We start from the raw sequence: 72,089 nt of genomic DNA, 5'->3' as shown, positions 1-72,089 counted from the left end.
TTTCTTGTATTTTGAACTATTTCACTTGGTAAGGAACATGGTGTTCGAGAACTTGCTAGTTATTGTGCTATCTGACCCAGTTGAACTTCAAGATTCTTTATAAAGGCAGTGTTGTTTTTATAATTGTTTCTAGTCTCTTCTTGGAATTGTAGACATTGAGCGGTCATATTTTCAATGGCAATATCCCATTTTTCTTTCTTTGGAGCTTGCTGTTGTTGATATTGAGTCTGATATTGATCTTGACCCTGTTGTGGAACATTCCCTCTCTGATCATTCCATGAAAAGTTTGGATGATTTTTCTAACCTGGATTGTAAGTGTTGGAGTAGGGACTATTCTGCTTTAAGAATCGTATCTCTTCAATTTGTTGAGGAGTTACAAAGTAATACACAATGTGGTGAGGTCCATTACAGATTTCACACGTGATGGTCTGAGCAGGTTGAATTTGAGCTACCTATTGAGTACCTATATTCATTGCTTTCAAATTCTTCTCTACTTTAGCAGCGATTGTATCTTCCAAACGGATTTTATTTGCTTCTACTTTCAGGTTAATGACTCATTCAAGTTTTCTTGTATACCTATCATATAATTCCAGATGCTCATTTGCGGTTATCGCTTCAATGATCCTTTTAATATCGGCGGCTGTTGAGAAATTTGTTGAGCCACCGACTGCTGTATCAATTAACTGTTTTGTCTTTATTTTCATCACATTGACAAACATCTGCATTTGTTCAGTCTTATCCATATTATGAGTTGGGCACGCTACCAGGACCCTTTTGAATCTTTTGTAGGTATCTCCGAAAGACTCACCATCTTTCTGTTTGAAGTTCAAGATTTCATACCTTTTTCTCAAAAATACTGATGCGGGAAAATACTCATTTAATAAAGTTGTTTCCATCTCTTCCCATGATGTAATACTGTCAGCTGGAAGAGAGTAGAACCACTCTTCCGCCTCTTAACATAAAGTGAATGGGAACATTCTTAACTACTTTGCTTCATCAGTATGACCATCAATTTTCAAAGTAGTACTCATGGCCAAGAATCTTTGTAGGTGCTTGTTGGCATCTTCATTAACCTTTCTGGTGAAAGATTTTCTCTCAAGTTGATTGATTGTGCTAGGATACAGTTGAAAGTTCGTCACATTCACCGGTTGGTTGACAATGGTCAATCTACCACCCGATACATTTGCCCCTCCATAGTCATCTAGGAGTCTTTCCTGAGGTGGAGGCGGTGTAACTGGAGGAATTTCAGCCATAGTTTCTTTTTCTGAATCTGAGTGATCAGAGGGAACTTCTTCTTTGGAATCCAATCTAGCGTTTCTACGTCTCAAGTGAAGGGTTCTCTCAATTTCTGCGTCAAAAAGAAATTTTGTTGAGGGCTTTCCTCACATACACAGATGAGTGAATGAAAATATATAAATGACAGAAAAATAATTTTATTGCAGAGCAACAAAATTTTAATTGAACTTAAAATTAAACTCTATATTTTGGCAGTCCCCGACAACAGTGCCAAAAACTTGATCGGAAAAATAGCAAGTATACTATTTTGCCTGTTATAGTAATAAAGGGGAAATTCCCCAAATGTAGATTTCAATGACTGCAAGTTAATATTGAGTTCAATTCATCGGTCAATTAAAGAAAAATTATAATTGGAGTTTTTAAATTCAAAATTATAAAAATAAAGGCAAATAAAAATAATAATAAAAATAAGAGTTTGCAAGGTATGAGGAACAATGCCAGGGTAGGTGTATGATTTATCCCTATAACAACTTTGAGTCACTATTGCATCAACAAATATCAACTATCACCAGTTCTCAAGGGTATTTTCTCCCAAGTCCTTGGTGAGAAAATCTTTAATAATTCTACCATAATTTCTATGTCCATAGTCAATTAGGGTGAAGTTAAGCTTTATTATATCAAGAATGCTCTGATTCATACAGGGTATCCCTAGTCCTAGGTGATATCTACTATAGAGTAGTCTAATAAAAACCTTACCAATGGCGGTCCAGCCTAATCGATAACCACACAACAATCTCGATTGGTCCGAAAGAGAAAGCATTAAGCACATCAAAAGATTACCGTAAAAACAATATTATAAATGCAATCGTAAACTCAAAGTCATTACAATTCTAAATTAGGGACACCCCCTAGCATTGAGGAATTTAGCTACTCATATTGTTCAAAACAAATTCAAGATGAAAAAATACACATTACAAGTAATTGGATGACGTGGATCTTCAATCGCTTCCGCTCATGAAAACCTTCCGCTCTCCGAATTCCTTGATCTCTATAATCCTTGCTTGTCTGACAATACCATGTTCGCCTCGTTCCAAGATGATCTTTTCTCTTGTAGAAACTCTCCTAATATAGTGAAAATCCCTTGGAAGAAGGTGGAAATCTCCAAAACGTCCCTGCAGCTCAAGCCTGGTGAAAAAGCCCAAAAATTGGAAAATTAGCGTTTTGGGCTGACACGACCGTGTCAGGCTGACACGGGCGGCCGTGTCAGCTCTCTGCCTTGTTATTTCCTTGTTGACACGCCCCAGGTGACCTGACACGGGCGGCCGTGTCAAGCCACTATTTTAGGCATTTCTTGTACTTTCTTGGCCTTCCTCCTGACACGGCCCATGTCAGGTGACACGGGTGGCCGTGTCAGGCCTCCTGAACTGAGAAATCTTCTTTTTTTGAACGCCAGAACTTTCCACTTTCTTGCATTGAGTCTATTGGATCTTCTCCATGGACCTGGAGGGCATAAACATGACAACCGAAGCGTAAAATCCTAAAACACAAAATAAAACTGACAATTAATAAAATTGCTTAAATAACTTACGGGAATGAAAATTAACTTTAAAGGTACCATAATGCATACACAATGTCAAAATCCTTAGTTTCTTGTCGAATAAGCAACGAAAACATAGTGAAAATGGTGACCGATCATTGTCATTTGCAAATTTCACCATATTCTTCATTGAGGGTTTTATGTTGACAACCCAATCTTTCCGTCCAGACATGTGTGATGAGCATCCTGAGTCCAAGTACATTGGTCCTTGAATCTCTCTTCATCTCTTGTTGTAACCATCAACAACGTCTCGTCTTCTTCATGTTTCGCCAGCTTTGCATAAGTTTCTTGATTCTTCTGCTTTTTTAGACAATCACTAGAATAGTGATCATACCTTTGACAATTGTAACACTAAATGTGACTTTTGTCTGGCTTTTGACCACCGCCCCTTCCTCTACCTGCAACACCACCTCTTTGGTTTCCTTGGTTCCAGGGTTTTCTCTGATTCAACCAGATTCCTTATTGCTGATTTCGACCAGTCGAATTGTTTTAACCTCCCCTGCCTTTGTTGCCATTCCATCTTCCTTTGCCTTTTCTTTCTTTTGCTGATTGAGCCTGCAAAGCCATATCACTATTCGACTTTCCTACATCTCTTTTAGCCATTCTTTGTTCATGAGATTCAAGCATCCCTTGAAGCTCTTCCTTTGTCAATTTTGACAAATCTTTCGACTCTTCTATGACTACTACCACGTGGTCGAACTTTGGAGCCAACGACCTTAAGATCTTTCCAATAACAGATCTTGATGTCAACACTTCTCCATATACCTTGATTTGATTCACCAGTTTCATAACCTTGGTGAAGAAATCAATTATGCTTTCATTGTCTTCCATCTGAAGTAATTCATACGTTCTTTTGTGAGTTTGTAACCTCACCTCTTTCACATTCTTCGCGCCTCCAAACGATTTCTCCAAAATTTCCCATGCTTCTTTTGCTGACTCTGCATCACTAACCTTTTCAAAGATATATGTATCAACATATTGATGGATTATAAAGAGAGCTTTATAATCTTTCTTCTTCAATTCTTTATGTGCAGCCTTTTCTTGATCCGTCGCGGCTTCTGCAAGCGTTGTTACTCATTCCTTCACAAGATCCCAAAGATCTTGATAATAGAACATAACCTTTAACTGCTTGCACCAATTCTCATAATTGTTGTTCTTGAGAATCGGAAGATTTGCTGGAAAATGCCCGTTTGGATGATTCGTTGCCATGGTGATTTTCTTCCCACGAATCGTTTCAACCGGAGCTCTTGATACCAGATGTTGAAAATCCCCCAAAACCTATAGAGAAATTCAATCAATCTTGATGAACAAGATTGTTATCACCCACACAATAACAACGAAAAGAGAAGAACACTGGAGAAAGAAAGTAAAGAACGATGAAGGAGAAGAGTAATAAAATTCTACAGAGTTTCTCTCTGCCTACAAACTATGGAAAACTTGTTATTTACTTTGCAACTGCAAAATACTGTGAATACAATGTTATGAATACTCTATTCACCTCTGTTACAAAAATAAGGGTTACTCCCTTTATTTATAGATTTCGGTTAACTTGGACCTTAAGTCAAAACCCAAAACTATAAAAGCTCAAAATAGCTAACACTACTAAAATAAGCAATAAGTTTAAATCTTGTTGAAGCAACATGCTTCGACACTTCGACACTAATACAACTTAACACACTAGGTGGTTCGACACTTCCTTACTATGTCGAGCAACATGCTTCGACACAAGGAATTACTATTCAACATGTGCATGATTCAAAACACAAACCAAATTGACCCAAATATATGGATTAGTTTGGTTTTTAAAACCACTTTAACAAAACTGGTTTTTTTTTTAAATCGGTTTATGTTTGGATCGGTTTGGTTAATAACCGGTTTGCACTAAAAAAAATAATTTTTGTTTGGATCAATTTTAAAATCAAATTTCCCTCAAATTTAATTTTCATTCCAACAACTTTTTAACTCTATTCAATTCCTTCTGAAATTAATCATTATTCGTTGACGAATAAGAAATGTTAAGAAACCTAAAAAAAAAATTCAATCTGAACAAAATATTACAAAAATATACTACACACAAAAATATAATGAGATATTTGATGCTTCACAAAGTCAGAACCGATCAATCATAGGTTTCTTAAAGCATATATGCTGGAGTGAATAGAAACAACCTTAATGACAAAAGAGTGAAGAAACAACAAAATGATAGTATAAGCTTTTGAAAGATAAACCCTACATTGTATAGACTTTCTTATCAATCTTAGTCACTAATGGATATTTTGTCAAATACACTCCCGCTATCTTAAACTCAAATTCATCCTAAGGATGGTTCGTTTTTATCGTATTCTTAGATAGTTCCATAAATGCTTTCGTTTAGTTATCGTTGTCTTATAAAGGAAAATGAACAAACCTATAAGCACAAGGCCGGAAACGAAATTGTGAAAGATTTCTAGTGTTTTTGTCGGAACAAATTAAAGACAAAAATTAATGCATGTGCTATTTTTACGTTTAACAAATTTTATGGTAGTTTGCCTAAAAAATCCATGGTAGTTTTACGCGTTATAAAGTTGTGCGTTGTTATGTTCAAAATCAAAACCTCACCCAACTCCTGACAGTGACACCTTCAGTTGACGATACTCACTGGAGGCATACAAAATTGACATCCACACTCATTAGTTTTAAATGTGCTAGACAAAGTTCATGTTTGAGTTTGATTTTAATTATTAATTAAATTATAGTGTAATAAATTTTAGAGATTATAGACATATGATCAGAAGGAAAAAGGAGTATTCAAATCTTTGGTGGGTTATCCTTGCACACGAGAAGTGAAATTTTATGTATTCTATAATTTCGGCTTCTAAAAGCTAATTTATGGTCCTCGTAAAGAAAACAAAGGCAATTTATGGAGGTCATTCATGATTGCCGCAAAGTCTCAATCCAACTCATAATAAACAAATAAACGGAATAATTAATTATTCGTTTGTTTCTTTTTTAGTCAAACTATTCATTTGTTTCTACCAAATTACTAAAATATTACTAAAATTACTTTTCGTGTCCATAATAAAAAGTGACACTTTTATATTTCTATAAAAACTGTCTTTGGGCAGTTTTAATTTATGTTAAAACAAAATTTATTTAATTATTTAAATTTTTAATGATTTTTTTGTAACTTATTGTAACTAAATTTATTTTTAAAATTTAATTATAATAAAAGTAAGAACCTAAAAATCAAACCGTAAACATATTGTTTGCGGAATAATAGTGATTAACAATTTGCCTATCTTTTTACTTTCTTTCTTTAAGGCTCCTAAGTGTGTTTTGGAGGATATTATCAAAATTCAAAGGAATTTCTTATGGGGGGATGGTGGTGGAAGTAGAAAAATGTGTTGGGTTAGTTGGGATAAAATTTGTCTGAAAACGGAGGAAGGAGGTTTAGGTGTTAAGCATGTGGAGTGGTTTAATTTGTCGTTGATGAGTAAATGGGATTGGCGTTTTCTTAATGATAAGCATGCGATTTGGTTTAATTTACTTCATTTTAGATATGGTAGTGGATTGCAATCTCTTTGTGATGTGGTGTCAAAGCCGGTTTTGTCTACTTACTCTTTATGGTGGAGAGATGTTCGGTCGGTTTGTGGTACTCCTTTTGGCGGTCAAGATTGGTTTTGTGACTCAATTTCTTGTAAATTGGGAAGAGGCAATTCTTTTCTTGCTTGGAAGCATTGTTGGTTGGGAAATATTTCTCTTAAACTTCTTTTTCCTCGGTTATTTGAGGTTTGTTCTTTTCCTAATGCTCTTGTGTGTAATTGTGGTTTATGGGAGAATGAGGGTTGGCGTTGGAACGTGGGTGTTGATTCTAACTTATTAGTAGGTGAATTATTGGAGGATTGGAAGGAGTTAACAGAGATCTTAAAGGATGTAAAACCGTGTTTGAAGGAGGATGATAAATTAATTTGGTGGAGAGATGTGAAGGGTTTTACGGTTAGGAATGCTTTTAAACGTTTGTACTCATTGAATGCGGTTAATCATATTGGTAGTGAGTTTAGACGTTGTGAATTGCAAAGATTATGGAAAGCTATTATTCCGTGTAAAGTCAAGTTGTTTGGGTGGAGATGGATCTTGGGAGCCTTACCGACGAGAAAAGAACTTTCGCATAGAGGTGTGATTTCAGGTGTGGAGGGTTCTTTTTGTCCCTTATGTGAGTTAGAAGAGGAATCTGTTGGTCACCTTTTTCTTAAGTGTTGCAAAGTTAAAACCATTTGGAAGGATGTGTTCTCATGGTTTGGAGTGGTTTTTGATGATATATTGGAATTATCGGATGTGGGTACTATTGTCACCGGAGAAGATGTGCTGCTTTTTTTGTCTAATTCGTTGGATGGAAAAGTGAAGTCGTCTTTTTTCGCGTTTTTTTGGCCTTTGGTTTGTTGGAGCATTTGGAATGCGAGAAATAATTTGGTTTTTAAACATTCCATTTGGAATGGGGTAGAGATTTTATTGATTATTAAATCTGTAGGGTGGGATTGGATTTCTATTTTGTCTAAAGGGAGTATAGATATTAATAGAGAATTATGGTTTGATAATCCTGCAAGTTTCATTGGATTGTAACTTTTCCCTTTGTATTGGGTTGCACCCCTTGTGCGTTTTAATACAAGTGTTTATCAAAAAAAAATTAATGTTTTAAATATATCTGCAAAAAGAATCTTTAAAACATGTTATATATGAAAAAAGAATTTTTTTAATTTTTAATATTTAATTCTAAATAAAGTATTATTTTATAAAAACATCGATTACCCTAAATTTAAAATTATATAATCCTATCCACATAAAGATGAGATTTTCATATCAAAATTTGATGGATAGGTTAATATTATTATTTTTATATTAAAATTTTGATGATTCAATTGAAGTTATCATTGTCAAGTACATATTCAAATTTAATCGTAGATGTGTATATCCCTAAACTTGAAGCAAGAATATGCATTATGCGAGATAGTGAATCGAATTCTAGTATGGTTGAAGGATAATTTCTTGGTTTGACAATTCGACAGGACATTAGCATGTCGTCGAAGTCTGTTCACATGATGTAGTCAAAATATGCTAGGATTATTAGCATGTCGAATTGAGTCTGTCTGTTATGCCCAATTATTTAAGTTGACTTGTGTAATGAGCTTCTGTGTAAAAGTCAATTAGTTTAGTGTGTTAGTTTTCTTATAAATAGCATACTAGTCTTTATATAACGCAAATCCTAATTAAAGTGATAGGTGTTATTGCTACTCTGTAACACTTGTAATCTTGTTCCCAAGAGAAAGTAAAGAATAATAGTTTATAACCAATTTCATTGTGTTCTTCTTGCTTCCCTCTTTTCTGCCCTTGTCGGTTTCTTGTCAATGAAGGAACCAATTATACTTTGTTATTTCGGCATCGTTTTTCACGATAAATTGGTGCGGCGATCGTGGAGAAGATGTCGTCAATAAAGTATGAGATTTGAAATTTCACCGGAGTGAACAATTTCGATCTGTGGCGCATGAAGACGAAAGCCCTACTGTTTCGATAGGGTTGTTTAGAAGCATTTAAGGGAGTCAAAACCATGGACGTTGCGTTAACGGACAAAGAAAAATGATTATAGTAGAGAAAATCTGCAACGCCATCTTATGGAGCCTTGACGATAAGGTTCTTCGACAGGTTTCTAAGAAGACGATGTCGTCGGGGTTATGGTGAAACTCGAAAGTTTGTACATGACCAAATCGTTGGTGAATCGCATCTACCTAAAGCAAGCTCTGTATTCATTCAAGATGAGTGAAAACAAAATTCTGGCTGAACAGTTGGATATGTTCGATAAGCTGATTCTTCATCTTGAAAATATCGATGTCAAGATCGAGGATGAAGATCAAGTACTGTTGTTGTTGTGTGTTATGCCCAAATCACATGCTCACTTCAAAGAAACTTTCTTGTATGGAAGAGAGTCTCTGACCTTTAAAGAAGTTCAATCAACATTGTATTATAAGGATTTGAACGAACGAAAGGAGCACAATCCATCTTCGATTGATGAATGCATGTCGGTTAAGGCGAAATTCACAAAGAGAGATGGCAAGTTCGACAAGAAGAAGGGTAAAAGTCAGCAGAAGTCTTATAGTGGTGATGCATTTGGTATTCAATGTTATCATTGTAAGAAGGAGGGTCATACAAGAAAAGTGTTCCCTGAACGCTTGAAAGATCATGGAGATAAGGGTAATGGCAACGCATACATTGTTCAAGATGATTTTGAATCATCTGATATTCTTGTGGTTTCAAGTGGCGACTCAAGTAAAGAGTGGATTATGGATTCAAGTTGCACTTTGCACATGACTCCAAACAAAGACTTGTTCGAGGAACTATGTGATCAAAATGGTGGATCTGTATTGCATGGAAACAATAAAGCTTGTAAGATTGCAGGTGTTGGATATGTGAGATTCAAGCTCTATGATGAGTCAATAAGGTTGTTGAATGAAGTCGGGTATGTACCTGATTTGAAGAGAAATTTGATTTCTCTTGGTGAACTCGACAAGAAAATATACATTTTCCAAGGAGAGAAAATTATTCTAAAAGTCATGAAGGGGTCTAAGGAAGTCTTAAGAGGCGTGAAGAAACAAGGCTTGTATACCCTTAAGGCTGAAGTTGTCAGTGGCTCTGCAGATGTTGCATCCACAAAACCTTTGTCGAAGACAGAAATTTGGCACATGATATTGGACCATGTCAGTGAAAGGGGTCTGGTCAAATTGGGAAAACAAAATCTACTTGATGGAGACAAATTCAAAAACCTGAAGTTTTGTGAACCTTATGTACTTGGAAAATATTTCAGAGTGAGGTTCAATAAAGGCAAACAAAGAACACTTGGATCCCTTGAATATATCCATGTTGATCTCTAGAAACCTGCAAGGTGCCCATCATATTCAGGAGTAAGGTATTTTTTATCCATAGTTGATGATTATTCTAGAAAGTTGTGGGTATTCATCCAAAAGACTAATGATGAAACTTTTGAGAACTTCAAAAGTTGGAAGACTCTGGTCAAAAATTAGACGGGCAGAAAGGTCAACAGGTTAAGAACCGAAAATGGCCTTGAATTTTGCAATGAGGTGTTCGATAGTTTTTGTGCAGCCTCTGGTATTACAAGGCACAAAACTACTACAGGTACTCCCCAATAAAATGGTTTGGCTGAAAGGTTTAATCGAACCATTTTGGAAAGAGTTAGATGCATGTTGACTAGTGCTGGGTTAAAGAAGGTGTTCTAGGCAGAGGCTATTTCGGCAACAACATATCTGATAAACAGATGTCCTTCGGTTGTGTTAGATATGAAGACACTTGAAGAAGTTTTATCGAGATATCCACCAGATCTCGACAAACTTATAGTATTTGGTTGCATAGCATATGCTCACATTAGGCAACACAAGGTTGAACCTAGAGTTCTAAGATGCATGTTCATGGAATATCCTGAATGAGTCAAAGCTTATAGGCTATGGTGCCTAGAGCCATGTCACAAGAGGTGTATCACCAGTCGAGATGTAGTTTTGAATGAAGTTTTGATGACTTTCAAGAAAATTGATGACGTTAGTCGAAGTGCATAGATATATGAAGAAAAGCTGGAACAAGAAAAGATTCTTGTTGAGGTGGAGCATGTCGATGTTGAATTGCGTATCCCAAATAAAGTCAAAGAAGAAGCATAAGATGCTGAAGATACTGAGGAAGTTGAGGAAATTGTCGATGACTACCTGTTGGGAAGAGATAGGTCGAGAAGATTCATCAAGACACCTCAAAGACTTGGGTATGTAGATCTCATAACTTATGTCTTAATCTCTTCAAGTGAGGTTCTACATGAAGAACCTAGAGACTATAAGGAAGTTATAGGAGTCGAAATAAGAATGAATGGCTAAAGGCCATGGATGATGAGATGAAGTCTCTTCATGATAACCATACTTGGGAACTAATCAAGAAACTTGTTGGAGTCAGATTAGTTAGTTGTAAGTGGATTTTCAAAGTTAAGGAATGAATCAAATGAGTGACGTCAAAGAGATACAAGGCAAGATTGGTCGCAAGGGGTTTCACTCAGAAAGAAGGTGTCGACTTCAATGATGTGTTCTCTCATGTTGTGAAGCACAGGTCCGTTCGAATGCTACTTGCCATGGTGGCACAATTTGGCCTAGAATTAGAATAAATGGATGTGAAGATTGCTTTCTTATATGGAAATCTAGATGAAACAATTCTAATGAGGTAACCTGAAGGGTATGCAGAAAAGGGAAAGAAAGACTATAGTTTACATTTGTAAATGGTTAAATATGGATTTTTAAATATGAAAAAAATTCAAAATAAAAATAAAAAACTACAAAATCAAATTATAAATTTATTGTTTGCCAGAAAAACCCTTTTATAATTAATGTTTTAAATGTATCTGCAAAAAGAATCACTAAAATATACATGTTGAGGATGAAAAAGATTTAAAGACGAGAAGTTATATTTATTCTAAATAAAATAGTATTTTATAGTAATAACTAAGGTTTATAAAAATATTAGTTACACTAAAGTTAAAATTATATAATCTCATCCACATATTTTTAGATGAGATTTGATATCGAAATTCTATGGATATGTTAATATTCTAGATCTTTAAAATTAAATTTTAGTGATTCAATTGAAATTATTATTTCAATTACATATTTAAATTGGAATATGATCAATAACTATAAAACTACAAAGATTTGTTAGGAAAAAAAAATTACGCACGCCGAAGCATCGATTTTGAGCAAGGGTAAGACGGTCTTTAGTTCAGGACCTCCAAATTAAGAGACCTCATTTTGTTTTAAAATAAAAAAATATATATAGTTAATATTATATTAAATAAATTATAAAATAAAAAATAAATATGAATTTGTCAATGACCCGATAGAAGCAGAACAAATTTCAAACAAACATGATAGTAAAGATAAATTCATCCATTTTTTCTATGTTGCATCCATTTTTTAAAGTTGCTATTGTATTTTTTTATTATTATGATAAACGTTAATGATTTAAACTATTTAAAGATAAATATAAAATATAAAATTTAAATGTAATTGAAGACTTAATATTTTATAATAGTTTTTTTAATTATTGATTCTTTTTATTTTGTAATTGTTAGTTGTTTATTTTTTATTTTTTATTTATAATTTTATTTGTTAATTATTTAATGATTTTTTGGAAACACTAAAATATAAAGACTTAGTTGAGAAATTTGCTTCAAAATAGTATTTTGAGAAATGCTCTTTTTAAGTAATTAGAAAATTTAAGTTGTATAATTTTTTTTTGTTTAAATAATACCTTGATTTTGTTGTTGTTTGATTTGGTTAATATTTAATTGTATTTTTTATATATTATTTTTAATTATTAAAATTATATTTATTTTTAATTTATGCATTTTTAAATTAGACTATGGTTTCAGATTGATTGGGTTGGTCTTGGATAGTGAAACGTGTGATTATGTTTAATTCATTTTAAAAAAATAATTATTATCATCGTTGACGTGTCAGTATCGTATACGATGTTGATGTCGTGTACAATATTGAAGGCGTGCATACCGTTGAAGCTTTGGCTGATTTTTGTAAACATGGGATAAAGTATTTATGTAAATGTATAAAAGATATGTATAAGATTGTTCTTTCTTTGTTAATTTCATCATTTCATACCCATTTTTAGTAATTACTTGCTTTCACACATTTTAAGTCAATGTTATGAATACTTAGTAGTATAATCTAACCACCCTACGTTGTTTTTCAATTTTATTCATGTCTTATAGATTGTGACTAATACATTATATATTTCCTTGATAGTTAGTCATCTATTATGTTTTTCATAGCATTTTGAATGTTTTTAAACTTTATTCGATTGACGTCAGTATTTGATATATCAAGAAATGCTACAAAGTATGATAATTTTCACTTGTGACTAACTATATCAAGGTTGATCCTAATACTATTTTTGTTATTTATTTAGACTTATGAAAATGTTCTCGCAGTATTCAGGTCAGAGGAGGAAGTACTTATACCTAATGTCGACGCTGACGAATACAAGGATTTGACAGAAAAATAAGTGCAGTAAAATCTTTTTATTTGACGAATGCAATAATATTTTTTTAAATTGTATTTTTTTTATTAAGGGTCATTTTTTATTATTTGTCATGGGCCTCTAACAAACCTACAAAAAGGAAGATAAATTGCAATTTTTAAGAGAAAATTGCAAACCCTTCAAACTGAAATTTATGAAATGAAAAATTACAAACCCGTAAAAACTATAAACTCTCTCTCAATTACAATTTTTGAAAGGAAAAATTATAAACCCTCTCTCAATTACAATTTTTGAAAGGAAAAATTATAAACCCTCTTTTTGAACGATAAAATTGTAAACCTTATCTCAATTACAATTTTTTAATGGAAAAATTGTAAATCATCTCTCAACTACAATTTTTGGATGGAAAAATTGCAAGTGATCTTCTCTACACACATAACTATCAAAATCTTCAATATACCCAAAAGAGTATATTTTATTGTTGTGTAGAAAAGTAAAACTAACTATCTTTATTTATATTAATACTCAAATTTTATTCTCTTCTTACTATCCGATGTGAGACTTTGATGAATATACTATTTGACCCAACAAATCTTCATTCATTCAAAGTCTCACATATCTTCACTTTGTCTTCAACTTCATATTCAAAGCGGTCATTATAATTATAATGATTAGCCATATTTATAAAATTATTTCTCTTCAATCTTTTTGTTCTTACTTCCTTGATCAGAATAATGGTTACTCTTCTTTCCTCCATTGATCGGAACCTTAGCTATGATAAATAACAAAAAAAAAATTCTACACCCACAGAAACATACCCACAAAAAAAGCAAAAAATTAAAAACAAAAAACTCACAAAATTTATTATTCAGATTCAAATCTTTATAAAACAAAATTACAAACTCTCAATTTTTAAGGGGAAAATTGCAAACCCTCAAAACTACAATTTTTTAACGGAAAAACTGCAAATCCTCTGTCAATTACAATTTTTTAATGGAAAAATTATAAACCATTTCTCAATTACAATTTTTGAACAGAAAAATTATAAACCCCCCTCAATTATAATTTTTGGACAAAAAAATTGCAAACTCTCTCTCAACTATAATTTTTTGACGGAAAAATTTTAAACCCAATAGAAAACCTTCTCTAAACACAAAACTATCAAAATTCCCAATACACAAAAAAACTACATTTTGTTGTTGTGTCGAAAAATAAAATTAATTATCTCTATTTATATTAATACTCAAATTATATTCTCTTTCTACTACCAATAAGTGAGATGTCGCAGGTTCAAACTCACGTCCATGCATCTAATGTCTCTGCATACTTATCAACTCAGCTATTAACAATTGAAATTGTAGACAAAATAATATTGTAGTAATTAAGTTTTTTAAATGTAAATATTAGTTATTAATTATATGCAAGTATGATATTAATATCTATTTTCTTTCCTAAAGGAGAGGAAAATGATTATATAAGTTGTGATTCGATAGACAAATCTGTTGTAATACCTTATTAACCTACAAATCTGTATGATATACTACTATAAAATAGACATTTCGTCACACTAAACTACAACGGCCTAACTATTAACCGTTGTAATACCTTATTTTTAGACGCGTTTTGTTTATTTATATTTACAAAAATATATTGTACTACGGTCAAACTAATAAACCATGATTATACATTTATGGAGTAATAGGGTTTGAATATTAGCTCCAATAATTTTGTACTTTTTCGTTACAATTAATGTTGTCCTTATAACTATAATATATAAATTAAAATTAAAATACATATCACCACAATTGTTAATGTGAACCGTTGTGAAAGTCTTTACATTTCAACACGGTTTTTGAATACAACCGTGGTGAAATTGTTTATTCATATATAATATAAGCGAGTTAGCTCTCGCTTCTTGAAAATATCATCGTATCTATCATAGCAAAATCCTAGCATACATTTTCTCTCTTCTTCTTCGTCATTAGTTCTCGCTTCATACATAAAGGTATTCTTCTTCTTCCTTGTTCTTTCTTTTTCGTGTATGTTGTTTTTATATTTCACATGATTTTCTTCTTGTTAGAGAGTTTATAGTTTTTTTGTTGTATGTTGTTGTTTTCTTGTTCCGATTTCATATCCTTCTCTCAACATGAATAATGGAAACAACAAACTTATCCACGAGATTCAGGTTACAAAGGAGGTTATGGATATGGTGGAGTTATGGTTTAACAAAGCCAAGTGAATTGGGTCTGTTAGGGATCATATTACTATTGTTGAACCGTCTAATGGAACAAGTTATAAGAAGATCCTTTTCAAGAATCTTAACCCTAAAAATATGAAGAAGGTAAAAATTATTATTAATGACCTAATGAATCTGGATGTAACTGATTCTGAATCATATGAAGACCTTGAGAACTATGAAGACTTCGAGAACTGCACGAGTTCAACTAGGCATCGAAGATTGAAGGCCTTTGTTATGTTTTACATGATTTTTTGTTGGTTGTTGTTGTTTTTTGTTATGTTAATAATGTACTATTGATTATTGTTGTTTGTTATGTTATAATGTTAATTCTAGTTATGTTGTGGTTGTGGTTACAGTTGCTTGTTATGTTACAATGTATTGCTTATTAATGTTATAATGTACTGCTATTTGGGTTAACAATATACTGTTGATTGTTGTTGCTTGTTATATTACAATGTTAGTTCTAGTTTATATTTTCAAAACAGGTTAACATTCTGAGAACTATTTATATTTTGAAATCTGGTTCAAGAGAACTCATACTATGAGTGTGGTTCATAAATGGTTTATTTTTCTATGGAGAAATAATACAAGAAGTATGAAGAAATTTTGGAAGTTTCATCCGCCTTGTACTTTTTTTCATGGCAACACAAAGTAGATCAACTTTAAGTCATTCCACGAATCTTTTCAATAAAAGGTATGTTGTTGTCATTTTATTGATGTGCGTTATTGTTGAGTTTATTATAATGTATGTAGATTTTTTGTTTCACTCACCCTTCATTTAACATACCTTCATTTAAAGTGATTTAGAAAATAATAATTCGAAAATTAAGTTATATTTGAAATGCAACTTATATCAAACATGTTTTTCAAATTGCATTCATCTCGTAATTCATTCATATCGCTCTGTAACATGTAAAACTTGGTTTATTGTCTCAGGTTCTTCAAAACAACGATTCATTCTCTATTAATTTATATTGCAAAATATTAAATTTGTTAAGAAATTGGTCATTTTCATCGCTGTCATCATAATAATTTTCATCATTAATTAAAATAATGATGATGATCTTGAATTAGTCAACATATCGATGCTTTGCAAAATTAAATAGGAATGAACCATTGCTTTGAAGAATTTGGGGCATTGAATCAAATACTACGTGTTAAGAAGCAAGATATGAATTACAATATGAATGCAATTTGAAAACAGTGGTTCGTTTAAGTTGTTTTTCAAGAATAATTTAATTTTTCAAATTATTATCTCCTACATCAATTTTAATGGTTGTATATGTTGAGTGGGGTGTGTGGAAAAATAAGCAATGTACATATTTTATAATAAACTCAGGTACTTTTCACAACGGTTATCTTCTGTAACCGTGGTGAAATGTTAATTATATTACAAATAAATTGTTGTTGCGGCTGGATTTCGAACCCATGACACACACACACACACACACACACACACATATATATATATATATATATATATATATATATATATATATATATATATATATATATATATATATATATATATGTATCAAGTGTGAGTAGTGTGGATAATAGTCCCACATTGGTTGAAAATATGGAGACTTGAGCATTTATAAGTGAGAGAATCCACACACCTATAGCCTTAAGATTTTGGGTGAATATGTGGTGTGTCTTTGGAGAGAGGACTCACACACTCTGCGGGGGGAGAAGTTCCAGAGATTGGTGAGGAAATATTGCAAGTGTTGCTCTACCCACAATGTTCAATGCTCCCTAGTGAAAAAACTCCCCCAACAAATGGTATCATGAGCCTTTGGTTTCAGAAAGGGACCGGGTTACTTGTATCAAAAGTCAATGACGCCATCCCCCAACAAATGGTATCATGAGCCTTTCTTTTCAGAAAGAGACCGGGTTACTTGTATCGAAAGTCAACAGCGCCAGGATGGTGAATAAGAAACGTTCTGTTGAAGAGTGTCAACAGCGCCAATATGGCGAATAAGAAATGTTTCATGCTATACAAGAGTTTGTGGAAGTAAGAAGAGCTTTCACTTGAGGGGGTGCATTATGGACTAACACTTGAGGGTGAATGTTGATAATGTATCAAGTGTGAGTAGTATGGATAATAGTCCCATATTGGTTGAAAATATGGAGACTTAAGTATTTATAAGTGAGAGAACCCACACACCTACCACCTTAAGGTTTTGGGTGAATATGTGGTGTGTCTCTCACAAAGATATTGCTCTAGAAAAGAAGTCTCACAATGTTCAATGCTCCCTAGTAAAAAATTCCCCCAACAGTTTAATCTAACTGTTGTGGTAGGTAGCGCGCTACCTAGCTTATAACCATTGTCACAAGCCCGTTGTGGAAACCACCATACATACAATCACACACTACCTAACAACGGACGTGCAACCGTCATTATATGTGTTTCACAATTGTCATTATATTTGTTTTCCGTAGTAGTGGTAACATCTAAATTCTTTACTCGTCTCAAAACTTTTGGGTTGTCAAACCAATTAATCAAATTCAAAATTGACACAACTATTTTGATGTTGAGAAACTTAATTATATTGATATGAAGGCTTATGTAATGGGCACTAGGATGACACTACTTAGGGTTGTTCATCGTGTTTTTAAATCCAAAATCATATATAAATATTTGAAATGTGATATATATTTCAAGAATGTTAATGACTCATTTGTAATCATCATGGTCAACAATTTAAATAGGGTTAATACTTATTTTTTCCCTATCATATACGCAAAATTTGAAAATTTCTTTTAAAAAATTGTATTCCCTCCATGACTTATAAAAATTCTTTTGTTTTAACCCTCAAACTCAACTACCAATAAAATGAAGTGGCATTGTCATGTTTGTTTGTTTTTTTCAAATGATGTGGATTGTCTAATTGACATTTTTTATTATTCATTTTTTTTAATATTGTGTTGTTTTTTATTTCCTTCTTATTTAATTTTAACCATTAATATTTGAAAATAACAAAAAAATGCACTTACTAGAAATTGAATCCACAACCCTTATTTTATTGTGCAATACATACCCCTTTGAATATTTGAACCAAACACCCTCACGTCCGATCCGATGTGTTCCCCTCTACCACTAGGCCATTGGTGAACTGTTAATAATATTTTTTCACAAAATGAAAATAGCTCAATGTTAAAGGGGTGTGTTTTGCACAACAATAGTTGTGGTTCGAGTCCTTACAAGTGAAAACCACACCATACCATCCAACTTCCTTGGGAGACACACTTTAGAATATTGACTCTGAATACTTATTGATGATCTAACCTCCAAAAATTATACTAACCAACTTCAAATTCACCATGATAGTCATACCACTATAAATCATGAAACTAACATTCATAACAAAACCAACCCTAAAATAAGAAGTTCCTCAAGGGTGAGATATCATCCTTTGTATTTGGAAGAGTATATTTATAATTCGACTTCTATAACAAATTAAGCATCCAAAGATAACCTATATCATATGTCCAATTTGATCTCGCAAAGTAAATTGTCTCATACACTTTCACATCATTATCTGTCTCTAGTGTCTCACAATGAATCTAAAACTTACATTGACGCCTCCAAATATGAATGTTGGAAGCAAGATATGCAACTTGAACTTAGTCTCTTGAGAACGCATGTACATAGAAACATGTGGACTTACCACCTAGTGCCACACCAATTGGTTAGGTGGATTTATAAGATAAAATACTTGACATATGGCTCAAATGAAAGGTTCAAAACTAGACTAGTAGATAAAGGGTATAATTAGATTGAAGGTCTTGATTACTTTGATATCTACTCATCAGTTACCAAGTTCACTATTGTAAGAACTGTTATAGCTTTGTCATCTCAACGATTGACATTTATATATATTGGATGTAAATAATGTCTTCTTACACGGTGAACTCCAAGAAGATGTATATATGATGGTGTCTCCTGATGTTCATATAATCAAACCTAACCAAGTTTGTAAACTTGTTAAATTTCTTTATGGACTTAAACAAACTAGTAGATGATAGCATGAAAGGTTTATCAATTTTCTCACAAAACATCATTACAAACAAGCTAGAGCATATTATTCCTTATTTGTCAAGTCATATTCTTCTTCTTTCACCATTCTACTAGTATATCTGGATAATGTAATACTAGCAAGCAATGATTTGAATGAGTTCAAATCCATCAAAGAAGTTTTGCATAACTGCTTCAAAATAAAGGATTTAAGAAAACTAAAATATTTAATAAGCATTGAGGTAACACACTCAAATGATGGAATTTCTCAATGTCAAATAAAGTATTGTCTTGATCTTCAAAAAGACTCGGGTTTCACAGGATCCAAACCTCTTTCCACTTCTTCTGACCCTACAATCAAATTGCACTGAGATTCCAATGATCATTATCCAGATATATCTGCATATATAAAATTTGTAGGTAGATTACTATATTTGAATGCAACAATTGAGTCAATTCTTATTTGCTCTTCCTACCACTCCCTTCAATGCAACATGCAAAGTCTTTAAATACCTCAAAACTTGTCCAAGCCGAGGCATAATGTTTCCCATAGATTCTACACTCTACAATCCAGTTGAATGGATATTCAAATGCTGACTAGGCAACATGTATTGACACTCGAAGATCCATTTCGCTCCAATGTTTATTTATTGGCAAGTTACTAATATCATAGAGAACTAAGAAGCAATTGGCAATTTCAACGTCCACCATCTGAGGCAAAACATCACAATCTTGCAATAATAACTTGTGAATTGCAGTGGATACTTTATTTCACAAATGATCTTCAAGTTAAGTGCATAAGAACATTTGTTATCTACTATGACAATCATAGTGATTTGCATATTACAATCAATTCAATTTTCCAAGAAAGAATGAAGCACCTCAAAATTAATTGTCACATTGTGAGAGAAAAACAAACCTAAAGAATCATAAAACTTCTTTCTTCCAAGTCCAAGGACCAACTAGCAAAATAATTACTATTTTGGTGTCCTTCCATTCACCTGAGTGTCAATTTAAAACAAAATTGACAAATGATTAATTAAGTTATTTGAAAAAAATTAGTCTATTTCTTTTAATTAATAATTAATTAAGTTAATATGATAACTTTTCGCAACCAATAAAATACTACTCATGCCTAATTTATAAGAAAAAAGGGCATTTTTTTAACGTTTATTATAAATGATAATTAAATATATTTAATTTTTTTAATTTTATGTTAATTTCATATAAAAGAGATAATACAATTATTAATATATTTTTAGTTAAAATTTCAACCATTATCCATTAACAACATTAGATAATTAATATAGGGATAATTTTGAAATAAATAAATTAAATAAATTTAAATTTATTGATGAATTTTTATATTTAAGGTTGAAAAATTGAGAAATTTTTTGTTTATCAAGAAGGCCGGAGCTAGTATAATAAGGAAATATAATAAAAATGAAAGTAACTCATCTGGTAAATAAACGTTTACTAAAGTTCAAGTTATGAAGCTTAAATATTTTGGCAAGACATAAACAAAAATAAACAGCTTTAAAGCAAAGCCTGAACTCGTATTCTGAGGACAGTTATGAATCATACGTATCAGTTGCAACACCGACCAAGAAATGAATAAACAAGATGGATAAATATGATTACAATAAATGGCAGCAATAAATAAACAAACGGAAAGTAGAAGAAAGAATAAGAATGTGTCGAATGTGTCGTGTCATGTGCGAAACAGTGCAACTGAACAACATGCTATGTTATGTAAAATTAACTTCTTTTATTACGGTCAAGTGTTGGTCAATAAGCATGCAAAGATACTGTACATGTCCTTGACCAATGACCAATTCCGCGTTAACCCTTGCCTTTTATTTTCTCTCTCCACCATACATTGCTAAATAAAATTGGGTTTATGATGTTTTGGAGAAATGTTATTTTATTTGTAGAACAATTTCGTTGTTTAAACTTTTTATTAGTTTTTCTTTTCCAAAATAAATTTCTCTTAAAAATTTTCTACTTGAAGCTTTCTTTTTACTTTATTATGTTAACTCATTTAATTTAGATAATATTTGGATCGATAGAATTTAACGGAGCACAATAAACAAGAGATTTAATGATGATCTTTTGATAATATAAAACATTTTTATTGTGTCATCCAATAAGAATATATCTTTTGTCATATTATATAAATATTTTAAATTTTTCAATTTAATTTACCGAGATTCATGATTGTCATTGATTTATAGTGTAATGCATCATCCATTTTCTAATGAAAAATAATAAAATGATATGTATCAGAATTAATTAAAATATAAATATAGTTTTATTATTTGATTATTTAATTAAAAATATCTCAATTTTATTATATTCAATTTTATTCTATCTATTATTTACAAATCCAAATAATATAATCTTATTTATTACTATTCAATTTCATTCCATCACATACCAACCATTCAAATCTATCCAAATCTACGACAAAACTTTTGACTTTATAACATTTTTAAAATTTCAATAAATTTGCCAATTTATTTTGACTTTAAAACCTTTCTAATTTTTTTTATAAATTAACAACAAGTTGACTGCTAATTTTATTTTAAATTCCAATGATTTCTTGAGAGTTACACTCCTATGCAAGTGGCAAATTCGAACTTTTTGTTTGACACTCAAATATTTTCTGAAAGTTTATTACCATATGAACATATTTTTTAATTATTAATTTTAGAATTTGCTTTTCCAATAAACTACAATGGCTTCAAATCTTGTCGAAACTCCCTAAGTAATTAAATTTTTTTTAGTGATAGTTTTACTAATGTGCCTAGTACTTCCTATGTACTGTAATGAAATTTAATTTTAAAATTTTAATTTTTAATTTTATTAAATAATTAATGTATTTAATTAATATACAAATTAGATACTTCAATTATTGAATTGAATAAATTAAAGTAATACAAAGAAAATAAAAAATAACAATAACTGTTTAAAAATTGAATTACAAGCAAAACAACTAACATATATTCCACAAGAAATACAAAGAAAGGAAGAAGAATTATAAAGTGACTATTGATTGTATAATAATATTGCTCTCATATTTTTAGATTAAATATTTAGCAGTATTTTTAGTTTTTCAATATAACTTTTTTATATGTAATGTTTTTTCATTTGTTTAATATTAACATTATGTGTTCGTATGTCGCGTACACAGAAAAAATATAAGTATATTTATTTTTATTTTAATTTCAATAATTTATAAAATAAAGTAAAACAATTAAATGAAATAATTAAAAAAAATGAAATTTAAATAAAAATTAAAATGGATATAATTAGAATATAAATTGACTACAACAAAATTATATTTTACCTTATATGTTATAGATATTTATTTAATATATTAGTATTTAAATTTAATACTTTTATCATTTATAACAATAAATTAATCTATATTTTGACTATAAAATCAATAAAAAGTTACAAAAAAAAAAGTGCTGGTTATGGTAAACTCATCAACCATTTTATTTGTGAGTTTTTATCTTTAGTATTTTATTACTAACAAAGGTTATTAATAAAGTGTCCCGATACATCTAGAATGATTTAAAGATTAAAATTATACGAGTTATAGTTTCGATAAATTATTTAGAAAGTAATATTCAATTTAATTAAATATTAAATTGATTTCCTTTTCAATTTCAATTGAACAAATTTAGTATAACTTATAATATATACTAAAAATAATATTATTAAATAACATTAACTTTTATCATAGTTTTGAAATACATGAATATGTTTAAAAAAGAATAAATTAATAAAAAATATTAAAAATCAACAAATAATAAAACAAAATGCAGTTTTATTATAAGAAAAAAATTGAAATTAATCCAAACAGTTCCCATATAAAATAATTCCAAAAACACTTAATTTTCTTAATTGAGTTATAATTTTAACATAGAATATTTTTTACTATTTTCTTAAATAAAGAAAAAAAGAAAAATGGAAATTGTAGGTGAGGTGAGCATCAATCTGGAAGTAGGGGCACCACCACCTTTGGCTTTAGTGGAGTCACATTTCCACATTACACATTCTTATCGTGCGCACCAGCTCATTGTTTTATGACTTTCTCTGAATTTCTATTTCTCTTTCTATGCGGGAATCGTTAGGGTACACTCTTCTTGGCCCCCTAAAACAACAACGTACCGGGTCCCACATCGCCCTCCCTATTCTCTCTTCATCTATCAAACACAAACACCTTCTTCTCTCTTCATTCTTCCACCGTTCTTTTCGTTAATTTTCCTTTTTATCAATTTTCTCTCTAACTAATACTACTACTAATACAGTTACATCCTTTAATTGAAAAATATTATTATTACAAAAATAAAACTCTAGTATTTTGGAACTTAGTAGTACTAGTATTCTATTCTAGTAGTATTCATTCCTAGCTAGCGGTGTTTATTCTACTTGTTTGCTCCTCAATCTGCTCATTCTTGTTTTTTTTCTTCTTTTTTCCCTTTCACCATTTCTGTTTCTTTCCTCTGTTTTTGAGGTATTGAACTGTTCTTGTGTGGAAGAAAACATCAAATTCTTCTCTTCATCTTGTTGCTGAGAGATTGTTGAGCTTCTCTTGTCTTTCCCCAGATCCAACTCCAGCTTAATTAATCAGGTAATTAAAAAGTGCATATTCTTTTTTTATTATTAATTTATTATTATTATTATTACTTTTCTGTTTTGTTTTTTTTCTTTCTTTATTGATTTTGTTTAATATAGTTTATTGAAGAACTTTCCGGCCTTTCGTTTGTTTCGTTGATTTTATGTTATTACAACATGGTTGACTTTGTCTTATGTGATTAACGTTGTAAAATATGTGATTATTGAACCTTGTTTGTTCTTTTCTTAATCCTCTCATATTTTGAGTACAATTATTTTTTTTGTAGGGCAATGAGTTTGAGAGAAGGTTGTAAATTGTAATCATTAATCTTGAACAGTAGAGGTAGAAGATGGAAAATGTAAGTTTATGGATTCAAAAAGAGGATTTGTGCGGTGGTAGAGATGAGTTATCAGAGGAATTAGATTCTTCAAAATCACGTTTGAGTAAGTTGATTAAAAGGTCAAATTCTCATTCATCAGTATCTGTAAATGCTATTCAATCACAAATTAGTAAAGTTTTCTTCAATGGTTTATTTTTTCGACACGGGAATGGACTTGATAATAGGATTCCAAAGCATATGGTAAGTGTCGACGAGAAATATCTTCGTCGTTGTCTTGAATTGGTACATAACTCTGCATTAAAAGCGGCTCAATGGAACAACATACCGATGAGCTTAAGAGTGGCAAACATCGGGAGTATATCAAAATGTTTAAATTCGGATAAATCCATTCGTGGAAATTTTGTTTTTGATTGTCCTGTTGCGACTGAGATCGGGGGAGTTGTTATGAATACTGATACTGGAGAAGAGTGGGGTTTAGGATCAGTAATGGAGAGCAAGAGTATGATAAATATATTGAATAGTGCTTTGCTTCGGAAATTCGGTGATTCGGAAAGAAATGAGAATTTGAACAGGATGAATTTTTCTGATGCAAAAGGATTGATATGCTACAATTTTATCGACTCTTCTAGCAGTTTAAGCGTCTCTTCATCGTATAACCTTGATAACGAAACAACACCGTTTGCACAAAAGTATGGATCCATTCCTTTTCATAAAAGACTTGCTTCCACTTCTAGCGCAACCTCTACTTGTTCTGATTGGATGTCATCGACTTCTACTTTATCTCAGGGAATGATTCAATGTTCGTGGAAACAAGGGATTCCTCGTTTTATTTTTTCCGCAGATGATCAGAAAGAGGTCTATGTAGCGAATTTGAGGAAGGTAATAGACTCGACCGATCATAAGGCTTTGGACTATGTGTATCAGTTTCACTTAAACAAGGGTGGTCGAAAGGGTCGTGAAATTGCTGACGAGGATTTGCCGCTTGTTGGGAAGATGAATGTATCGACAAGTTTCACTCTTTGTCCGAATAATAATTGTAGAGTAATGGAGACAGAGTTCACGTTATTCCAGAACATTGAAGTTTATGATAACGCGTTCGAGTATTCTCATCCAGTGAAGAACAAGGGGCTAAAGAAAAAGGTGTCAAAAGTTTTCAGAACTAATCCATCATCAAAACACAGAACACTCTCCAAGTTCATCGGATCAGGTGGCGTATCAGAGACTTGTCTGTGGGATCCGTATACTCACGGTGGAATCAATTTATTAGAGACTAATGTTCCTCCAAATTTTGAAATGGCTTCGATTGTTGTAAAAGACCACCTTCCTTGTAATAAACCAATAGGTGGTTGGGGCTTAAAATTTCTCGACAAATCAGGTGCAAATAAAACCGCGTCACCGTCTGAAAGTTGTAGTCAAAATAATGATGACTGCTCATCTAGTATGAGCATTCTGGTTCCAGCAGGCCTTCATGGTGGTCCTAGAACCAGAAATGGCGGCCCGTCTAGTTTGATAGATAGATGGAGATCCGGCGGTCACTGCGACTGCGGTGGTTGGGATGAAGGATGTCCATTGACAGTACTTCAGAAAAAGTCTAGCAAAGTGGAGGTTCTGTCTCACGTAGATACCAAAGGCGAGTGTGTGTCAGTTGATTTAGTTACTCAGGTTTGTTTATATCCAAAATTCTATTACCCTTCTTTCTCTATTACCTTTAAATAATGTTATTAATCTAGTGTTATCCTTGGATGTTGGATCATTAGTTTAAGCCAATGTTATTGCTATATTCTTGACCATACCCTTGTTCCATTTTCAGGGTTCGAACGATATTAGTCCAGCCTTAAGGATGGTAAATGTTCATGACGGTCTGTATTATATTCATTTCCATACACCTCTTTCTGCACTACAGGCTTTCTCCATTTCTGTGGCTATAATTCATATGCAGAGTCCTACTCTTCGGCCAAAAAGTGTGCAGGAACTGTCATAATACAAGTAAAACACAGTTTATTTACAGCCATAATGCTCTTTCTGTATTATAAATACAACTCAGAGAGAAGATTCTGGTTTTTATATGTCATTCAGGTTTTGTTCCTATGTTTCATAGAGGCGGATGTTATCTTATTTAGGAAATCTATAGACAAGATCATGTGACCATCTTTTTCCTCATTCTTTTTAGTTGAAGAGGATAGAATGTACAAGGGTTTACTGGAGATAGTTTGCTAAATTGTAGCGATGAGATTGTGTTTATCATATTTATATTTGTTGGTGAGAAGTGGAATTTATTTAACACCTAATTATTCTATGGTTAGTTGTATGCAGATGATTTTGTATGTACTATATATTCAAACTTAAGTTTTGAACTGGAATGCCGATTCGCGTCGCTTTCATTTTGTTCATTTTAAGACCGACGACTTCATGCACATTTTATCTTTGTTTTACGGCTTTTCTTTTCCAGAAACTTATCTTTTGATAGGATTTATCATGAAGAATTCACTTCAGGCATATCACTATCAGGAAGGTACATGCTTGACATTTTCTACAGAATATGATTAGGTTTAATGTTGTTAATGTTATCTGATTTCTACTTTTTAGCAGGTGGTGACAAAATGTGATATTTATTCTAATCAGCAACAATATCCACACAGGGTATAGCTTTAGAATAAACTATAATACCATATTAGATTTATAAATTTGTTGTTAAAGTGTGTTTACAATCAAGATCACAATTGTTCCATGTTTAAGATTTACAAGGAATGTAATAAAACAGTAGTTAAATACATTAAGTACAATTAATACTAATAGAAGACAACCCAGGTATAGAATTGAAACCAATTCAAGTATTGATATAAACAAAATGATTCAAGACCGATGAGTTGTCACTCTATATAAATCATGAGTAATACACTTCCTCACATCTAATACTGTGTGAATATAAAGATGGTCCGAATTATTTACACGTGGGACTTGGTTTTTCTAATACATCTCTTTGCGTCCAACATTTTTATTTTATTTGGTGTGCATGTATAAATGGTGTTTTTCCAATACACCTCTTTATGCTCAACATAAAATTTGGGTTTTTCTTTAATCCATTATATGAAATCGAAATATATTTTATATAGTAACAAATTTGTCATGTTTAATATTTTTTTGTCTATGTTTGCGACTTTGAAGGAAATAAGAATAGAGAGCTTTGTATTATTATTATTTATTTTAAAATTAATTAATATTGATATAAAATTGTGTGATTAATCAACAACTTTATAATTTTATTAATCAAATTTTTATATTATATTAACCAACTTTAATGACAGCTCAAAATTATTTTGGACAATTGAACGTTTATTAACCAACTTCATAATTTTATTAATCAACTTTTTATTTTTTATTAACCAACTTTGATGTACTAGTAAAATTATTTTTAATATCTGGATGTGTTTTAATCAACTTCATCAGTTTATTAACCAACTTTTTACATTTCATTAATCAATTTTATTTCACTATTTTAAAGGCATTGTTCACAGTTACTGTTCACGCATTGTTCATAATTTTTTTAATTAAAAAAAAACACTGTTCACCGTATAAATACGGTGAGCAGTGTATACGGTGTATGTATTTAGTGTAAAAAGTGGTGTGTGAATAGCATAATTGTATATTTATTGGCCAATACCGCACCAAATTAGACCTCCATCCAATTTTTTTATTAAGATCATTGTAAATAAACTTTTTACAACATAATGTCAAAGACGAATCAACCATTTCTTATGGGGATTTATTAATGTACCATATATGTTTCTTAACCATCATGTTAAAATACATAAATGTCTCAAGATTTCGGAGATGCATCTTCGGGCGCACCAAATTTTAATTAAACGTTAAAATATTTTGGAGATACATCTTGTTGAGAATATATTAAGTGTAAGTAGTGCGGTACAAGAGTTTGTGGAAGTAAGAAGAGTTTCCACTTGAGGGAAAATATTGTGGAGTCACACTTGAGGGAGAGTGTTGAGAATGTAGCAAGTGTGAGTAGTGTGAGTTGTGTGAATATGTGTTGTGTCTCTCAAAAATATGTTGCTCTAAAAAAAGAAGTCCCACAATGTTCAATGCTCCATAGTAAAAGTTTTCTCCAACAAATGGTATCGTGAGCCTTTGGTTCGAGAAAGGACCAACTTACTTGTATCGAAAGTCAACGTCAGTGCGGTGAATAAGAAACGTTCTGTTGAAGAGTGTCAACGACGTCAATGTGGTGAATAAGAAACGTTATATGTGGTACAAGAGTTTGTGAAAGTAAGAAGAGCTTTCACTTGAGGGGGAACATTGTTGACTCACACATAAGGGGGAGTGTTGAGAATGTATCAAGTGTGAGTAGTGTGATTAATAGTCCCACATTGGTTGGAAATATGGAGGCTTTAACATTTATAAGTGAGAGAACCCACCCACCTATCACCTTAAGGTTTTAGGTGAATATGTGGTGTCTCTCTCAAAAAGGTCTTTTACAAATTTATTATACCGGAGATGCATCTCCTATTATTTTACGGAGATGTATCTCTATAACGTATCAGAACTAGGTGGATTTTCTAGAGCAACATGCACCATGTACGAATGTGACACCCTGAAGAACCATTTAATATATCCTTCAACGTAGCTCTAGTCTCTCACGATTATGATATTCCGTGCCTCCTCCGTACCAGATGACTCTTACAATCATCAAACATGTCATTTATTTGTCTAAGTGTCAAAGCAGGAGGAACAAAGACAACATGGTGTCCGGGAATGACTTGAGTGTAGTCAAACTGCCGCATGACGCGCTTAGGCAGATGAGGAGTAGTGAGTCGTGATCCACAGGCCAACCATCTAGAGTATAACACTATCTCGTCAAACGGCCGCGTCTGACGGTGATCAACATAGTTGTTGAAGTGCATGTCCTTGACAAAATCAAGATACACTCTAAAAGGCTCGATCGCCTAGTTCCTTTTAAGCGGGGAAAATAAAAAAACTTGGCCTCCATTATGGTAGATTTCCTGCCATATTAGAAGAATATACCAATGTGAGTTGGATATCAAGTGCCGATTATCATAAATCTGTATTTGGATGGATATTTACACTAGTCGGGGGTGAAATTTCTTGGAAGAGCAGGAAACAAATGTGGATCACTCTCTCAACCATAAAATCAGAGTTTGAGGCTCTTGCTTTCGTTGATGAAGAAGCTGAATGGTTGATGGACCTTCTATTGGAAGTTCCATTGGCTAAAGAAAATGTTTCAAAAGTGTTGATACAATGCGGTAGTCAAGCCATTTTAGCTAGAGCATACAAAAAAATTGTATGACAGAAAATTTAGGCAAGTAGGACCTAGACATTCTTTCGTGAGAAAATTGATTAAGGATGTAATCATTTCATTCACATATATAAGCTCGAGCCGTAATTTGGCTGATCCATTTACTAAGCCATTGACTAGAGACTTAGTAAAGACAAGCTCGAGAGGTATGAGGTTGAAACTCCTTGAATAAGAGTTCTAACATCGGCGAAAAGTCAATCTTACATTAATAGAACATTAACCTCAAGATTCAATGGATAACAACAAGTCGTTGATTTGGATGTTTGTCGGATATTTGATAATAATGTTGACTATTTTAATTGAGGGTTGAGTTTTTCCAAACTCTTAATGATGTTTAATACAGAGAATAAGTATCTCATAAAAAATGATACAAAATGAACCTCACCTATGTGAATTTCGAGATGATGTCATTTCAAAGTGAGAGTTGAAGTTTCTTTCACGGAAAATTCATGAAACAGGAAAGCACATGGCCATAAATAAGTGTTAGGCGAGATATGTATGGGAAGAACCCTTAAAGAATGTGTGTAAGGTAACTCTGGTTTAATCATATGGATTAATGGTTTAAAAGCATTACTACGTAACATTTTGATATACTTTTCGTTGTCCTCACTAAGGTTATGTTTTAAATCGAAGATACATAACTGTATTTACATTCTTTATACCTTATTTTCTAAAATTAGACTTGTCATTATTAGAACAAGTGCGAGATTGTTGGAAATTATGGACAATCAATGCCCATGGGAGTGTTCCAATATGACAAGAAGTTTGCAATTGAGTTAATGATAATAAATGCATTCGAAATATGCAACACTTCATGAAGTGATGCATAATATAACCATAGGTGAACCATGCAAATTTATGCTAAAAAATGTTGTTTCATCAATAATTGCAACCTTATGAAACAACACATGCATGACCTATAAATACATTATTCAGAATTCGAAAATCATAATAAAAAACATACACACTCTTCACTAAAATTCCAGACACTCTTCCCTACATTTGAGTTTTCGTCGATCTTGTGCAAACTCGAATATAAGTTGAATTATCCTGTGTATTCCTGCGTTTTAACTCTAAAATATTTGAGAGTGATTAAAATACTTTAAAAAATGTTTTCGTCCACAATTATAGCATCGATCCATTCAATTTTAAATAAATTTTCTAACATAATAACCTTTAATTTCCTAAGTTGCACTCAGTCTCGAGTATACACATAAATGTATAATAAATGTAAATGATATGTTATGGAAATTTAATATAAAATCACAACGGATGAAAATCGTAGAGTTTAAACAAAACATAATATATTGACAATAAAAACATGAAAATTAACACATAGATAAAAGAAAGCAAGATATAAATATAGACAAAGTTAATAATTTTTCACAAGTAAATATGTTATCTTTGATTGTCTAAGTGTCCCTAATGAAGTCTTTAACTTTTTCAACCTGAAATTTGATAGTTTTTTTTGAAACTAGTGAAACCCTCACCAAAATTTATTAATACTAGATTGAGATCAACATGTTGGTGCGGTTGACAAGTTTTTTAAAACTATAAACTCATACAATAAGTTTGTTATATATGAATTATATTGTAACATATAAAAGTTTATTTAAGAATTTCATATATGTGTATTGTTTATGTTTAACAGATTTTAAGAAAAATATTTTTCAATTTTGTACTTTTCGGTCTCTCTCCCTAAAGCACCTTGTACCTTTGTGTCTCATATTTGACGAATTCTGTACTTTCTGATCTCTATTTAAATCATATCATTCCTTTGGGTCTCATACTAGAGGAACTATGTACTTTCCACTTTCTCTATGGATCGTGTACGAACCGGAACACAAAGTGACCTTAACATAAGTAGGCCAAAGCAAACAGGTTATCCCAAGGAATACACATCCGGTTAATAGATGGTACATTGACATAGTTTTAAGAGCGGTCTAATAGTCATAACTGATCAATCTCAAACAAAGAAACAATGAGTTTGATGTTCATTCAATGTCCTTAGCTAGACAGGGTTACATGTACCATAATGACAAATAAATAGGTCATAAAGGAATAAGAGTCTAGAAAATCTTATATAAATTGGCAATCGCTGCACATATGAGATATATTTTTCATAGCCTCCACCCTCAGATAAATATTGTGACTCTTACTAGCTTAACATCGACAGAGTTATCAATTTAGTGTACTCTACGTGTACATTTGGCACTCACAATGGGGGTATGGAAAAACTATCCTGGACCGCACAAACATACCTAATTATCAGACCCTTATCATCCTACGATGGTGAGGGCGATCTCTATCAGTACCAACAACGACGACTGAGCCACCATAGCGAAAATGCTCCCCACTATGGAAAAACTATATCGCAAAATGGGACATTGCATGATAGTGTGCGTGATCTATAAGAACAAAAAAGAAACTTGCAAAAAATGATCCTTATCATCAGGGCCGACCCAAATAATTCGGAGGCCCTATTCAAATCTTAAAAATAAGGCTTCGAAAAAAGAAAAAAAAATCAAAACGAGAATTATTATTGTAAATAATTTAATTAAAATGCATCGATAGTGTAAAAGAATTTTACACAATCAATTAATCCTAAACGTTGGATGTTCGGAGAAAATTTGACTTTTATTTTAACGATCTATAAGACAATGCAAATGAATGATAGTGATGAATTGAAAGTGTAAATTTTTTTACGCTCATAGTTTATAGTAATTAATCTCTTTATTTAAAAAAAAATATAAATAACATTATAAACTAAAAAAATATATGAATAAACGACTAGAATTTAACATGTATAAATATTATTTTTGTATTTATTTTTTATACGATTTATTTATTTATAAACTTTTTACCACCGGATTAATCATAATGTGTGTTAACTTACATTAATATTTACAATTTTACATATTAAAAATATATTTATAATTTACAATTATAAGATCCGTAAAATTTTAAGACAATATATTAAATATTTGATTGAATTTGTATAAACAGAGTTTTTGATATTCACTCCTGCTAATATGTATTTTAATAACATATTAGTATTTTCATTAGAAAATACTTATAAATTTTATTAAGAGTTAATGTGATAATATGAAAAAAGATAAGTTAATTAGAAATATTATAAAATTTTACAAATAATAAATAATAAGTTAGACAAGATTAAATTAGGTTTTCAAAGAATCATGTAAATCTAATAATAATACTTTTTAAAATAAGTTAGACAAGATTAAGTTATTTATTTAATTATAATGATTTAATTAAAAATAATAATACTTATTTTAAATTTAAAAAATATTGAAAGAAATATATTAGCTGAAAGAAAATTATAATGATTTAATTAATAATAATAATACTTATTTTAAATTTTAAACAATATTGAAAGAAATATATTAGTTTTTGTTAAATAGAACAAAATAAATAGGTGATTTGAGAGATAAGACCCGCATCCTTCATTTGCCAAACTTCTTTACTTTACCGCTAGTTTTAAAGACAACAAAAATTTGAACTAAATTAATATATATAAACACATCCTTTAGTATATATTTGATAAAATTACGAGGCCCTTACATTTTGAGGTCCTGTGTATATATTTAATAAAATTACGAGGCCCCTTACATTTTGAGGCCCTGTGCTGTGGCACTGTTTGCACAGGGCCGAGCCTGCTTATCATCAGAGATTTGGGGCGCATAGGTCCCAGACAATTTCAAATTGCATTCCTTGGTGATGTTCGATGACAAAAATGATTCTCAAGAGTGAATTATCACTATCAAGATGCAAATGTCCATCATTGGAGATATATATTCCCTCAAATGAAAACTAATGGCAGACACGCTGAAAAAAAATCACTCAGGTGATATATGAGTCTTTTGAGATTCTGCATAACCAGCTACCAGGATCTGACAGAGAGGATGATCCACCACTTGTCAGCTATCAAACACAGAAAAGCCTCTGCCACGAGACTTTTCAACATTTTCCAAGGTTATTTTGAGACCTTAAGAGAATATTTAATGCAATTCAACGAAGAAACCACCAAAATCGCCCATCCTACCAAGAGATGTTTGTGAAGGCCTTCCAATAATGGCTTAAATGCGGGACATTTCAACGATTCTTTAGCAAATAAGCCATCATGTTCGATTGAAGAGATCATGGCTATGGCTGAACTCTACATCAAGGAAGAAGAAAGTAGCACCGAAAAATGACCAGGAATGCGAAAGAACAAAGTGGTAAGCCAGAATCACCCATACACAGGAAAAATCCAAATACAAGACCGGTCACTAAAAAAGTTGTTTTCAAGCCGTCCCAAAAACCCCTTGAGTGCTTCACCCTACTTAATACTGAGGGAATGGATCCTACAATATTTTTACCACGCTAAAATTATTCCGGAGCCTCGCGCTCCAAAAGGAGACTCCATGGGAAATTATCAGAGCAAATGGTGTAAGTCCCCATAGAATCCGGGGTCATCACACCGATGACTGTCACCACTTAAAACAAGAAATCCTAAAGTTAATTCAAGGAGGTTTACTACATAGGTATGTGCAAGGAGTTCTGAAAACTTAGAAACGAGGACCTTGTGGTAAAGGGAAACTATACGAAGAACTCCTTAGCCTAGAAGGATCTTGAGTATGGAGGAAGGACACGAGTCCGATCAACCACACCACACCTTGAACATTATTGTCAGGGGTTTCGCAAGAGGGAAACAGTCCAGCTCATCCAGGAAGAAGTTTTCTAGACATGTGATGCACACCACCCCTAGACAGAGCCATTGTGGCACCAGAAATAAATTTCTCCAACAAGGATATTGATCCATGGGAATTAATCTCTAGATTCATGTTTGTAATGACAAAAGAGTTTTGGTGGACCCCGACAGTTCAATTGGCATGCTCTACTAGGAAAGTAGGATGCTTTCGAAGGTTTGAAAATGAACTCCGATCTTTTTCAGCCTTTTAGGGGCTCACTGGTCTGGTTCTCTAAAGAGCTGATATAGGTCTTAGGGTATGTCACCCTTTAGACTACATTCAGACAGGGAGGAAACATGGAGATTGTGAAAGTAATATATACAGTGGTGAAATCTTTATCCCTATATAATATCATCATCGACTGTCCGACTTTCAATGTTTTAGAGGTTGCATTATTATAACTCTATATCTGACCATGAAGTAATCATTAAGCAATGGCCGAGTAGGTGTGGCATAAAGTGATCAGGAGCTGGCGAGAAGATGCCACAAGGATAACATAAAGATGAAGAAAAGGGAAATATATAGCCCGACTGTTCATCCGGCTAACATAATGTCAAATACGTAGATTTGGATTTGTGACTCGATCATACAGAAGATAAGTTAACACCTATAGAGGATTCGAAGACCATTCAGATAGAAATAAAGACCAACAATCTATGCAGGTCAGAACAACATTGTTAGAAGATAAAGAAGCCAAGATTGTGCAACTACTACAAGAAAATGTGGATATGTTTGCATGAACATCAATTGATATTCCTGAAATAAATCCGAATAGGGTATGACATCATTTGTCAATTATGCTCAGGTTTAAACCCATCGCTCAAAGAAAACGCACGACAGTGAGGATAAGAATGCGACTATCTCATAGGAGGTAATTAAGCTGAGGGAGGTCTGGTTCATTCGGGATATTAAATTTCTAAGATGGTTAGCTAAAATTGTTATTGTACAAAAAAATCAAGCAAGTGGCATACCCATGACAAACTGCAACAATTTTTATTACGAAGTCATGCCCTTTGGGTTGAAGAACACAGAGGAGACATACCTGAGATTGATGGACTCTGTCTTTGCCGAGCAGATAGGTAGGAACTTGGAAGTATACATTAAGTACATGGTCTACAAGGCCCTGAAGGGACAACACAAAGAAGACTCGAAGGAGGCTTTAGCATCAGTAAAGAAGTATAACACGCAGTTGAACACAAGCAAGTGCTCGTTTGGAGTGCAAGCCAATAAGTTTTTGGGCTTCATGATGACAAACTGATGAATTGAAGCAAATCTGGATATATCAGGTGATAATAGACACGAGGATCCCGACTTCAGTAAAGGAGATTTAATAGCTGACCGGGAGAATCACAACTCTATCCAGTTTACTATATTGTGTAGGTGACTAATCAATTCATTTCTTTATAACATTAAAGAAATTGGCCAATTTTGAATGGACTGAAGAATGTGGGAGAGCTTTTCAAGAATTGAAAATTTTCTTGATGACTCCGCCAATACTCACACGCCCAGAGAGATGAATACCTTTATTCCTCTACTTATCAGTCATTGTCAACGTTATAAGCTCAGTCTTACTTAGTCTAGGAAGGAGATGAAGGAGAAAGAGTAGCCTACTTTGTCAGCATAGTTTTTAAAGGGTCCGAGTTGCGTTATCAAAAAATAGAACATGTAGCTTTGACATTCGTTGTTACGACAAGAAACCCCTATCACCGTAAGAACAAACTATCCCATCAAACAGGTACTAAAGAAGTTGGACCTAGCTGGAAGAATGGTGGCATGGATGGTTAAACTCTCAGAGTACGATATCTTCTTTGTATCCAGGAGTATCACAAGTCCTAATCTCTAGCAGACTTTTTTGGTCGAGTTTAGCATATCAGTAGAAGCAGAGACCACATATCTCTGGACTTTGTCAATTGATTGGTCCTCGAGTTTAGAAGGAAGTGGCGTTGAGATTGTGATGGAAAGACTCGACGAGGTGTTATTAGAGCAATCCTTATGTTTCGGCTTCAAGGACAGTAACAACCAGATAGAGTATGTTAGCTTTAGAAGTAGGAGCCATCAACCTTAGGACGTGAAATGTCTTTTAGTTAGTCACCATTCAAGTAGGGGGACTACCAGAACAAACAACCTTTATTATTAAAGTACTTGAAGAAATTCCAGGAAATGGTGAAAGATTTCCAATGTTTTGAGATTATTCACGTGGTCTAGGAAGAAAATTTTGGGTTGTTCTGCTATCAATGCTCACAAGTAAGAAGAAACTAGGTCTCAATAAGATTGTGATCCAGGAGACCATTCCTTCGGTGTCAGAACATTAATATATTATATTTTCTTATCTCTGTTGAACTATTTATATTCTCTTTTTGAATGATTCCTGTAACCACACCCTTGTTTTAACTTTTAACTTCATTATTTCGCCATGCTCGTCGAATTTTGTACTTGTATATATCTTTGTTTCAGTGAGTCATGTCATGTTTATTGATAAGGTTGATGTGGGCAAGATTTCTGACTATAAGTGTTATTTAGGATATTAAGATGCCACTTAGAGTGTAATGGTATCCATAGGGAGTTATGATATCCAGGTTCAGAGATACCTCTGAGGATGCAATAATACTCCTAAGGGTGCAATGATACAACTATTCACTGACATATTTTTCCACAAAATAGCTTGATAGGAGTTTCATACTTTATTCTCAGGTCATCTAATGTATTAAATTATCCATTGCTGTCACAAACTTCCTCTTTGTGTCGTAGCTCAAAACTTGTCATACACACTTGATTGGGTGACTTCATCTTGCTCATTCATCCATATTATTAGATTACCACATGAGAACATACAGAACCCCTAGTTTCATCTGCTCATAGTGTGATTGATCTTACATAGTTTGCATTTGAATACATGGATACTTACTGTGGCAGATTTCTACACCCTTTGAATCCTAGTCTTTTTTTAGATGTAGTTTTGAGAGTTAATGTCGTCTCAAGTATAGCAGCAGAGTAATATTTTCTAATTCATGCCAATTCTTCTTTGGCTACCTTTATACTGTGTAATATCTTCATTGATTTGCATATAAGAGCATGCCAATATTGCAAGTTCACAAATCACAATGCATGCTTGTAAGTTAGAAACAATAGATAATTTAAAAGAATCATAACATCAACTCACATGACATAGTTACCAGTTTATGGCATGCTAATGAGGGCTGGAATTTTATGAGATGTGGAAATATACAGACTAGAAAATCAACCTTGGATTGTGAGTGTAAAGTTTTAGTGCAGTAAAACGAACTTCAGCATGACTATTCAACAACTCAAACCAATCATAGAGTCTATAAAAGAAACAAGTTCCACCCACCAAGCAATATTGAAAATATAGATAACGAAATCAGAGCGATGATAAAAAACGGTATGACATTTTAATCATTTTGAACAACTTCCTTCATGAATGACTCAAAAAGACTAAGTAAATGCCCTGCCGATTGCAGAAACCAAAAGCACAACACAATTAAGTTGATTTTAAATTGCAAAAATATCAACGCGTTGAAAGTGTTTTAAATATCAACTTCATAATGGTAAAACATGCATTTAAAAATGAAAATATATTAATCTCCATTTTGCACTAGTGACAGAATATTAAGTTGATTTTGAATAGAAATAATAATTTGAAGAATATTAAGTTGATTTTGGATTGAAAGAATAATTAATTTAAACAAAATTAAGTTGATTTTGAATAGAAAGAATAATTTGATGTGGTTAAAAATACATAGGCGTGAGAAAAGAGCAGTAGTGAGGCGATGCATGCATGATAAGCAGCCCATGGTGATACAAAAATATTTGGGTTAATGATGTTACAGGAATTGAAAGAAAGAAAAAGGTGAGTTAAGGGAACTAACTGTTTGATAATACTTGGGATGTTAATAGCTTCCTGAATGATAATATTAATTGATTGATGCTAATAGGAAGAAGTGAACTACCACAGTAAGAAATTCAAAGGAAATAAAAGAAAGAACATGAGAGTAAGAAATTCAAAGGTGAAGATAATAAGGGAAAGTCGGCTAAGTTTTGTGCAGTGCTGTAAGTCCCACATCAGGGAGCCAAGAACGAAACAGAGGAAATGTGTAATATAAAAAGCAAAGCCAGCAATAGGAAAAAGCATACCTTTCTCGGCCTTTTGGCTAAGATCAAGTGTAGTATCTGTTCTTATCAGTTTAATATCTGATATGTGGGCCAATGGTCCACACGATATTAAATTTATTTCTTGAGGGGGAGAGTCCACCACAGTAGCTTGCTATTGGGTCTCTCGCGTGTCGCTCTTGCGTTGCACTATAGCAATTGCTGGCGCACCCCACCAATTTAGTTATTAATATTTTCTCTCTTTCACCAGCTTGTTCATATCTTTTCATTAATTAACATCAACAAGTTTTCATAAATTCTCACCAAACTCTTAACTAATATCACCTGATGTGGGACTACACTATCCATTTATCCCTTAAACTAATTATTCTTATTAATTATTCACCGACTTTGTTTCTAAATATTCTAATTAAATTAATTATTCACCGAGTTTGTTTCTAAATATCCCAATTAAATAAAACTATTCACCAAACTTGTTTTTTTTTCTTCTCAAAATATAAAAATAATATTTTTCTTTTTTCTTATGAAGATGAATGTCATAAAAACTTTCATTGGAGGTTTATCAACCTCATCAACAAAATATACACCATGGTAAAATATAAATTTGAACACTATATGCATATGTTGATTGCTTAATACTCACACTTTTAATAAAAAAAAGTCTTGCGATACAAGTATATTTGGGGTGGGAGAGTGAGTGCAAAGGAGGTTGTTGATGAGAAGGGTTTAGTTGAAAATACAGCTGAAGTCTGAACAAGGAGGTGCATGCATCTTCATGTGTATCTAGGTGCTAAATAATTTTGGTTCAAAAGTTTGTAAAATAATCTAGTCCTAAGTTCTTATTATGACCTAATACAAGGGCTTTCAAAAAAAAATCTGTCTTTATTCCTTAGTTCTTATAATAATTTTTTTTTCAAATGATCGTGTATCATTCTCATTCCTTAGTTCTTATAATAACCTTTTAAATAATGATGTATCCTTCATACAGAACCAAAAATAATTAGTGATTCGGAGGTTATAATGGGCAACAGTAGATTTGAGCTCTTGATATGGTAGAGAAGATAGTCAATCTTCAAGATAAGCATGCTAACTTTAGTATTAGAAAGAGAGAAGTGAATAAAATTTGAGTTTGATCAAGTCGTTTAGAACGTTTATAGTAGAAATAATATAGCTTTCTACTTTCTTAGGATCACGAGGATTGTCTAAATAACAGACCTCTCGTAATATTTATAGAGGTGATATAAGATACAACCGATGGATTGAAAAGTGAAGATCGATATCCAACACATCAATATTAAACGAATAAATTGACACATGAAAGTAATTTAGATTTATTTAAGAAAGCTCTGTTTTGCAAATTGATTTTTTTTAAAGTGTTTTTTATCGGGATCAACCAATAAAATAGTTTATTCAATAATTAATGACACAATTATTTGTTCTAAGAGGGTAGGACAAAGTTTTATAGGGTTTGTCCTATATAAGGAATTGTAATCTTAAAACTAGTTTTTAATTAAAATTCTAAACATCTAAAATAACTATACCAATCAAAATTAAATTTCTAAGCTAATCAATTAAATATAAAAAAATCACTAATCAAACATAGTCCCATTGGGATAAAGTTTTTTTATCCTTTTAATAAGATTTATTGACATTTAAACATTATTTTTTGATTAAGTAGACTAATGACTTAAGTTCACCTTATTAAAGATTAATAAATGGGACGTCGCGGATTCTAATATGCGTCCTTACACCTGATGTTCCTATACAACTATTCAATATCCCATATTCCTTTAAATATTCTATTTTTATCATTTGAGACCAAATGAATTCTTATAAGCTATATTTCTTTTCAGTTGAAACAAATAGAGTAATTAATGAACTCGAATGAGTTTAGTTCTTACTCAATGAGACTGACATATATTAATTAATTTAAGAAAGAGAATTTTGATAATATTAATAATTGGTCAATTGCTTTAGTAGATAAAATATATATACTCGAAGATATTTTCTTTACTATCTTTTAATAGAAACCACTCATTCTATCCCTCTTTTCTAAGCATTCTTTTCCATCTAAGTGGTACCAACCCCACTTTTCCTTTCCTTTTATCACTAAACCAAGAAAAGAAACATAGAGAAGTGAAGAGAGAAAGAAAAGAGAAGAGAAAGAGAATAAAAGGAGAAAGAAGAGGATAAAGAAGAAGAAAAGCTTGGAAGAAGAAGAGTCATCATCAATACCACCATATCATCTAAATTTCTCGATTATCTCCATCTTCAAAGGTGGGTTCCTAGATAGTTTAGCTTTAGGGGGGATGAAATCCATAAAATTAGGATTTATGGTTTTGGTGATTTCTCTCTTTATTTGTGCGATTGGTATTTGAAATATGATATTGCTATGTCCCATATTGCTGTTGCTAATCATTGATGTTGTGTTGAATTTAGGTTATTGTTGTTCTCACATGATGCTATAGCTTGTTGATGACATTAAGTTATATGGTGTTGATTCTTGTATGGTGGTTGTGTTGTTGTGGTATTGATGACATGCTCATGTTGTGTGTGACTATATGATGAGTTATATATCTTGTTGTTTTTTGATGATTGAGATACGTTGTACATTTGAATTGGTGACCATGATTAGAGATTAATGATGTTAAGAATGATGAAATTTATGGTAAAAAAATGTTTGAGAATATTAGTCTATGATTATGTATGATTTAGAATGCTTAAGGATTGAAGAAGATGAGTTTAGAAGTGTGACTTTTAGAAAAGTTGCATGTGTCAATCGATTGACACCCTGGACCAATCAAATGGTCGCTTCAGTTTTAGTGATATTTTTAGTAAGAATAACTTAGGATATGAAAAATGACTTAGATGGCGATATTTGAACACGAAGTTACTTTGGTGTGTACCGTGGACGAGTAGTCTCAAAGATTGTAGCCTAGTCACTGACTAATGGGCTTTATATGGGACATGTTATGATGATATGCTAAATGGTGGATGTGACCTCTAGTGATTGATGACTACATCACGAGAATATTGAGAACTATTCACAAAATTAGAAATTTTCCCTTGATAATGCACATCCCAATTGAGGTACTTATGAAAAGTAGAATTGGGATGAGGCACAAATGATCCGTGTCTCACAATGGGTTTGATTCCCAATTATGGATTGGATCCATGAAGGAGAGGTGGGAGCCTAAGTGGGTTCGAGTCCCATATGGAGAAATATACTCTAAGTGGGTTTGTGTCCCATACGTGTGATGGTTCTTAAAGTGGGTTTAAACGCCATACTAACACTTTTATCGGGATCAACCAATAAAATAGTTTATTTAAGAAAGTAATTTAGACGCCATACTAACACTTTTAAACGCCATACTAACACTTTTAATATCTGATATGTGAGCCAATGGTCCACACGATATTAAATTTATTTCTTGAGGGGGAGAGTCCACCACAATAGCTTGCTATTGGGTCTCTCGCGTGTCGCTCTTGCGTTGCACTATAGCAATTGCTGGCGCACCCCACCAATTTAGTTATTAATATTTTCTCTCTTTCACCAGCTTGTTCATATCTTTTCATTAATTAACATCAACAAGTCTTCATAAATTCTCACCAAACTCTTAGTAATATCACCTGATGTGGGACTACACTATCCATTTATCCCTTAAACTTAAATTAATTATTCACCGAGTTTGTTCCTAAATATCCCAATTAAATAAACTATTCACCAAACTTGTTTTTTTTTCTTCTCAAAATATAAAAATAATATTTTTCTTTTTTCTTATGAAGATGAATGTCATAAAAACTTTCATTGGAGGTTTATCAACCTCATCAACAAAATATACACCATGGTAAAATATAAATTTGAACACATGCATATGTTGATTGCTTAATACTCACACTTTTAATAAAAAAAAGTCTTGCGATACAAGTATATTTGGGGTGGGAGAGTGAGTGCAAAGGAGGTTGTTGATGAGAAGGGTTTAGTCGAAAATACAGCTGAAGTCTGAACAAGGAGGTGCATGCATGTGCATGTGTATCTAGGTGCTAAATAATTTTTGTAACGTAACTAAGTTAAGGTTCAAAAGTTTGTAAAATAATCTATTCCTTAGTTCTTATTATGACTTAATACAAGGGCTTTCAAAAAAAAATTCTGTCTTTATTCCTTAGTTCTTCTAATAATTTTTTTTTCCAAATGATCGTGTATCATTCTCATTCCTTAGTTCTTATAATAATCTTTTAAATAATGATGTATCCTTCATACAGAATAAAAAATAATTAGTGATTCAGAGGTTATAATGGACATCAGTAGATTTGAGCTCTCGATATGGTAGAGAAGAGAGTCAACCTTCAAGATAAGCATGCTAACTTTAGTATTAGAAAGAGAGAAGTGAATAAAATTTGAGTTTGATCAAATCGTTTAGAATGTTTATAGTAGAAATAATATAGCTTTCTACTTTCTTAGGATCACGAGGATTGTCTAAATAACAGACGTCTCGTAATATTTAGAGGTGATATAAGATACAATCGATGGATTGAAAAGTGAAGATCGATATCCAACACATCAATATTAAACGAATAAATTGACACATGACAATAATTTAGATTTCTTTAAGAAAGCTTTGGTTTGCAAATTGATTTTTTTAAAGTGTTTTTTTATCGGGATCAACCAATAAAATAGTTTATTCAATAATTAATGATACAATTATTTGTTCTAAGAGGGTAGGACAAAGTTTTATAGGGTTTGTCCTATATAAGGAATTGTAATCTTAAAACTAGTTTTTAATTAAAATTCTAAACATCTAAAATAACTATACCAATCAAAATTAAATTTCTAAGCTAATCAATTAAATATAAAAAAATCACTAATCAAACATAGTCCCATTGGGATAAAGTTTTTTTTATCCTTTTAATAAGATTTATTGACATTTAAACATTGTTTATTTTTTGGTTAAGTAGACTAATGACTTAAGTTCACCTTATTAAAGATTAATAAATGGGACGTCGCGGATTCCAATCCGCGTCCTTGCACCTGATGTTCCTATACAACTATTGTAATATCCCATATTTCTTTAAATATTCTATTTTTATCATTTGAGACCAAATGAATTCCTATAAACTCTATTTCTTTTCAGTTGAGACAAATAGAGTAATTAATTAACTCGAATGAGTTCAGTTCTTACTCAATGAGGCTGACATTCATTAATTAATTCAAGAAAGAGCATTTTGATAATTTTAATAATTGGTCAATTGCTTTAATAGATAAAATATTTATACTTGAAGATATTTTCTTTACTATCTTTTGATAGAAACCACTCATTCTATCCCTATTTTCTAACCATTCTTTTCCATCTAAGTGGTACCAACCCCACTTTTCCTTTCCTTTTATCACTAAACCAAGAAAAGAAACATAGAGAAGTGAAGAGAGAAAGAATAAAAGGAGAAAGAAGATGATAAGGAAGAAGAAAAGTTTGGAAGAAGAAGAGTCATCATCAATACCACCATATCATCTAAATTTCTCAATTATCTCCATCTTCAAAGGTGGGTTCCTAGATAGTTTAGCTTTAGGGGGGATGAAATCCCTAAAATTAGGATTTATGGTTTTGGTGATTTCTCTCTTTATTTGTGCGATTGGTATTTGAAATATGATATTGCTATGTCCCATGTTGCTGTTGCTAATCATTGATGTTGTGTTGAATTTAGGTTATTGTTGTTCTCACATGATGCTATAGCTTGTTGATGACATTAAGTTATATGGTGTTGATTCTTGTATGGTGGTTGTGTTGTTGTGGTATTGATGACATGCTCATGTTGTGTGTGACTATATGATGAGTTATATATCTTGTTGTTTTTTTATGATTGAGATTCGTTGTACATTTGAATTGGTGACCATGATTAGAGATTAATGATGTTAAGAATGATGAAATTTATGGTAAAAAATGTTTGAGAATATTAGTCTATGATTATGTATGATTTAGAATGGTTAAGGATTGAAGAAGATGAGTTTAGAAGTGTGACTTTTAGAAAAGTTGCATGTGTCAATCGATTGACACCCTGGACCAATCAAATGGTCGCTTCAGTTTTAGTGATATTTTTAGTAAGAATAACTTAGGATATGAAAAATGACTTAGATGGCGATATTTGAACACGAAGTTACTTTGGTGTGTACCGTGGACGAGTAGTCTCTAAGATTGTAGCCTAGTCACTGACTAATGGGCTTTATATGGGACATGTTATGATGATATGCTAAATGGTGGATGTGACCTCTAGTGATTGATGACTACATCACGAGAATATTGAGAACTATTCACAAAATTAGAAATGTTCCCTTGATAATGCACATCCCAATTGAGGTACTTATGAAAAGTAGAATTGGGATGAGGCACAAATGATTCGTGTCTCACAATGGGTTTGATTCCCAATTATGGATTGGATCCATGAAGGAGAGGTGGGAGCCTAAGTGGGTTCGAGTCCCATATGGAGAAATATACTCTAAGTGGGTTTGTGTCCCATACGTGTGATGGTTCTTAAAGTGAGTTAGAGTCCCATGGAAAGAAAATGTTGTCTGTTGATGTATCGAAGACTTTTCGTGATCTTCCGCATGTGGATTGAGTGCAATTATAGATATTGTACATAGCTCTTAGTTTTTCATTTATCCACAATTGTATAACATGTGCCACAAATGTATTTTTTTGTTTGTACATGTATATATAATGATGTCGTTAGGCACTTGTGTTGTATCAATACCAAATAATACTATGTATAATGTATTTTCTAGATGTATATTATACAGGGTGTTACAATTGGTCTTAGAGCAGGTTAATCCTCGACTTAGCCTTGAAATATCATAAGCAAATATATTCATGCCTCATATGTGTGTTTTGACAACATGATTCTTAATGTCACATTATGTAGTATTGGGTCTGATCAACCTAATTCTATATGTGTGGTAGGTAGGATCATGGTTGAGCGACCACGGGGACTCCGAAGGTTGAGTAGAGTCTGTGCTTCAAGAGTAGGCTCAAGCCAAGAATTTAGAAGTAAGGAGAACCAGTGAGCTCAATTTGAGTTGGGATAAGAGTTGTGGTTCAGGTAATGTGGAAGTGAAGGGTAAGACATAGTTCAAGCAATCATGTAGTGCTAAAGGGAGTCGGAAATTAAGGATTTCTCTTGGATGAATTTGTTGGAGTTTTGAGAAGTGGATGAGCCTTCTAGTAGAACAAGATTGACCCTCCTGTATGGAACACGTATTACGAGAAAATTCCATAATATGAGGGAGAAAGGATGGTTGTGTCGCATGTATGCCACAAGGCTCGAAAGCAAGGTGGTGTACTGGTGTCTCAGCTCGTAAGGTCACTAGTGCATCTTGAGAGAATGAGAGTATGATCGTAATGTTACCTTTCAAATAGTTGAAGGCCCGAGAAGTTTTACAGAGTTTGTCAAAAATAAGGAATTGTAATCCTAATAGTAGTTTTAATTAAAATTCTAAACATCTAAAATAACTATACCAATTAAAATCATTTTTATAGCTAATTAATTAAATATAAAGAATCACTAATCAAAGATAGTACTATTGGAATAAAGTTATATTTTTAATAAGATTTATTAACATTAATTTTTTTTTTTTAGTTAAGTAGTCTAATGACTGAAGTTCACTTTATTAAAGATTAACAAATGAAATGTATTGGATTCAAATACGCGCCACTATACCTATAGAGTTGTTGTCTTTCCCTTATGTCATCAACTTTTAAGGTTAAATTAAGATTAAAACTTGAAATAAAGTTGAAATGATATTTTAACACTATTGACATTACATTGTATGTCACTGTTCATAAATACGATGAATAATGACATACAGAATTTTGACTTTTTGGTCTCTTTCCAAAATAAATTTGGTTAATGATGTGTAAAAACTTGATTAATACAATAAATAGTTTGGTTAATGTGTGTTTTAGCGTTAAAAAATAATTTTGGTTAATTGAGTGTAATAAGTTGGTTAATATAGTTCATAATTTGGTTATTGAGTGTCTGACATAAAAAAAATAAAGTCTTAGTAAATCAACTTTGATTAATGTTATGTATAAGATTGATTAATACAATTTATAACTTGATTAATGAGTTTTCGAAATTAGAAAATATCTTAAGTAGTAAAATAAAGTTGTATAATATAGTGTATAGATTGATTATCATATTTTATAATTTAATGTCAGAATTTGGTTAATATTATGTATTTTATTCGTTAATATAGTATCGAAGTTGGTTAATAAATTATAAGTAAAATAAGTAGTTAATATTGTACATTTTTGTGATTAATACAACAGTGAAGTATGTTAATGACACAACCTTATCTTTATGTTACAAAATTTATTTATTTTTATAAATATTTTTTAAAATAATATATTTTTTGTTTAAAAAAACACGATTCACTGTATAAATACGATAAACAAAGTGTATATGGTGTACGTATTGGTGTCATAAATGTGTGTCAAGATAGCATACCCCATATATTAAACTAGTAAAATACACGTGCAATCACACGAGTTTCGTTTGGATTCGTATTACACGTTGCGATATCTCATTTGTCAGCTTTGAAATATGTATTTCAAATCATAAACATTCACATAATTACAAATATAGACTAATAATATACACCAAACTTTATGCATTGATCCAAGTAGTATTTTCAAAAACAAACGAAGTATGCATTGATCTCATTTATAAAAATATATGTATCAACAATAAACTCTTTTCCGTTTATAAAAATATTTGTATAAATAGTCTTATTCTTATTTTTAAAAATATGCAACAAAACAATACAGTTATTCACGCTTATAAAAATAATTGAATCAATAGTAGACTTTTTTCAGATTATCAAAATATTTGTAACAAAAAATACACTTTTTTTAGTTTTTAAAATAATTGAATCAACGGTAGACTTTTTTTCGTTTATGAAGATAATTGTACAACAATACATTTTTTCCCATTTAAAAAAGTATTTGTATCAACAAAACATTTTTTGTTGTTTATAAAAATATTTGTATAAACAATATACTTTTCCTGTTTATAAAAATATTTATATCATTAGTATATTTTTTCCCATTTATAAATATATTTGTATCAACAATACACTTTTCCCATTTATAAAAATATTTATATCAACAATATATATTTCCCTATTTATAAAAATATTCGCATCAACAATACACTTTTTCCGTTTATAAAAATATTTGTATCAATAACAGACTTTTTTCTGTTTATAAAAATATTTTGAATATTGTATTATAGATCAAAGACATTCATAAAATTAGACGTATAGACTAATAATATGCCACATGCATGATGCATTGATCCAAATATTAATTTCAAAAACAATGGAAACTGAGCTTAACACAATGAAATTGATAAGTAAATAATAAGAAAATCGTATTAATATTTAAAAATTGTATTAATGTTGTCGCATTAATATTCTCGTACTACATGACTAAATAATTTTGGTTTGAAATTCTCTTCTACAATTGTTATCCCATAAATATGCTTCACATGTATCCGTCGATCTATGCCTGCAAGAACCTTCATTACGATGAACTCTCTACAACTGTTCTCCAGTAGATACGCTTAACATATATTCGTCAATCTATGCATGCAAGGACCTTCATTAAGTTGAACTAAATCAACAATTACCTTAGCCCAGTATAGTATCCCAAACACAGCAATTGCCATTTGTATAACCAACATAATTAAAAACAAAAATTATAAAATATGGAATCATATTAATTTATAATCTAAAAAAATAGTGGATATGTTTATTATTATTTTCTTCAAACATACTCATTTTTAATACTACTAATTTTGTTTGATAGATAAAAATGCATATTTAGCAATTTAGAATGATCAGACACAAAATGTATATATTAATTGTATTACTAAAATTCCCTACTATATGTAAAAAAAATGTAATAGTATTATGAAAACAAAGGATAAATTACATTCTTGAATAAAAAATATAAGCTTTTACATGAGATCTTTAAAGATGAATCATTATTGGAAAAGGGACTCACTGCAAACTATATTAATAAACAAAATAATAATTTTAATCTAAGCTAGTTAAACCTTGAATTCCTCTTGATTATAGTCTAACAGCATATGAATTTTCTCCAATAATCTTTATATTTCTTCCATTTCTGGATGTGTTTTTTCACCTGCAATGAACTCACTTACAACACCATAAATCTCTACTGAGCTAAACCCCGGTGTCTTGTTTTCTCCTTTGATTTTCATGATATCCCTCACCCTTCTAGCAAGGAGTATGTTTCCCAAATGATGCATACAGATTAGAAAGCGAAACATAGACTCCACTGTGAATGTGATTATCCAACTGCAACACTTTTTTAACAACAAGTTCAGTCAGTTGAGTTTTTCCATGGTTATAACACACATCGATTACAAGTCTGACATACTGCAAGACCACATCTTCCTTTGGCGCATCGATGTATTCTGCATAATTTCTTATATCTAGAGCATAACCAAGATCTCCTACCTATTATAATAAATTTGTTTAAAAGAAGTTAGTTGCTTAATGTTGCAAGACAATGGTGTTTAACTATGATTTTAGTTTTGAAGAAATAGAAACACACGCCATATCACTACAAAAAATCGTGTAAATTATGACGGTTTTATTAGGTCAGTTACTTAAACTGTCGTAATTTACTGAAAATTGAGTCGGTTAATGTATCGTAATATAACTTAAATTATGGCGGTTTCAACCGCCACTTTTTTAAACTAATTAAATTCTCAATGACGCTTTACTTTTCAATTTCCCTAGTATTTATTAATTAAAAAGATAAAATCAGATGCAGTTGACCCTAGTTTAACCCTCTAGAAATTTGTGTACCACAAAAAGTTTAGTTTCCCCTAACAATTTTTGCTCACCTCACTTTTTATTTATTTATATTTTTTAGGAAAAAGAATAAAAAAAATCTCTCTTTTTTATTTCTTTTATAAACAAACGAAAATCAAGGGTTTTCTCTTTGATGAAAAAAAGTCAAGGGTCCGTATCTTCTTCAATTGGTTTAGGGTTTTTCAAAAACAAACATTCAAGGATCTTTTCCTCTCCGAACGAAAAAAATCTCTGATATGATTTAAGGGCTGCGTTTTCTCATCATTTGATTCTCGTTTTTCTTCATTTGACTCTTATTTCTCATAAATTTATTCTTGTTTTCTGCATCACGATTTTAGGGTGGCGTTTTCTAATCGTGTATTGTACACCATCACCTCCAAACGAATTTAGGGTATTCACTCATGTATGTTGTATATTAACTCACCAAATCAATTTTGAGCTTGTTCTTGTCAATGTGTTTGCTTCTGCGCATAAACATATTCTATTTGAATTTTGGTCTTGTTCCTTTCTGAGTCACTATTATTAATACACGCTTCAGTAAAAAAAGTCTATATGCTCTAATAAATTTTCTAACGTTCATTTGAATCTGAAGTCTTTAAAAAATTCTCAGTAATTTCAATTTTCAACATTTATATATTGATCATTGTTTAGCCTCGATTTGATGTATAATATCTCATTCAATCCTTGAATATGAGCTTATTTCATTTTTTTCTATGAATACCATTCATTTATGCTATATTAATTGTTCTCTAATGAATCAATTGAAATTAATTATTTATAATAAATGAAGGAGAGAAATTCATTTTTTCAATTTGTGTCCATGAACTATTTGATGTATGGTCTAAGAAACATATCTCTGAATAATTCAATTTTGTTTTTGAATTTACTTTCAGGTAACATTGTGGTACATGTAGCCCTTTGAGTTCAGGCCACTCGCTGAGTTTGGTTCCATTCAATCCGTTCAATCATTGTCGTTATCACCATTGTTATACCAACATTTCCAACTGAGTTTGTTTTTGGTCATGTTTTTCTGATCATGTTTGGGTACAACCGCTTTGATTCCTACTTCTCTTGTTCCACGGATGGTAGGTGGAAATGTTAGCATTAAAAAATTAAGTGAAATAATTATTTTGATAATTTGGATACGAGCATTTAAATAAGATAATAAGATAATTATAAGTTTTTGTTTTGCAGGAGGAGAAAGCAAAAGTTATCCAAACAATATTATGTGTGGCTGGAATCAACAAATTAGTGCAAGATCTATATGGTAGTCGATTGCCAGCTGTAATTGGAGGGTCTTATATGTTTGTTCCAACTACAAACTCAGTCATTCTCATTGGCCGATTCAATGATGAGCTAGATCCCATAGAGGTTTTGCACGAGAACAATTATTGCTTTTAATTATGCACACTTGATATGCCATATGCTTGTTTGGTTATTTTCTTGTATTGTAATGAAATCAACCATAACATGAACATAAACTTTGATTTTAGAGGAAATTATGCTATGTTATATTCATAAAACTGATAACGATGCAGTGCTTTAATCTATTAGAATTCGAAAAAATAGTAAGAGCGTAAGTTTGTTAATGGAATTTTGATAATCAATAAAATTGGCGCGTCTTAAACTCAAAGATGTTGGTTCAATTTCTTGTGAGCTTGTGGCGCGTCTTAATACATATTTTTTGTAGGCTTTAGTTTATAAAGTATGCCTTCTACCTTGATTTTTCTTGTTTGTTTTGGTTCCCATATAGTAGAATTAGAATCTTTTGTGAGAGTTCAGTTGCAATGAAAGAGCAATTTGGTGTCAATTTTCACGAAATTGGTTATGCAATATTGTATTGGTAGTTAGTTGTGTCATCTGGAACACTCTTTAATCTACCAAATGGTTACCTAAGATTCATATATTGGCCACTTGTTAGTAGACATTGGTATGTGTATAATGTATTAGCTGTTGTATGGTAACTAGGGGTGTTTATATTCAAAGCGATCCGATTTAAATAAAAATTGCAAATCGATCCAAAAAAAAAAAATCTAAAAAATAGAAAATTGCAAAAACTTGAATGCTATTGAATGTATTTGAATGTCATTTTATGAAAACCGCCCAGATTGAATTTTGGATTACGTTTTCAAAACGGAACTAAATCAAACCGTCTGCATATATTTAATAATGTATAGTAATGTTAAATATTTATTTCTCTCTATAAGCTTGTGAAAAATAATTTCTTAATGTATGATACAGGAGAAGGTTTCTTATGCTACCGAGAGAGTGGTGGAGTACATGGTTTTAAATAGCGGTTACGGATGTGGTAGCCTTCGCAACGAAATTGGACCAATTGCAATGTGATTTAAAATTACGGATATAGCCGCAATAAGAACCACATCAGATAAGTTTTCTCATGTTTAATTATTTTCATCAAAAATCAAATCCATTCAACATATTGATCTTACATGTTTTCTTCTCAAATCCGTTCAAAAGATAATATCTATTAGAAATGGCTTTGATGCATTTTTCAAATGTAATGTTTAGAATTATATTATTTTGTTGTAAGTCAATAGTTTCTAAAACCATAGAGAGAGGAACTGTGACATATTCATTTCCACTTGCATCAAGTGATAATTAGGAATTAATTTGTGAGTTGTTAGAACCCTACCCTTAAGTTGTGATGCATGTGCATGTGTTTTCATGTTAATCGATTATCATTTTTCTACATTCATTGAATTCACTACTATTTATATTTGATTAATTTGATGGCTTGGTTAATGCTTAATTGTTCTATTGAGTTTGGTTGTCTTGTCTTGATACTTCAAAGTTCAATAGAAAGTGACTAGTTTTCTTTGATAGTATAATGATAAAATCATCAGAGTTATTTCTTAAAACAAAACTCCAACATTGTTTAAATGAGTATATGGCATGTGCATGTTTGGATGGGTACTGGCTCTATCATTATATGGTTTGGCAATCCTGTGATTTCAGATCTAACATATTGACATTCAAAAACATGCGCAAAAAGGTTACATTATAACCAATCTTAATGATATTCTGTCCAAATTTTTATTTCTTCTTTGAGATAAATTAAACTATAGATCATGGTTTTAATTTAAGCTTGCAAATTTCAGCTTGATCAAACTTATTGAAGTTGGAAACTCTACACTTCACACTCATGTTATTGGAACTTTTGGATACATGCCGCCAAAGTATGACTTGTTTTAGCTATTACATAAATATATTTCGAATTATATGATCACAAATCCATGTTCTATGAGAGAACAAACACGTGTTCGGGTGATCTACAAAAAATTACTCATAATTTAGTGTTGTTAAATATTTGGTATAGCACCAGAACAACCGGTATTGCGTATCGGAATTTTGACTATTCAATACGAAAGCCAATACTACATTATCTGTTATCTCTCATATCAGTTTACTTGTATTGTTTATGCATAGAAGTCTTTGTTTGAAGAGGAAGAATGATTTTTATTTAGCCCGAGAGATCGAAAGTGCCCGAATGGATTAATATGTTAGTATTGACCTGCAAGCCAAGGTCAGTTAAGTGGTTAGAATTATGAATGGTAATGTTTTTTTTTGGCAAAACAACTTCTATGTCATTGGTAAGTTAGTATGTTTTTCAAAAGTGTAAGTCTGAATACTTCTATGTATATATTTTGTAGGAATCAATATTTAATTATTATTATTTTTATTTAGTTACTAAACATTTTTTATCCATTTTACTTATTTTGTTTTAGTATTACTCAGGCTTAATATTTTGTTCTCACCATTATCAGTATACATAGATTTTAGTTCATACTCAATTGTCGAGATATGCCATCATGTTGGGCTATTGATTGATCACTTTTTATAATGGAAAAAATGTGAAAATTATGGCGGTTATTATTGCCTTAATTTCTTTATTTAATTATAAACGAAAGGCAACTTATGTCGGTTTAAACCGCCAAAATATACGAACAAAGAACCGCCATTATGTACTGAAGCTTATTACCGCAGTTTGTATGGCGGTTAATCTTAAAACGCCGTTATTTTCCTAACGGCAGCCAAAAATACGGTGATTTTGGAAAACGCCATTTTCGTGAGTTGTGGCAGTTTTAAACGCCATACTAACACTTTTATAACCGCCAAAATTCACCCGTTTTTTTGTAGTGATATCAGGGTAGCTCACAATGGTTCCTTCTCTAGCTACCATAGCCCAAATTTGACTCAAAGTGTTTGACACTGTAAATTTCAATGATGCACTTATCTAGAAGAAGAAAACAGTCAAATAAAACATCATAAGCTTTTCAGAAGTGTATGGCATAACTTTAATGAAAGATGCAGAAGAATAAAATGATCTATAAGAACATAATAAAATCTAACTTGCACTAAAAAACTCTAGTCTCTGGAATGCATCAGGTATTGATAACCATTGAACCCAATACCACTTTTCCAACTAGTTCTTCAAGGCAGTAATCAAGTAGTTCAACAATTATTTAAGTGAATTCTCTTCATCTGTATGAAGGCTTTCAATTTCCAGCTTTACTCATACTTTTGAGATTTTACAAGATCCTCCATAGCCTTATCAAATTCAACATCAAGTTTTAATAACTCAGGACAATGCACTATATCAAGCAATTATACAAATTTTTCGGTTCAATTTCATTAGCAACTTGGGAAATTGCAACAGTGTCATACCCCAGTTTTTCCGGATATTTGAAATTCATCTGATACATGTCCATTTGTCGAGTTTTGCATTTTTAGCCGTATGCATTTTTATCATAAAAAAAGTCACCACAATCATTCATATATATGCATTATAGTAAAAAAAAAAAAAAGTCAATAGAAAGTCAACATTTTACATGTTGAAGAAATTGACTAAATTAGATTTTTTTTCACTATGTATTTTGAAAAATAAATTCATGATCATTTGATTTATCATCAAAATATCCATTTGAATTTCGTTAATCATTTTCATGTATTAGAAAACAAAAATTAATATTTTTAGATGATCCAAAATATCTCTCATTTATTACATCATTATTTCATGCATATATTACATCTTTATTCACTATTTAATTAAATAAGTTTCTAGAAGGCACTCACAATCTTTGCATAATTCTTAAACTACCCTTTTTAGAGCCTATAAATAAAACCATTCTTATTCACAAATCTTGCTACCAATCATTTACAAAAACTAAGCCAAAATTCTCTTCATTTTTCTTCAAGTCATTTCTTTCTTTCTTTATTGAATTTAAATTTAGATAGACTCTTATACTTGTTATTTATTTAATTATATTGCATTTTTATTCTTGCTTCATTTATTTAGTACCTGAATCACCACCATTTTGCATGGAAACTCAATTGATATTAAATCAAGAGTTGAAAAGTGTTCGTGAACCTCCATGAGCAAAAGTCATTAAATATGATTTAATTTTCGTTTTTTTAATTTTTTTTGCATTATTATTCTTGATACACTTAATTAGTACCTTAATCATCACCATTTTGCATGAAAACTCTATTGATTCAAAATCAAGAGTTTAAAGTATTTTTGAACCTCCATGAACAAAAGTGATTAAAAATGATTTAATTTTCGTTTATTTACTTTTATTTAAATTATTATTCTTGTTATACTTAATTAATCACCATTATTTTGTATGGAAACTCCATTGGTTCAAAATCAAGAGTTTAAATTGTTCTTGAACCTCCATGAATAAATAGGGAAAATGTAAATTGATACTTGTTTTACATAAATAATGTATCCAATAGCTTTTCAACATCATCCCGAGCATGAATCAATTGTTCATTTGTCATAAGGGTGAATAAGATGATCCAATCAAGCAAATATATTCTACTTCATTTTTGTTGATTTTCATTTTTTTTAGTTGTTTATTTTCTAATTCTAAATATACCATTGTGTTTGTGAGATCAAATTAGATAAATTTTTATTATTTTTTTGCTTAATTCTGTGAAAATTGAGAAAGTTATGGTGTTTTTACGTTTTCGTTGGAGCATTTTTCTTCCATTTTTGTTACTATGGGAATAGTAACCAAAGGTGGGGTTGAAGAAAATAAAGTCTCCTCCACACCCCCTAATTACTCAGTGCACCCCTACGAGACTCCCTCCTTTGGGCGTAGAGCATTTTCCTAGCTACACCTAAATTTTCAGTCTTTTTTTATCTTTTATATAGTTTTTATTTATTGCTTTCTTATTATTGTTTTATTTATTATTATTTTTTGTTTTTTAATTTGTTTATCTTTTGTATTGATAGTGTATCCACTCCCTTTTATTATTTCTTGTATATTTTTTTTATTATTTGTTTTATTTTTAAGACTATTTTTTTATATTTTTAGTTGATGCATAATTGTTAATCTAAAAAGATAAAATGACTCTTAAAATTAACCTTTCAAAAAATCACACCAAAACATTTCCAAACTAAAATCAATCGCTTAATATTCATTAACCTTTACAAATAAAACCAATCATTTGAAAAATTCAACTTGGTCAACACTAAGCTATTTTCTTTAATAAGCACCTCAATATGCCTACTCCACTCTCCAATGATTTCCCATTGAAAATTTTGATGGTTTTACACTATGATTTTGACAAAAATTACAATATGTTATGTACAATCATAATCCGAGTTAAAAATATAAAATCTTCGATTTGAATCCTCATTGGCTTATACATGGAATCTACTACTGAATCCTTGCAAGATCTTAACTCGAAATTGACTTGAATCTTCCAGTTGAAAGAATGTTGCTCCAAAGTATTTGTTCTACAATGATCTTTACCTGATCCTACCGGTATCTTGAGTCATGGACTGGCTGAATATCAAAAGGAACTCCCATTTTTTATGTACGCTTCCACACTGCTCTACTGAAGTGATTATGGAGAAAAGAACCTCCTTCTTTTCTGTTGGACTTGTCAAAACTAGCAACAACCACACACATAACTTGCAAACCTCTGAAATCTTCAAATAAATGCTAATCACAATAAAAAACCTCCTCATAGATCTCACACCTAATAGATGAAAGTTAGATCCAAATGAAAATTGATAAAGAAAGAGGTACACCACTAGAAAAATAGTATTTAACGTCGGTTATTTTTCGATGCTAAACTCCAAAAAACTGACGCTATAACCTGTTTAATGTCGGCTTAGCGTCGGTGTCGGGGGCAGTCTAAGTCATTCGAAGTTAACACGTTAGCGTCGGTTGTTTATTGTCGTGAGTATAATAGCGTTGAGTTAACCGAGTCTACATCGAGGCAAAGTTACAACCAACGCTAAAAAAACAAATGTAAAAAAAAACTCAACCATACATCTAGCTTCGACCTAGCCGCGTCTAAAGTCAACTTAAAAAAGTCAAACCTATGTTAGCTTCGGTTCCACCGTGGCTAAAGTCAACTTTAAAAATCCGAGGAAAACTCTCTTAGTGGCAGCCGGACCGAGGCTAAAGTGAACTTTTAAAAGTCAAAACACCTTTCGAAGTTAACACGTTAGCGTCGGTTGTTTATTGTCGTGAGTATAATAGCGTCGAGTTAACCGAGTCTACATCGAGGCAAACTTACAACCAACGCTAAAAAAACAAATGTGAAAAAAAACTCAACCATACATCTAGCTTCGACCTAGCCGCGTCTAAAGTCCACTTAAAAAAGTCAAACCTATGTTAGCTTCGGCTCCACCGCGGCTAAAGTCAACTTTAAAAATCCAAGGAAAACTCTCTTAGCGGCGGCCGGACCGAGGCTAAAGTGAACTTTTAAAAGTCAAAACATCTTTTAGCTTTGGCTTTCCCGAGTACATCATTATACAATGTTACAAACTAATTAGAAACAAAGCAGTATATGACTTAAGTAGCTTATAATGAGAAACCTAAAACAATAATAGAGGGTATTTTGTTGTGTGTTGGAACCTTTTCTATAAACATAATTTATGATACAAATCATTCAAAATATTTCACTAAACATGAATCCTACCTAAATAATTTCTACGCCAAATAAGGGAAAAGAGGGCGCTTATTTTGGCCTATAACAACGCTTTTAAGCGTCCTCTAAAGTGGCGTTGGCATAGGTAAAGACAGCGCTTTGTTTTGCTGGAGAAAGCGCTCTCTAAAGTGGCCCTTTAAGGGCCACATTATAGTGCGCTTTCAGAAAAAACGCCCTCTGGAGTGGTCCATAAAGGGCCACCTTAGAGGGCGCTTTCTGGAAAAAGCGCCCTCTAAAGTTGTCAATGTAAAGTGTTTAGAGGGCGCTTCCTACAGAAAGCGCCCTCTAAAGTGTTAGTTATTTAAAAAAAAATTGTTTGAAAAACAGTGGGTATTTAATTGGGAACCTGTTCGCATGCTGCAAAAGTGTAAAATTCATATTGATTTCATCCTTTAATCCAATGTTATACACCATTAATCCATTGATATATACAACATGAATCCATTTATATACAACATTAATCCTCCATATATACAACATTAATATATTGATATTCATGCATGTACAACAACATTCCATACATATATGTACAACAACTACAACCTATATGATTCTTTGATCAATAATGAATTGACACAATTCATCCTTCATTTCATCCAAATGAGCTCTTGAGTAAGATTTGTATTCGTCAAAGTACTACAATTAAGAGAATAAAACATATTCATGATTTAGTAACAAATTAGATGAAATATCTGATAATATTAAAATAAACCCTAAGTTATTATTCCATACCATTTTTGGGATGTCTATACGATTCAACGCAATGATATCTCTCATAAATCTCAATACAAAAAATCCGCAATCGACCGAATTGTTTTGCTGATGACACTACACAGAAAAACAAACAATATATATATATATATATATATATATATATATATATATATATATATATATATATATATATATATATATATATATATTATATATATATATATATATATATAATATATATATATTAATTTCTTACAAACACTATTATAAGCAAAAAACAAACACTATTATAAGCAAAAATAAGAAACTTAATATATACCTGAACTCTGACCCAGGTAATGTTCTTCCTATTACGATAATTCTTTTTCGATCTAAATTTTAGTATTGCTCTAACAAAATAAAAACGTATATTGAGATCAATCTGACAGACATAATTAAATATACAAATACACACGAATATTTAGGGGAATTTCACTTACGCGTCAACCGTCTTCTTCATACTCGGATATTTACTCCAATCACCCGATAACGAATCGAGATAATACACCATTAGTCTCGAAAGATCCATAGCAACCAACACCTAGTGACCACTGTAAAATAAAACAAAAATTTAGATGCATGAAAATTTTCTACATAAAAGATATACATAGATTAGAATGAAATTATTAGAAAGAAAATCTAACCCGTTGCCAGAATTAAACGGTAAAAAATACAAACTGGGTGTAGTATTATCGTCGGCCGCCATGAATCTATCGACTAGTTCATTCTTTACGGATGTTGGATTTTTCGTTATAAACGTTGTGTTGATACGGGAAGCAGCAATAAAATTGAATCGGTTACACAATTCAGTTCCCCGCATCAATGTGTCATACATATACCTTAAATAGAAACATAATAAACATTAGACTACTCATTGAAATGTGTAAATAAATTGTTCAACTAAGTAAATAATATATTGATCGGAGTATCATATGCATGTATGAATGACAGCGATGCCCAATTCTTCGTGTTCAAAAAGTTGTTGCATGTCCTCCTTTGCAATTATTTCGGAATAAGCAATTCCGAAAACACCTTCATCAATATCTACACTACGGATGGCGCCGTGCATAATATCTGACTCTTCCACCATTTTCTCAAGACGCATCATAATTTGAGATTTTGTCCCGGACGTCGTTGGAATATCCTTACCAACTTTTTTCAACTTTCGACCGGGAACCTAAAAATTCATATAAATTAAATCATGACTTTTTGTGATGCAACAGAATCGTTGCGTATATAATTCAATGAGTATATATATTTGTACCTCTTTTTGAGATGCAACCGACTCGATGCGTCTTAAAATCCCTTTACCAGCTTTATGTGTGGGTCTTGTAGGAGTCTAACATTACCATGTAATAAGGATTGATTAAATATCATAATTGTAGCTGAATTGAAATGTGAATACTAAATATTCATAATCATTTAGAACATATATACCTCGGCATCTGGGAAAATTAGATCTGACGACCATCCAACAAAGGATCCGACTGCATCTCGCATCAACGTTGTCTCTGAAACAACGTCAGGTAATGGTAGAAGCGCGTCCGTATCTAATACAAGGTCAACCAAAACTTTCATATATCCCACCGGGAGGGGATTATGGTGAAGTAATTCACCCGAAGTGTTGTGCACTTTTCCCTTGCCAACTATGCGATAAGTTGGTGACGATAGATACAGCTGACAAGGTGTAATGCCCTAAACCAATAATAAATGTTATTGTTAACGTGTATATGTGTCAAGTAAAAAAGTGCTATTTTAATTTCATAATAATATATATAATTACCTCGGGAAATTTCGGTTGACAATTGATACTAGCTCGGTCACTAGTATCTTTTGCCTCGGAACCGCACCTTTCCTCTCTATACCTTGCATTCTCCTTTTGCAGTTCGAGTACTTGTGCCCTTAACTCCGCCAAGGTCTCCATCACCTCTTTGTTGGTAGGATTTTTTGTTTTTGGTTTTTTATAAAATGACGACGGAGTCACACCAAAACCCTTACCCCTCACACGACCGGAATACTCAGGAACATTTAGTACTCGACTAAGTACGCTCCTGCAATCCTGGACCTCGGTTGAAGGTAAGGTTTGGGATAAAGTCTCCTGAAATATTATTAGAGGAGATTAAAAATGAATTATATGTCTAACAAAATTTTCGATATAATTAAAGAAATAATGTTACATATACTTACACATTCGTCATAAACATTTTGAACCGCTTCAACGACAGCCCCATCCTTCCCAACCCGAGCAGCCTTCCACAATACGTGCTCCGGAAGAGATGTTGCGTCACTTTTCTCCTCGGCTAGCTACACATTGAATCAGATTATAAGATCATCAATTATAACATATTGTGACAATGTATAAGCTCATAGCATTTGAATATACTCACAATTCTTTGTTGTAACCGTGCATATCCTGTACGCCCTTTTTTGTACGGATACGCGAGTTTTGATGCCCTTTTCCGATTTTTGTCGCTTACTTCCTGGATAAAAAAGTTTAAGGCATATCAGAACCAAGTAACTTAACAATTGTATAATACCATAATTAATAGACATTACATGGAATTTTTCGTTTCTTTGTTTGGCGACAAAGTTATCCCATTCTTCGGCTGAAATAATCTCCGCATACTTCATTGGCCGTTCTGCTTCAATAAATTTTCCTTCCTCATCCTTGAGAAATTTGTTGGACAAAAAGGATCGAAATCCTCGGAGTCTTTTTCCGGCCAATTGAATACAATATTTTTGCCGGCTTTCATCGATGTGAAAGGATCTCTAAAAAACATACACATGGAGTGTGTTATTATAAGTAATATTATAACAATATATGGTCAACAAATAGTCAAAAAAAAACATATAACAATATATGGTAAGTACCTGTATCTCGGACCATATTTTTTCTTTGCCAACCTTCAATTCCGGACTTCTCCAATTATCACATGTAATCGGAATATGTTGTCGAACAAGGAAACCAATGTAACTTGCCAACATTGAACCGTTAGGCTCAATTAGTTGGTCTTCAGCACTCCAATGTACTTCGAATTTTTCACCCTTGTCTCTTGCACGAATGATTGACTTCATAACAGTCAATCCTCGTTTGATTTCTTTTTCAACATTGTTACGTGATCCACTCGCGTCATGGGTATCGTCTTGGTTACTAGCCATTTTATCTGTAATATAGAAATGATTCAATAAGACCCAAGTAAGACAATGACCATATTCGTGAAGCTACACAAAAAACACATTCATATACCTTCCATTTCTCTCATGTTACAACAATCTAAACTCTCTCTTTTTTTCATCATTATTGAATACAAACTCACACACACCTACTGCATACAAAAGACCAATGCAAACTTATGGTGTTTGGAACATGAACAAACTTGCATCCATAATCATCAAACTTCCAAGCACAAGCTCAAACACACTCCAAATGACATCAGTTTTCAATCAGAAATAAAAAACCTTACAACAAGGTGCTCATGAACACCATATAGTGCTCGTTTGCCCTAAACAACATTAATCAACATAATGCACAAAATGTAAAACTCAGTTTAGAAAATGCCCTAATCAAACACCTGAAAATACAAACTATTGAGAGAAATACCTTCAAGGTGACGGTAACGATGGAGAAGAAAGTGAACAGCGACGGGTGGACGCAGATAACTCAGTGAACGTGAACGCAGCAGCAGAAAAAGGCGACGGCGACGACGACGGTGAGGGAGGGAGAACGAACGGAGGACGAGAGTAATCGTAGTAGAGAGAAAACCCAGTTACGTAAACGAAATAGCATATAGAGAGGGAAAATAAAGAGACATGCAGTATATGTTATAATTTTAATGTTTACTAAAGGGGACCTTAGAGGGCGCTTGTGTAAAAAAAGCGCCCTCTAAAGGGGGCCTAAGAGGGCGCTTCTAAAAGCGCTCTCTAAGGCTTTCCAAAAGCGCCTTATAAACTGGAAATGTACATGGACTTAGAGAGCGCTTTTTTAAAAGCGCCCTCTAAGGGTACCCTTAGAGGGCGCTTTCATAAACGCGCCCTCTATTGGTGTCCCTCCATTTCCTCATTATTTTTTTGCTTCACTTTAGAGGGCGCTTTGTTATAAAAGCGCCCTCTAAAGTGCGCTGTCTATTCCAGTTGTACGCTCCTTATTTTTTCTCTTCACTTTAGAGTGCGCTTTTTTGAGAAAGCGCCCTCTAAGGTGCGCTGTCTATTCCAGTTTTTGGCGTAGTTAGACCGTAGAATCCGGTTTGGAATCATCATCTTCCACCTCATATACCACTTGTAAACCCCCTAAACTTATCCTCTAGCCATTTCATGGCTCTAACCCATTAGAATGGATTTTCCCAGTAGGCCAGTACTTCAATCATTATTCTATCGAACACCTAATCGCTTCTCTCGCATCTCAAGTTATATGACCATTGATGCATTCGGTTGGTTCCAATAAGATTCTATTGACGATTTAGAAAATTGGTATAAGATTCACGATTTGAATCTTGATTTAATAAACAAACGCAGAATAAAAGTGTTCTCTACAACTCTAGCATGTTCATTACTAGTAACAATTCCACATCTTTATGCATCAAAATCATAAAGCTTAAAATCCACACATAATAAACATTTCCTCATAAATCATAATTAATTAATACTTGTGAGCTCTGTACTTATGATTTGAATTTGGACAAGTTGGATTCTTGAATAATTTCAGTCTTGAAAAAGTAAACAAAATAACTTAGAAAAATTATGATAATTCAACACTAAAATCATGTATTTGATTTTGTGTCAAATCACAATCTCTAATGTCAAAGCACAAATGGTTGTTGCATAGTGTGTGTGAGTGTTGCAAGTCTTAGATATCAAATTTGATTCCTTCTCATAAGAAAATCATTATTCCCTCGTATTGTTCTTTATGTCAGGATCGGTAAACTAGATATTAGATCAAGAATTCACCAAAATAACATCCTCGATCCAAGCACAACCTTCGCCTTTTTATACCAATAATACATAATCATACATTCCCATTGACTGTAAGCAGCATCGGTTGCAGTAACAACAACATGGAATTTTGATTTTGTATTCGTAAACTCCATTTTTCCATCAACAATAGATCCCAAATCAGTTCCATCTTTATGTCCTATTGACTTTACCCTCCCCAGGCTTTTCCACACAATCAGACAGCAAAAAAAATGTCAGGCCTTTCCTCACAATAATACCTGACTTTGTCCTGCAGTTCTTCAAAATCACAGCTTTAAGTTCATTCTAACAATCAAAATAAACAAAAAAAAAACTTTTACTTGATTTATTTGTTCCACAAGAAAAATCTGCAACAAAGCACACAACAAAAGCAAACAACCCCACAAAGCAGTTACAATAGAAATCAACAGAAAGCATATTGCTTTGAGTGAACCTGAAATGACAGGTACCTGAAATGAGGTGTAGAATGTTGGAAGAAAAGGATGATCTAGTAATGATATAATCTCTCTTGCAATGCATGTTTGATGAACCTGTTATAAAAATAACAACAACGTTCATTCTATTATCATGATAACATTAAAATTAAGTTACCCAAGAGAAACGAGATTGGTACAGTTGAAGAAAGAATGAGGGAGGAGACAAAGTCGTGAAAATATGAAAAATACTAGTTTTACTTATTTATAACCCAAAAGGAATACCTTACTGATTGGCATCAAGAAGTTCTTTAACAACTTCATCAACATTTTTTGCAGAGGCTTTCACCTAAAAGGAGAATATTTGAAAGTGTGTGAATAGTGTCATCATGATACATTGTATTCAAATCATGTAACATTGATAATAAGAAAGGGATTTCAAACACTCACCAATTTAGCAGTTTGTAGCTCATAACCCTCAGAGAGAGAGACGATTTCTTAAAGGCTCTAAATGATCACTTCCATCTAGTTGCAAAAGAGATAAAATATAGCCAAATATAACCACCAAATACATATCAACAATGGTAATCAATAAGATCATAAACATAATGCTTTGACATCATAAACATATTCAAAGTAACAATTATCCAAATATTACAAAGTAGATAGAATATACAAAATAACGTAGTCATATCTACAACAAAAAACAACCCAAAAAACTCAGAATACATTAAAGATCATGTCCTAGAAAAGATACATCTGAGTTGTCCCAAAAACTCACCATCAAAGAGGAATGAGACTTTGATATAAGAAACCAAAAGCAAGAAGAAGTGAAACCTGAGTAAAATAGTGAAGAAATTAAGAATGAGTGAAACCCGAGTTGTCATAATGGGAAAAGGGAGAAATGGTTCTTAGTGAAAGTGATAAGTGATGCTATTGATCGGCTTCCCCGTTCATTTTCGCTGCAACGATTTCTCACGATGATGATGGATTTCGAAGGTTTCGTATTTGGGTTTCGAAGATTTTCACTGCAACGATTTCTCGTATGAGGGTTTTAATCATTATTTGTTTTTATCAATTAAGATGTATTGACTTAATTAATGAATTAAAATCAAATTATTTGTTTTAACAATTTATTACTGAATTGTTTTATCTATTGACTAAATAAATAAATAAAATTTAATTCAATAACTAAAACCATGCATTTAAAAATGAAAATATATTAATCTCCATTTTGCACTAGTGACAGAATATTAAGTTGATTTTGAATAGAAATAATAATTTGAAGAATATTAAGTTGATTTTGGATTGAAAGAATAATTAATTTAAACAAAATTAAGTTGATTTTGAATAGAAAGAATAATTTGATGTGGTTAAAAATACATAGGCGTGAGAAAAGAGCAGTAGTGAGGCGATGCATGCATGATAAGCAGCCCATGGTGATACAAAAATATTTGGGTTAATGATGTTACAGGAATTGAAAGAAAGAAAAAGGTGAGTTAAGGGAACTAACTGTTTGATAATACTTGGGATGTTAATAGCTTCCTGAATGATAATATTAATTGATTGATGCTAATAGGAAGAAGTGAACTACCACAGTAAGAAATTCAAAGGAAATAAAAGAAAGAACATGAGAGTAAGAAATTCAAAGGTGAAGATAATAAGGGAAAGTCGGCTAAGTTTTGTGCAGTGCTGTAAGTCCCACATCAGGGAGCCAAGAACGAAACAGAGGAAATGTGTAATATAAAAAGCAAAGCCAGCAATAGGAAAAAGCATACCTTTCTCGGCCTTTTGGCTAAGATCAAGTGTAGTATCTGTTCTTATCAGTTTAATATCTGATATGTGGGCCAATGGTCCACACGATATTAAATTTATTTCTTGAGGGGGAGAGTCCACCACAGTAGCTTGCTATTGGGTCTCTCGCGTGTCGCTCTTGCGTTGCACTATAGCAATTGCTGGCGCACCCCACCAATTTAGTTATTAATATTTTCTCTCTTTCACCAGCTTGTTCATATCTTTTCATTAATTAACATCAACAAGTTTTCATAAATTCTCACCAAACTCTTAACTAATATCACCTGATGTGGGACTACACTATCCATTTATCCCTTAAACTAATTATTCTTATTAATTATTCACCGACTTTGTTTCTAAATATTCTAATTAAATTAATTATTCACCGAGTTTGTTTCTAAATATCCCAATTAAATAAAACTATTCACCAAACTTGTTTTTTTTTCTTCTCAAAATATAAAAATAATATTTTTCTTTTTTCTTATGAAGATGAATGTCATAAAAACTTTCATTGGAGGTTTATGAACCTCATCAACAAAATATACACCATGGTAAAATATAAATTTGAACACTATATGCATATGTTGATTGCTTAATACTCACACTTTTAATAAAAAGAAATCTTGCGATACAAGTATATTTGGGGTGGGAGAGTGAGTGCAAAGGAGGTTGTTGATGAGAAGGGTTTAGTTGAAAATACAACTGAAGTCTGAACAAGGAGGTACATGCATGTTCATGTGTATCTAGGTGCTAAATAATTTTGGTTCAAAAGTTTGTAAAATAATCTAGTCCTAAGTTCTTATTATGACCTAATACAAGGGCTTTCAAAAAAAAATTCTGTCTTTATTCCTTAGTTCTTATAATATTTTTTTTTTCAAATGATCGTGTATCATTCTCATTCCTTAGTTCTTATAATAACCTTTTAAATAATGATGTATCCTTCATACAGAACCAAAAATAATTAGTGATTCGGAGGTTATAATGGGCAACAGTAGATTTGAGCTCTCGATATGGTAGAGAAGAGAGTCAATCTTCAAGATAAGCATGCTAACTTTAGTATTAGAAAGAGAGAAGTGAATAAAATTTGAGTTTGATCAAGTCGTTTAGAACGTTTATAGTAGAAATAATATAGCTTTCTACTTTCTTAGAATCACGAGGATTGTCTAAATAACAGACCTCTCGTAATATTTAGAGGTGATATAAGATACAACCGATGGATTGAAAAGTGAAGATCGATATCCAACACATCAATATTAAACGAATAAATTGACACATGAAAGTAATTTAGATTTATTTAAGAAAGCTTTGTTTTACAAATTGATTTTTTTTAAAGTGTTTTTTATCGGGATCAACCAATAAAATAGTTTATTCAATAATTAATGACACAATTATTTGTTCTAATAGGGTAGGACAAAGTTTTATAGGGTTTGTCCTATATAAGGAATTGTAATCTTAAAACTAGTTTTTAATTAAAATTCTAAACATCTAAAATAACTATACCAATCAAAATTAAATTTCTAAGCTAATCAATTAAATATAAAAAAATCACTAATCAAACATAGTCCCATTGGGATAAAGTTTTTTTATCCTTTTAATAAGATTTATTGACATTTAAACATTATTTTTTGATTAAGTAGACTAATGACTTAAGTTCACCTTATTAAAGATTAATAAATGGGACGTCGCGGATTCTAATCTGCGTCTTTACATCTCATGTTCCTATACAACTATTTAATATCCCATATTCTTTTAAATATTTTATTTTTATCATTTGAGACCAAATGAATTCTTATAAGTTATATTTCTTTTCAGTTGAAACAAATAGAGTAATTAATGAACTCGAATGAGTTTAGTTCTTACTCAATGAGACTGACATATATTAATTAATTTAAGAAAGAGAATTTTGATAATATTAATAATTGGTCAATTTCTTTAGTAGATAAAATATATATACACGAAGATATTTTCTTTACTATCTTTTAATAGAAACCACTCATTCTATCCCTCTTTTCTAAGCATTCTTTTCCATCTAAGTGGTACCAACCCCACTTTTCCTTTCCTTTTATCACTAAACCAAGAAAAGAAACATAGAGAAGTGAAGAGAGAAAGAGATGAGAAAGAGAATAAAAGGAGAAAGAAAAGGATAAGGAAGAAGAAAAGCTTGGAAGAAAAAGAGTTCTTATTATGACCTAATACAAGGGCTTTCAAAAAAAATTGTCTTTATTCCTTAGTTCTTATAATAATTTTTTTTTCAAATGATCGTTGTATCATTCCCATCCCTTAGTTCGTATAATAACCTTTTAAATGATGATGTATCCTTCCAACTGAACCAAAAATAATTAGTGATTCAGAGGTTATAATGGACAACAATAGATTTGAGCTCTTGATATGGTAGAGAAGAGAGTCAACCTTCAAGATAAGCATGTTACTTTAGTATTAGAAAGAGAAAAGTGAATCAATTTTGAGTTTGATCAAGTCGTTTAGAATGTTTATAGTAGAAATAATATAACTTTACGGTTGTATTATTTTATGTCATTATGTTTATAAGTTAACTCAACCATTAATATTACCAAATACTATAAATTAAATGTTATATGAAAAATAAAAAAATAAAAAAAATAACTTCCTTAAGCCAAATAGACCCTAAGGAACACATTCAATCTCTTCTTATTTTGTTAAACAAGCTACTAACTCATTAAAGGAAGTCAATTGTTAATTTATACCAACATCCAAGCATTTTAAGAATATAGTTAGAGCATACGAAAGAGTAGAACAAATCCTGAAATAGTCCCCACATGAATAATTAAAGAAAACATTACAGAATCATGCTAATCTATCTTCTATGATACAGATCATAGTTAGATGGTAACATAGAAGTACATCCTAAATCTCCAATTAATTCTCAAAATCAAAACCACTTTAAAGAATGGAATGCCAACCAATACCACTCTAACGTGAATAGCCCATTCGTAAATTTGGTGAAAAGAAGCATGTGAATTTAAGTTTAATCTTTCCACATATCTGCAAACTCATCAGGCTCCAGCGGATTCGCCATCTCATGCCTTTTCCTCCTTGTCTTTGCTTTGACCTTCTTTGCAAACGTTCCAGCCTTTTTCTTCTTCTGCAAAGCTCGAATCTACAACAACCGACATAAAAGGGTTAAAAACACAAACAAGATGTAGTTATTCAGTTCAAAACTAGAGAAATTAAGAGTGTGAATTGAGAGCATGTTGGTTGGTACCTGGTTTGGCGACACATAGAATGGATTCTCATATAGAGTTGGACCTCCAAAACTGCCACCAAATATTTTAATTGGGTTCAAGCAGAACCGTGGACCAACCTAAGCGCAAGTATTTGCACAAATAGGTAAAGGAAATTTTAGGAATTGACAAATCAAAATATAAATCGATAAACAAGTTTACAGACCTCAATTAATGTCATTTTATCAAGGCCTCCTCGAGGTAATTTGTCTGACTCATTATGAGGAACAGAGATCTGCATGGGAATAAAGAAGTGGTTTGTTATTTAAAATAGCCAAATAAACATCATGAAGCGGAATGAGACAAGCATTCCAAAGCTATGTTCGCAAAATGCAAGTGTACTAGCAGAAAATGATACTTCTATCTTGTTTAGTTTATTAAGACGCCTCTAAACAGTACACCAATTATTTATATTTATATCTTGTGCAGATGCAAACACAAACCTGATAATTTCGGAACCAAATGTGGTCGTCAACTATTGAGAATACAAAAACATGGTCATGGAAAGGCTTAGCCTTTCTATGGTCCTTTGGTGTTTCAAATATCTGAATGGAGCAAAGAAAGAGTATGTCAGCAATGTCAAAATTGTATATACTTCTATTATTTTAATAACCAACCAACCACTGACCCTACTCATATATATCTCAGGTAAAAGAACCAAATTTAGAGAAAATTGTGTACAGGAACATTTGAATGGGTCCACATCCTACTCTGTTTAAACTATGACAAGAGTCGAACATAACAATGATAGAATTTCTCATGTAAACAGTTGACAGCTTAGGAAATCCCTAAGATATATAACAAGTAACAACTACACTGCAAGATCAGATAAACAACAGAAAAGTGCAGATCAAACCATTTTTAATCACACCGGCAATTCATACCAGCACAAAGCATCAAACTAGTACCTGTAATAGCATCTCTTTCAACAGTTTCCAGTGTGCATCTTTTTCAAAATTTGATGAAAATGTCAAAAGTGGGCGGGAACCTTTTAGATGATTACCAGTTAGCTTCAATTCCTCCATTGTGTGCACTGGAAAGTAGCGAGGGTAAAAGAGAAACTCGTAAAATAGCCTCAGAAAAAGCGAGTTAATCATAATTCAAAAAGAAGAATGAAGAACTAAACACTGATCCATGAAAACTAAATAATTATCAACTAAATTCGATTCTATAGTAACATGAAGATAACAATCAGATGAAAATATTACCGGCACTAACTAAAAATTTAACAGATGGGCCATTCGGGCATTTTGACATCCAGAGATAAAGATCTTTTGCCTTCCTGCACTGAAATTCATATATACAGAATGGAATAGTAAGACAGTTATCCAAATGTCACAAGTTGATTAGACTTGGTCAAGATTAAGAACTGGAGCTCAAACTCAAGATTAAGAGCAAAATAGTGTGCCAACCATCCTATTTCAAATTAAACAAACAGCTTAAATGCAATAGAAAAGTCAATTTGGGAGGGAAATTCAAGGAGTACATGTATGCAGTATGCTATACAATAAAAGTTAATATTGATAAAACAAAAATCCATAAAATATACAAGCATTGCATCTAATCTAACTAAATCACAACATTTGCAACAAATAGAATAATTGCTTACACCTCGCATATGCAGTAAATTTTCTAACTCAACAACAGCAGCATAGCTCATAAATAATCCAAAGTTGGCACTGAAAAACCTAATAGCCTAAAAAAGTTAAAAAGAATACCTCGAAAAATAAACAAGACGAACAATTTTTGAGCTCAACTAGCTCGTTCAATGTGGCCCCTTTAGTTTCTTTTGATTCAACTTTGTTATCCTTCTTGCAATGAGGCAGAAGTGATACAATGTTCAACATCAAATGTCGGTACCTATAATAATAAGTTGATGAAAAACACTTCACTTCATCAATAAACCATAATCGAAATCTAACCACACAATAAAGACATAATTTTCATTGTGCTTAAAGTTAATTCCTAGTGTTTATACCTGAAAACAATACGCCTAGAGCAAGTGACCAAAACTTTCTCTTTGTTCCTGAATATAGGTGAAGAACCATTATTCTTCACCTCAATTTCATTTTCATTCTCGCTTTCTCTCTTATTCTTCCATCCCAAAAGAGTCCTAACTGGTCTTTCTGGAGCAACATCATCCTTCTTGGGAACCGCCGCAGCTTCACCCTTCTCACTGCGCTTTCTCTTCTTCCCCATGTTTTTTATCTGCAACATAGCATATATCGGAAACATCAATTAATCATAATAAAACGCAATATAAAATATATAAGATGTATATGGACGAATTCTCACTGATTTGGATGCCGGTGAGAAACTCCGGCTAGCTTTTGGTTTTCCGGCTAGCGACTTTAAGAACTTTTGGTTTTCCGGCTAGCGACTTTAAGAGCTTTTGGTTTTCCGGCGAGCGACTCCAGGAGCTGCTGAGCGTTGTTTTAGGGTTTTATTTACAACAATCTAATAAAAAAAATTATTATTATTTTTTTTACTAATCATTTCTTTTTTAAATTTATATTCACGATTGTTGAATAAAGATTTTTTTTAAATAATCACTTTTTTTAATTTAAATATTAAAATAGTTTATTTTTTAAATTAATTATAGAAATAATCACCTTTTATTTATGATGTGTCAGTTGAACTGACGTATTTAATTCGCATTCAAAGTAGGCGTCCAAACCATTGACGCATGCATACAGCCAAACATGTGAAGGCGCCACATGCATTGACGCATGCATCTAGACATGTGAGTGTGCGTCATATGCATTGGCGCATGCATGTGTCATGTGTGTATGTCGTCTAGGGTAATGGTGCATGCATGTGTGTTGATCTATAAATACAATGCGTATCTCCCATAATTTTTCACACAACTTCTTACTCCCCTTTCATTTTTCTTCCATTTTCCTTCAATCTTCTTCAAAAAAAATTCTTTAAAATGTCTGAATATTCATATATTCACAACAGAAATGTTGATTTAATCTTTTCAGCAGTGCAGTCTCCGATAAAGATTCGACTTTGAAATATAGAAACGTTTGAACGTCTTAATAGGAGATCGACATTAATAAATAGTCGATGGCCAATGAGATTATTCTGACTGGAGACACTTCGTAAAAGAGATGTGTCGTCAAACAATGGTTGGGTGTTGTGGCGATGGGATGTTTGGGTGAAAATTATATCGAGTAGATTTAGTTTTGACAATCTAGTAGTGTGATCTTAACATTTTTTTAATTCTCTTTGCAACTTACAAATATCATACCACATCATGTTTTCATCGGCCAATGGAATTTTACTGCAGATGGAAACGACATCTTAGAGACGATTGATAATGTGTCATCAGTCAATGGTGAGCTTTGTTGATTCTATTTTGTGGTCATCATATCATATACCATATACCAGTGTTTCAGTTTTTAATGGCATTTTTATAGCATTACTTCATTTTTACTGCAATAAATGATTTTATAGCATTTACTTCATGTTGATGCTACTCTTAGCTTTTAATTGTTGCTATTTTGTGGGCTATATTTTTATAGCATTTACTTCACTTTTGTTGTCCATTTTCTTCTATTTACAAATTTCAAGTCTAATTGATTTGCAAGTGCACAAAACTGGTGATGCATGCAAGGATGTTCTAAGAGGTTTGCATAGCAACAAAATTACATTGAGGGAATTGGACAGGGTTAGTAACTGAATATACTTCGGTTATTTTTAATTA

The 72,089-nt window shown here is 31.9% G+C and overlaps 2 protein-coding genes, 1 long non-coding RNA gene, 2 other non-coding genes and 1 pseudogene across 9 annotated transcripts; 4 read left to right on the top strand and 2 right to left on the bottom strand.

The window, feature by feature from the left end:
- The first annotated feature begins 23,243 nt into the window (after positions 1 to 23,243).
- On the top strand, positions 23,244 to 26,496 carry LOC127091817 (uncharacterized). Its single transcript, XM_051030526.1, has 3 exons — positions 23,244 to 23,797; positions 24,069 to 25,784; positions 25,933 to 26,496. The coding sequence occupies exons 2-3, from the start codon at positions 24,132 to 24,134 to the stop codon at positions 26,101 to 26,103; spliced, it is 1,824 nt and encodes a 607-aa protein (XP_050886483.1). The 5' UTR covers positions 23,244 to 23,797; positions 24,069 to 24,131; the 3' UTR covers positions 26,104 to 26,496.
- Positions 26,497 to 38,347: 11,851 nt separating this feature from the next.
- LOC127099804 (U2 spliceosomal RNA) lies at positions 38,348 to 38,542 on the top strand. Its single transcript, XR_007794272.1, has one exon. It is a non-coding gene; the product is annotated as a U2 spliceosomal RNA (small nuclear RNA).
- Positions 38,543 to 41,680: 3,138 nt separating this feature from the next.
- LOC127099860 (uncharacterized) lies at positions 41,681 to 41,849 on the top strand (annotated as a pseudogene).
- A 20,754-nt stretch (positions 41,850 to 62,603) lies between these two features.
- Positions 62,604 to 65,323, bottom strand: LOC127093590 (uncharacterized). Of its 5 annotated transcripts, XR_007792590.1 has the most exons (6): positions 64,840 to 65,317; positions 64,108 to 64,163; positions 63,777 to 63,851; positions 63,612 to 63,675; positions 63,363 to 63,443; positions 62,604 to 63,260 (listed from the first exon to the last, which is right to left on the bottom strand). It is a non-coding gene; the product is annotated as an uncharacterized LOC127093590 (long non-coding RNA). The 5 variants fall into 5 exon arrangements; XR_007792589.1 differs by having other exon boundaries at positions 64,108 to 65,322; XR_007792592.1 differs by lacking the exon at positions 64,108 to 64,163.
- LOC127099792 (U2 spliceosomal RNA) lies at positions 65,101 to 65,295 on the top strand. Its single transcript, XR_007794262.1, has one exon. It is a non-coding gene; the product is annotated as a U2 spliceosomal RNA (small nuclear RNA).
- A 2,572-nt stretch (positions 65,324 to 67,895) lies between the features above and the next one.
- LOC127096720 (ribosome biogenesis protein BRX1 homolog 2) lies at positions 67,896 to 70,842 on the bottom strand. The gene is made up of 9 exons (XM_051035271.1): positions 70,676 to 70,842; positions 70,359 to 70,588; positions 70,099 to 70,240; positions 69,589 to 69,667; positions 69,289 to 69,413; positions 68,824 to 68,925; positions 68,547 to 68,615; positions 68,362 to 68,460; positions 67,896 to 68,256 (listed from the first exon to the last, which is right to left on the bottom strand). The coding sequence occupies exons 2-9, from the start codon at positions 70,577 to 70,579 to the stop codon at positions 68,125 to 68,127; spliced, it is 969 nt and encodes a 322-aa protein (XP_050891228.1). The 5' UTR covers positions 70,580 to 70,588; positions 70,676 to 70,842; the 3' UTR covers positions 67,896 to 68,124.
- Positions 70,843 to 72,089: the final 1,247 nt, after the last annotated feature.

This window comes from Lathyrus oleraceus, chromosome 6 (genome assembly GCF_024323335.1).
Source record: "Lathyrus oleraceus cultivar Zhongwan6 chromosome 6, CAAS_Psat_ZW6_1.0, whole genome shotgun sequence".
Taxonomy (NCBI): domain Eukaryota; kingdom Viridiplantae; phylum Streptophyta; class Magnoliopsida; order Fabales; family Fabaceae; genus Lathyrus; species Lathyrus oleraceus.
Note: the sequence above shows the minus strand (reverse complement) of the source record. Positions and strands in the feature narration are given on the sequence as shown.

Excerpts from the sequence above, each read along its gene's own strand:
- LOC127096720 (XM_051035271.1), bottom strand. The coding sequence starts at position 70,579 with ATGGGGAAGAAGAGAAAGCGCAGTGAGAAGGGTGAAGCTGCGGCGGTT. Across the intron at positions 68,926-69,288 it reads TGAAAGAGATGCTATTACAG|ATATTTGAAACACCAAAGGA; the intron begins GTACTAGTTTGA and ends TGCTCCATTCAG. Across the intron at positions 68,461-68,546 it reads ATAAAATGACATTAATTGAG|GTTGGTCCACGGTTCTGCTT; the intron begins GTCTGTAAACTT and ends ACTTGCGCTTAG.
- LOC127091817 (XM_051030526.1), top strand. The coding sequence starts at position 24,132 with ATGGAAAATGTAAGTTTATGGATTCAAAAAGAGGATTTGTGCGGTGGT. Across the intron at positions 25,785-25,932 it reads CAGTTGATTTAGTTACTCAG|GGTTCGAACGATATTAGTCC; the intron begins GTTTGTTTATAT and ends TTCCATTTTCAG.